General features: G+C 43.4%; 1 protein-coding gene across 19 annotated transcripts; it reads right to left on the bottom strand.

The window, feature by feature from the left end:
- Window positions 1-26,969: 26,969 nt before the first annotated feature.
- CCDC25 (coiled-coil domain containing 25) lies at window positions 26,970-71,812 on the bottom strand. 19 transcript variants are annotated; one of them, XM_070068260.1, is made up of 10 exons: window positions 71,532-71,668; window positions 65,210-65,257; window positions 64,736-64,809; window positions 60,044-60,083; window positions 52,446-52,497; window positions 46,513-46,588; window positions 40,585-40,688; window positions 40,178-40,380; window positions 33,142-33,187; window positions 26,970-28,447 (listed from the first exon to the last, which is right to left on the bottom strand). In XM_070068260.1, the coding sequence occupies exons 3-10, from the start codon at window positions 64,788-64,790 to the stop codon at window positions 28,418-28,420; spliced, it is 606 nt and encodes a 201-aa protein (XP_069924361.1). In that variant the 5' UTR covers window positions 64,791-64,809; window positions 65,210-65,257; window positions 71,532-71,668; the 3' UTR covers window positions 26,970-28,417. The 19 variants fall into 19 exon arrangements, 18 of the variants coding, with proteins under 18 accessions (XP_069924361.1, XP_008247475.4, XP_069924362.1 ...); XM_070068257.1 differs by having other exon boundaries at window positions 27,320-28,480; XM_008249253.4 differs by lacking the exon at window positions 64,736-64,809 and having other exon boundaries at window positions 71,532-71,736.
- Window positions 71,813-72,089: the final 277 nt, after the last annotated feature.

Raw genomic sequence — 72,089 nt, 5'->3', positions numbered from 1 at the left:
ATATAAATTTTGCCTCAATGTAGTTGCTTTGTAAAAATGATTTATTTCTTTGAGAGACAGAGAAAGCAAGCTCCCAGATGCTGCTTCACTGTCCAGATACCTGCTACTGGTCATGGCCTGGGAACTCTGTGCAGGCCTCCCACTCGGGTGGCAGGACCCCACCAACTCCCATCATCACTGCTGCTTCCCAGGGTGTGCAGTCAGGGGCCGGAGCTGAGTCTTGAACCTAGATCTTAGATACGGGACGCAAGCCTCCTAAGTGGTATCTTAACCACTAGAACCAAACGCCTATCTCTGACTTCATTTTTAAATTCACCATGACTCCCTGTTATCCACAGATGCCATCATGGTACAACATGTCTTAGTGCCTCTCTCAAAAGCTGCTCTCTGGCTTGCCTGAGCCGCCATATCTGCAACTCCTCCTACAGCATTGTACATGTGTCACGGGTTCCAGATCACAAGCCACCTGAAGTCACTGACCAGATTGACCAATCCTCTGAGTCTGCCCAGGGATGAGGAGTTTCCTGGACTTCTGGGACCCAGAACGGTTAGTCCTAGGCAAACTGGGAATGATTGGTCCCCTTTTCCGGGGCCTTGAGCCAGTTGTCTCTGAAACTTTGCTCAGGCAACCTACCAGACGGGTGGTGAATGTTCAGTAAGTATTCACTGAAAGTTTGATTAGACCTATTTGATGCCCCTGGGGCAGCCTGAGGCCCAAGAGGGGCAGCCAGGGCACCTGGGTGCTGCCCAGGGCTCCAGCCTCTTCGCACATGGCGGGGTGTTCTGGAAGGCAGATGAACAGCTTACTTCCAGCCCTATTTAAGTCTTGTAGGGTTGCTAAGACCTGCCAGAGCCCCATCTCCAGGAAGCCCCCGCCCTCACCCCCCCACACACACCTGGCCACACCTCCCAGCCCGCTGTCTGGGATTTATGCTGACCTTTGGGGGCAGTGTGTTGGGAAACTGCCTCTGTGTAAACAAAAAACAGCCTCGGGTCTTGCCAGGGCCTGGCTTGCTTCTCCTGCAGGTTTCTTGGAGAAAAATAACCGGCGGGAGGGGTGACCCTGCATCCCTCCACCTTGGGCCTCTGTCCTTGCAGGCCTGTCCCTCCGGGCCTCTTTTGTCAGAACTCCATTCCCAGTGGGGTGGGGGGTGGGGGGCTGAGGAGGAAGGCGGTGGCTTTAAACAATGCCACTGTGTCTGGCAGAGGGGAGTTGCAGGCTTGACCTGATTAGGCTCAGAGCGCCTGGGGAGAGGGAGGGAGCCTTGGGAAATTGTTTTCCATCCCCACCCAAAGCTCTTTCTCTGCCAAAGCCTCTTGTTGGGTAGGAAGGCCATCTCAAGTCATTTGCACAAGGCCTTGACGGCCTCTGTCCTGGACGCCTGGACAAGCACTTTGACCTGCCTGCCCCCTCCCGCCTGTCTCGGCTTCCCACCAACCACGCCCCCGGAGTGTTTTTCAGACTTGCAGCTCCCCCTTCTCAGGCCCTGCCAGGCCTGCAGCAGGCCCAGGAGTCCAGCTGGCACCCACATGAAAGCCCTTCCTGTCGGGAACCTACAACGAACTGAGAGCCTCAAGGCTGCCCACACCCACAGCCCTGGCCCAGGGTCCTTGAACACAGGGCCACGGAAACTTGGCCGTGAGGCTCCAAGGGAACAAACAGCCCAGAGGCACGCTGGGAGGGGAGCCTCCCAGTCCTGCCGCCCCACCGGGCACAGCAGGGGAGAAGGGAGCCTTTGACCAAGAGCCTCGGAGGTGACTCCCCAGCACCTGTGCCTGGCGGGGGGGGGGGGGGGTGTGCTGGGAGTGTGGGGAGAGTGCTGGGGCAGCACTGGGTTTGTTGGTGCAGGTGGAGGGAGAGCAGGGCCGGTGCAATTTCCAGGCACTGGCAGAAACAGTGAAAGCCGAGAAGGCAGGGGTGAGGCCCGAGGAGATGGGAGGGGGTGGCTGGGTGGGCCCAGAATCCATTAAGGTCTGATTCTCCGAGTGGTGGTGAAAGGCAGCAGGCTGGGGCTTCCTCGAGAGAAAAATCTGATCTCTCACAGGCGGTGGGTGTAGTTACCAGTGAGGCCCAGCTGGGCCTTTCCCCAGCATGCAGGTGTAGCCTGGAAACTGAGACCCAGGCGGGGAGGGGTGGGTTAGGGGGCGATTTGTTCAAGGATATACAGCTCATTCAAGGTGGGGTTTCAACCACGGGTCCAGGACTCTTGACGTCCAAGCAGATTTTGAATGATTTATTCTTCAACAGAAATTAGGGAGATTATACATCAAAATGTCAAGTAGTAATATGATTCATGGCTAACTTTCATGTTGTAGTTTTGTTTGTTTAGCTTACCTGTGCTGTGTCTTTTTTTTTTTTTTAATCCTAACAAAAAGTAAGGATTACCTATGCAAGAAGTATAATATAAAGAAAAACACTTTTCAGTAATTGATCTACTACACATAAGGTGTTTGGCAGAATGAGGGGCTGGGCTTTAGGAATGACTAAATAAAGCTTGGATATGATTGGTGTCAGGCGAGAGACTGAGCAGTGGGCAGCAGGCAGCAGCAGGAGAGGAATAAGGGAAAGGGAAGGATCTGGAGCCAGGGAGACTCGAAGCTAAGGGGCCAGGGAGTCAGAGGCAGGGAGAGGGGCAGAACAGGAAGCCCGCAGGTGCTCCTACAGGTGCTGGGCTCAGGCCCACCCCTCAGAGACACAGTCAGCACCAGTCAGCACCCCTTGCTTGCCTTCCCTCGGGTCACTGTTACAGACTGGGCTGGGCTGGCTGGAGCCAGGAAACTTCTTGAACTAGTTGTGGTTCCACCTAAGAGATAAAAGCACTGAGAAAGCCTGAGAATGGGGTTTGTTTCATAGTGTCTTGTTTCTGGGACACACACGCACATGCACACACATACACACACGCGCGCGTGTGCACACACACACACACACTAGGCAGCTCCTCTGGGCAGCGTCCTGGGTCCTGTTTGGAAACTGTAGCTCTTGCCGTCATACTCCTGAGGGAGGGTGAACTGGAGCTGGGCCGGGTGTCCACAGGCTGACCACACCATCCTGGGTGACATCATGTTTTCAGAGTGGATGTTTGCTTTCAACACTGCAAAATACGCTCAGCTGCCAGCCCTGCCTTCTCCCTGGAGGGCCACATCCTAAGAATGAGGCCAAAACGGAACTCACACCCGCTGCTCATGAAGGGAGCGGCCAGTGAAGACGCCAATTAGCGAGGCCGCCCCCACTCTCCCCTGCACCCCATAAACTCCTCAGAGCTTAGGTTTCTCCAGGTGCCAGGGACTGAGCAAATGATTCCCCAAGCCTGGGGAGGAGGGAAGGGATGGGGAGGGGACTTCCCATAGGTCCCTGACTCCCACTCACGCACAACCTCCTCCACTAGCAACAGCCACCATCAGAATCGCACATCCTTTATTATTAATGACCCTACCTTAACACCCCGTTGTCAGTTTACTCGGGTGATTCATATGCTATGGGTTTGTGTATTAGCATATCACACAGAGTAGTTTCACTGCCCTAAAAATCCCCTGTGCTCCACCTATGCTTCAACCCCCTAAGTCCCTGGCAACAGCTGATTTTTTTCCCTATCTCTACAATTTTACCTTTTCCAGAATATCATGTAGTTGAAACTACACAGCAGCCTTTTTTTCTGTCCTGAATCAGTCACTTTTTTAATTTAGTTTATATGCTGTCATACCTTGATCTTGCATATATATATAATATATCTAACATATATATTATATATCAACCCATATCTACAGGTAAATATGCAACTTAACCTACAAAATAACATCATATTTCATTTGGATTGAAGTTTTGTATAGCGCAATATAAAATAGTGCATGAAAAATTTGAAATAATTGAATACAACCCTTTTATAATGTCAGGAATCATATGCCTTTAAATAGCATACTTTTAAAATATTTTATTTACTTGAGAGGGAGAGACAGAAAGGTCTTCCATCCTCTGGTTCACTCCCCAGATTGCCACAATAGCAAGGGTTGGGCCAATCCAAAGCTAGGAGCTTCTTCCAGGTCCCCCACATGGGTACAGGGTCCCAAGCTCTTAGGCCATCTTCCATTGCTTTCCCAGGCCATAAACAGAGAGCTGGATCAGAAGAGGAGCAACTAGGACACAAACTGGTTCCCATATGCGTAGCTGGTGCCACAGGCAGAGGCTCAGCTTACTACACCACAGTGCCAGCCCTTAAATAGCATAATTAAAATGTAAATGGAAGTCACTATATGCAGTTTATCCATTAGTATTTTCTATGCACTTTACTGTGCTTCAGTCACTTGCAACCATTACCATCATCAGTTTTACGATTTTTTTTATGACCTATAATTTGTGGTTAAGGTGCTGCTTGGGACAAACACATCCTAGAGTACCTGAGTTTAAGTCCCAGCACCACTCTTGTTTTTTTTTTTTTTTTATTTATTTTTCCACCCAAAGAAACTTTGTATTTAAGGAATACAGACTTCATGCATTTCATAAATACCACTTTAGGAATATAGTGATTGGGGCGCCGGATTCTGTCCCGGTTGCCCCTCTTCCAGGCCAGCTCTCTGCTATGGCCCGGGAGTGCAGTGGAGGATGGCCCAAGTGCTTGGGCCCTGCACCCCATGGGAGACCAGGAGAAGCACCTGGCTCCTGGCTCCTGCCATCGGATCAGTGCGGTGCGCCGGCCATGCGCGCCGGCCGCGGCGGCCATTGGAGGGTGAACCAACGGCAAAGGAAGACCTTTCTCTCTGTCTCTCTCTCTCTCACTGTCCACTCCTGCCTGTCAAAAAAAAAAAAAAAAAAGGAATATAGTGATTTTTTTCCACCATACCCCCCCACTCACTCTCCCACCCCTCCTCTTCTTTCTCCCATTCTCAGTTCCATTCTCCACTAAGATCCATTTTGGATTAATTTTATACACAGAAGACCAACTCTATACTAAGTAAAGAGTTAAAAAATTTGCACGGTCAAAAAAAAAAAAAAAAAAAAACCAAACCAAAACAAAAACTGTTCCTCAACAGTCAAGAGCTATTCAATTTCTTTTTAAGAAACTTAATTAACATTTTTTAAAAAGATTTATCTATTTATTTGAAAGGCAGAGTTACAGAGAAGCAGAGGTAGAGAGGTAGAGAGAGAGAGAGAGAGGTCTTCCATCTGATAGTTCACTCCCCAGATGGCTGCAATGGCCAGAGTTAAGCTGATCTGAAGCCAGGAGCCAGAAGCTTCCTTTGGGTCTCCCACACGGGTGCAGGAGCCCAAGCACTTGAGCCATCTTTTACTGCTTTCCCAAGCCACAGTAGAGAGCTGGATCAGAAGTGGAGCAGCCAGGAGCCGGCGCCGTGGCTCAATAGGCTAATCCTCCACCTTGCGGCGCCGGCACACCGGGTTCTAGTCCCGGTTGGGGTGCCGGATTCTGTCCCGGTTGCCCCTCTTCCAGGCCAGCTCTCTGCTATGGCCAGGGAGTGCAGTGGAGGATGGCCCAGGTGCTTGGGCCCTGCACCCCATGGGAGACCAGGAAAAGCACCTGGCTCCTGGCTCCTGCCAGGATCAGCGCGGTGCGCCGGCTGCAGCGGCGGCCATTGGAGGGTGAACCAGCGGCAAAGGAAGACCTTTCTCTCTCTGTCTCTCTCTCTCACTGTCCACTCTGCCTGTCAAAAAAAAAAAAAAAAAAAAAAAAAAAAAAAAGTGGAGCAGCCAGGACTCGAATCTGTGCCCATATGGGATGCCAGCACTACAGGTGGTGGCTTTTCCTGCTATGCCACAGTGCCAGCTTCAAAACTTAATCAATGAAGCACCGAAGAATTACACATCTTTTGGGAGCACTTAGACATAATTATAATACAACTCTTTGAGGACAGGTCCTGCATGGGAAGTTAGTGCACAGTGACTCTAGTTGTTAATTTAACAATTAACACTCTCATGTATGTCGTCAGTGATCACCTGAGGCTCTTGACATGAGCTGCCAAAGCTGTGGAAGCCTTTTGAATCCACAACTCCTTTAGTATTTAGGCAAGGCCATAGCAAAGTAGACCTTCTCTCCTCCCTTCAGAGAAAATTACCTTCTTCTTTGATGGCCCATTCTTTCCACTGGGGTCTCTCTAACAGAGATCCTTCATGTAGGACATTATTTGCCTCAGTGTCTTGGCTTTCCATGCCGGAAATGCTCTCACTCTGATGTGGGATGTGGGCATCTCAACTGTCAGGCTAAATGACCACTCTGTCTCCATGTTTTTTCACGGCTTCATAGATATTTTCTTTTTAGTACTGAATACCATTCCACTGTGTGGATATACCACAGTTTATTTGTATACCAACTGAAGAACAGATTAAAACCAAGGAGTATGATTACTGGGTTGTATGGTAAGAAGATAGAAAATATATTTTTAATGACATTTTTAGCTTAAAAAATTGCAAACTCATGAGGAACTTGCAAATAAAGTACAAAGAACTCTTCCCAAACCATTTTAAGATAAATTGTTGATATAATGTCCCATGACACTCAAAGACTTCACTACCATCTAATACTTGCCCCTCTTTGAGTTTTGTCATGGCTTCAAGAATGCCCTTTGTACTAAAAGACCCACTTCAGAAGCACAAGTTGCTCTCAGCTGTCAAGTTTTCTTAGTGTTTCCCTATCTCTTCTTGAAGTTGATGCACTTGACAATTCTTAAGATTTTAGGGCAGCCACTTTATGGAATATCCCATAGTTAGTATTTGTGTGATGTTTTCTCAAGATTACAGGGAACGGGCCATGCATCTACGGCAGGAATCTCACTGAAGTGGTGCTGTGTCCTCATTGCATCTAATTAAGTAGCACATGATTGCAATTTGTTGGATTGCAAATGACATATTTATGTTGATCACTTCATTAAGGTGATGACTGCTAGGCCTCTCTATTGAAAGCAACTCTTTCCCTTTGTAACCAGTACACATTTTGTGATGAGACACTTGGTGTAAATACTTTAGGTGAAAGTTCCTATTCTCTGTTGAAATTCTGATCTATTCATTTATATATTCATACTAATAGGGACTCACAGTTTCCTGTTTTATCCAACAAGTTAGAATCCCCTGGGGTCACTGTTAATGGCCATGTGATTCCCCTTCAAACTAGGTTCTGCATCTCAATGACTTATCCACGTTATTCTTTGAGCACTTTATTACTTTCTGGTACCAAAAGATATTCCAGATTCCTCTTGAACTTTGTCTGCCCCAGCTATGGAATTGGCCATTTCTCCCAAGAACCCATTTCCTTTTGGTGGAGAATGGCATTCAGAGACTAGGACTGGCTCAGGAGATGGGCTTATGGCTTTATAAAGTGGCTGTGCCTCCAGCTCTCCCAGTGGATGGAGCTAGGGGTGATAACTGTACACACACACCTATCAGTCTACTTATAATTGTAGGAAGCTGGGAATTCAGTTCCAAGCCAACACCGGAGAGCCTATTCTGCCTTTGCCCTTTCTGTACTTGCACTATACTTCTGCAAGGTCAGAAAACTGGCTCTTAGCTTTAGCATGTTTTTTCATGCCAACCCCCGACCTCCTCCCACTATACATGCACTCCCGTAGTCATTGCCTCTTCCCATCTTACTTCCCACCCTACTGGTGCCCTGACAGGTCCTGCTGGATTGCCACCACTGCCACATCACGTGGACGCCTTCCTCAGCCCACTGTCAGCCTGCTGCTCCACGCATGCATTGCCTTAGCCTATTCAGGCTCTGACCCCTGTGCTGGGCAACCCACCCTGCCCCAGGGACACTCTATACCCTGCTAGTCTCTTGTCCCTTCTCAACAACCCCAGTAACCATGCCTATTTTGTGCAGCTTCACCCAATGTCTCTGCTAGAAGAAAAAGGAAAGAGGTGAGAGGGAGGCAGAGGAAGAACAGCTACATTATCTTTTTAACAAAGAGAAAACACTTCTTGAAAAAATTATTTTTCCAACTTGAACTTAGGAGGAGTACACAGTTTTGTTTGTCTTTGATTTTTCATTTTTATTTCTTTTTCTTAGGCCAAAAATCTGAGTTCCTAGCAAACAACATCAAGATATTAGTTTTCTTTTTTAGATTTATTTGTTTGGTTTTTTAAGATTTATTTATTTATTTGTGTTTTTTTAGATTTATTTATTTGAAAGTTAGAGTTACACAGAGAAGGAAAGGCAGAGAGAGAGAGAGAGAGAGAGAGAGAGAGAGAGAGAGGTCTTACATCACTGATTTACTCCCCAATTGGCCGCAACAGCTGGAGCTACACTGATCCAAAGCCAGGAGTTTCTTCCAGGTCTCCCACACAGGTGCAGGGGCCCAAGGACTTGGGCCATCTTTTACTGCTTTCCAGGCCATAGCAGAGAGCTGGATCGGTAGTGGAGTAGCTGGGACTTGAACCAGTGCCCATAGGGGATGCCAGCACTGCAGGCAGTGGCTTTACCCATTATGCCACAGCACCAGCCCCATTTTTTTTTTTTAAGATTTAGGTATTTATTTTGGAAGTCAGAGTTACAGAGAGAGAGAGGGAGAGACAGAGATATCTTCCATCTGCTGGCTCACTCCTCAGATGGCTACAACGGCCAGTGCTGGGCTAGGCTGAAACCAGGAGCCAGTAACTTCATCAACTTCATCTGGGTTTTCCCACATGGGTAACAGGGGCCCAGGTACTTTCACCATCTTCTGCTGCCCCTCCCAGGCCATCAACAGGGAGCTGGATTGGCAGTGGAGCAGCTGGGACATGAACTGGTGCCCACATGGGATGCCAGCATCGCAGGTGGTTTACCTGTTATGCTTCAATGCCAGCCCCCATATTTGCTGGTTTTTACTGCAAATTTAATAGTTTTAGGATAATAAAACCAATACTATTACAACCAAATGATCATTAAAAACAATTTAATATATTTGGAGTCCTTTTATCCTTAAGAAATACCCCATTAAAGAAGCACAGTCAAGTTAGCATGCTTTGAATTCATTTAAAATAATTACTCTTGGTGTGACTAAGCCACCAACTGCAAAGTGCAGTTACTTTTGTTATTTTATTTTGCTTTTGAAGGTCAGGGATGATTAGAGAGAGAAAAGAGAGAAGAGTGTGGTTAAAAAAAAAAACAACAGAAAAACCTGCAGGATCAGGCTTTTAATGTGGCCGCTAAGATGCCCATGTCTTATGGCAGTACCTGGGTTCAATTCCTGGCTCCAGCTTCCTGCCAGTGAAGACCCTGGGAGGCAGAGGTGATGGCTCAAGTAGTTGGATTCCTGCCACCCATGTGGGAGACCTGGATTGCATTCCAGGCTCCCAGCTTTGTCCCAGCCATTTCAGACATCTGGGGAGTGAACCAGTAGGGGAGAGCTCTTTCTGTGTGTCTCTCCCAAAAGAATTTAAGAAGATGAAACAAAAAGAGCACTCTGAAGGAGGCTAGCTCAGGGTGGGTGGTTAGCAAGTTCCTGAGGGATAGATGAGAGGTGTCCAGGGAGTTAGGAGAAGACCACAGGAAAGGAGTGAAAAGCTGCAATAATGAAATGGCTCCACTGGAGAGGGATCCAGCAGCTTCTCTCAATGTATATACTCACCCTTGGCCTCAGCAGCCCTGCTTCCAGGAATCCATTCCAAACACACACTAGCACAACTATGAGAAGATATGTGTGCAAGGCTGTCCACTGCAGCACTGTTTGTCACAGTAAAAGATCAGAGGAGATACAAATGTCCATCAAGATGCAGAGAGAGTCATGCGGACACAGGGCCGTGCAGGAGCAGGATAAACCAAAGTCTGAGAAAGCAGAAATGATGAGTAAATAAAATGTATGAGGGAGAAATAGTTTGAGGAGAGAGGACAAGAAAAAAATTAGACTGTAACCTCTGTGAGTTGCCAGGAGTCTCTGTCATTTTTAGTCACTAAGGTATCAAATACCTCAAGTGGAGCTTGGCACATAGTGGGTGCTCATTTATTAATAAATAAATAATTTATCTAGGGAGGGGAGAAAGAACAGAGCTGAGTGAAAAACACAGTGACAGAAAAACAGAGACAAGGCACAAAAAGGGGACAAAGAGAAAGATCCGGTTTTCCCTTCCCAGTCCTCCATTCTCTTAGGGGCTTAATTAAAAGTCTCCTGGGATCTAAATTTAACTCCAATTGAGACAAAATCTTTTTGTAAATTCTAGTCCTTATACCCTCTCTTTGAATGATCATAATCAGAATACACAATCAAATTGTGAGAGGTTTTTTTTTTTTTTTTGCCAATGGGTGAGAAATGATACCTCTGTGTAGATTAAAATTACATGTCTTTATTATGAGTAAGGCTGATCATTTTTTAAAGATTTATTTACTTATTTGAAAAGCAGAGTTACACAGAGAGAGGAGAGGCAGAGAGAGACAGAGAGGAGGTCTTCCATCCACTGGGTCACTCCCCAGTTGGCTGTAACAGCCAGAGCTGCGCCGATCCGAAGCCAAGAGCTAGGAGTTTCTTCCAAGTCTCTCATGTGGGTGCAGGAGCCCAAGGACTTGGGCCATCTTCTACTGCTTCTCCAGGCCTAGCAGAGAGCTGAATTAGAAGTAGAACAGCCAGGACTTGAAGTGGTGCCCATATGGGATACTGGCACTGCAGGTGGCTGCCCTACCCACTATGCCACAGCGCCAGCCCCTGATTGTTTTAATATGTTAAATGATGCAAAAGTTCGGCCGGCGCCGTGGCTCAATAGGCTAATCCTCCACCTTGCGGCGCCGGCACACCGGGTTCTAGTCCCGGTTGGGGCGCCGGATTCTGTCCCGGTTGCCCCTCTTCCAGGCCAGCTCTCTGCTATGGCCAGGGAGTGCAGTGGAGGATGGCCCAGGTGCTTGGGCCCTGCACCCCATGGGAGACCAGGAAAAGCACCTGGCTCCTGGCTCCTGCCATCGGATCAGCACGGTGCGCCGGCTGCAGCGGCGGCCATTGGAGGGTGAACCAACGGCAAAGGAAGACCTTTCTCTCTCTGTCTCTCTCTCTCACTGTCCACTCTGCCTGTCAAAAATAAAAAAAATAAAAAAAAAAAATGATGCAAAAGTTCATAGTAGCCAGACACAGTAAAGTGAACAAATAAGACAGCTTCCCCAAAAATTCCATCCCAGGGTTCTGTTCCACCTTCGTGTACCTCCAAGATTAGCACAAACCTCTGGAAACAAGAGGGTACCTTATGACATGCTTAACACCACCATCTGGCCAGGAGCCTCAACTTTGTTGCCTCCTGCCTCGCCCAGTCCCTGTACTGACTTGTCATTCAAGTTGGTGACAAATATTCCCTTCTTTTCAGCTTCGCTAGATCAATTGTTAACAAAATCCTACCTGGCCTCTCTGCCTCCAGAGTGGCCCTGCTCTGGTCCACTCTCCACAGTGAGGAGGGCTTTCTAACAATGATGCAACACTTAGAAGCCATCCAAGGAAAGACTGACAAGCTCAGCCAAATAAAAATTTAAAATTTCAGCATTGATAATACACCACATGCAAAGTCTAACAACACATAGCAACTGGGGAAAATTTGCAATTTTATATTGCAGACAAGAAACTAACCTTCCCAGTGTGGAGTTTCTACAAATCAGAAAGTCAAGAAGGACTTGACTTGAATGGAACTGGCATTTTAGGCAGAGGCAGCAGGAGAAGCCCAGTGGTTGGCAACATCCATGAGACTGAACAGATAAATGAGGAAATGGAGAGCAATTGAGACAGTTTCCCTGCTGACAGAGAAGATGGTTGTGACTACGGGAAGAGAGGAAACCAGAAGGAATCCTGTAGTACTGAGTGGAATTACAAATATTAGTGCTCACTCATGGTTTAACAGATGGATGGATGGGTGGATACAGATACAGATCTAGGTAAGACACACAGATATATAACCAGAAAAAATAAATACATGGAGATGGAAGGGGTACAAGTGTGTATCTCCACTGAGAGTAGCAACACTCCAATAGCAATTAGCATACCTGGCCCTGAAATTTTGGTAATTAAATTTTTATGTATTTAGGCCAGCGCCGCGGCTCACTAGGCTGATCCTCCGCCTAGCGGCGCCGGCACACCGGGTTCTAGTCCTGGTCGGGGCGCCGGATTCTGTCCCGGTTGCCCCTCTTCCAGGCCAGCCCTCTGCTGTGGCCAGGGAGTGCAGTGGAGGATGGCCCAGGTGCTTGGGCCCTGCACCCCATGGGAGACCAGGAAAAGCACCTGGCTCCTGGCTCCTGCCATCGGATCAGCGCGGTGCGCCGGCCGCAGCGCGCCGGCCGCAGCGCGCCGGCCGCGGCGGCCATTGGAGGGTGAACCAACGGCAAAGGAAGACCTTTCTCTCTGTCTCTCTCTCTCACTGTCCACTCTGCCTGTCCAAAAAAAAAAAATAATAATAATAATAATAATAATTTTTATGTATTTTATCTGTGTGGTGGGGGGAGGGGGAAAAGAGAGAGGGAGACAGAGAGAGAGAGAGAGAGAGAGAGACATCTCCCATCTTCTGAGTCACCACTCAAATGCCTAGGAGCTGGGAACTGATTCCAGGCTTCAGAGACCCAAGTACTTAGCCACCACTGCTGCCTCCCAGGGTCTGCATTAGCAGGAAGGAAGAGTAGAGAGTGGAGCCAGGACTCAAACCTAAGTATTTCAACAGGGGATGCAGGCATCCTAAGTGGGATCTTAACCTCTGTGCCAAATGCCCTCCTCCAGCTTGGTAATTAAATACAACTCTGTACTCAAAAGAACCAGGAGTCCATGGAGAAATGACTGATTCCAGAGCTAGGGAAAGGAAGTACAAAATGAGCCTGGAACTTTTTTTCTTTCTGTACCATAAATTAAGAAAACACTAAAGAATAATGGAAATATGTCAAAAGGATATAGAAGCTAATTTGAAGGGGCTCTTGCTAGCCAAATCTGGAACAATTTGAGCACCAGAAAAATTATACTGATATATACTGATAAGAGTTTAATCCTTTGGATAAAGTAGGAAATCCACTCTAATATAAGTAAACAAATACATGGGAAGAAAAGAAATTTCTTCCTTATTATAAAATGTCAACTAATAAGTATAGAGGAAAGATGAAATTGGGGGAAAAACATGCTTTATAGTCTCGATAGTAACAATTAATTCAGGCAAAAAAATCAATGGATGCTAACTAGTAGGTGAAAGTGGGAGAAGAGATAGAACAATGTATTACCAAGTCAAATGCCTTTGCAGTAGAAAGTGGGAAATATGTACATTTACAGCGGAGGAACCTGGCAGACAAGAGATTAATTAAAACTAACAGCACCAAGAATGGAACAAATTCACATCATGTGCAGCTTCCTAGGGTGCAATAAGACAGCATCATTTTTGTAATATTCCTGCCAAAGAAATGCATAATCTGGGTCTATTTGCAAGGAAATAGCACACAAATCCAAATGGCAAGAATATCCAAAGATAGCCTATAATTCTAAACAAAAGGCAAGGGCCTGAAATTCAAAGAACTGCCAAGGACCTCTTCCAGGTGGCAGCAGATGGAAGAGACGTGACAGCTGGGGAGACTTGGAACCCTGGGCTGGATTGGGTCCTTTGTTAGAATGTCATAAATGAAAAGAAGGTCTCCGGTGGAAGCTGTTTGTAAAGTTGAAATTGCTCCAACCCAACATTACATAGCTGGATGGAGAAGGGGCTTTAGATGCAGCTATAGATATAAATGTAGGTGCAGGTATCAATAACACTAGAGTGATATCCAAAAACCCTCAGCCTCATAACAATGGTTGTCCACAGCAGCAGGGTGTGGGAGAAGCAGTGGATGGAGTCAGGCCTGGGAACCAAATTTTGCGATGTCCTTTAAATACATTTTTTACTTTGAACTATGTGATTGTAATAACCACTCAAATGAAAAAATAAGTTTAAGAAGTAGAAATCACAGCCCTGAGCATTCATTGCTGTCTAAGCCTCATCCCAGAATTCAGTTATTTATTTATTTGACAGATGAGTCAGACAGTGAGAGAGAGAGAGACAGAGAGAAAGGTCTTCCTTCCGTTGGTTCACCTTCCAAATGGCCACCACGGCCGGTGCACTGCACCTATCCAAAGCCAGGAGCCAGGTGCCTCCTCCTGGTCTCCCACGTGAGTGCAGGGGCCCAAGCACTTGGGCCATCCTCCACTGCCCTCCTGGGCCACAGCAGAGAGCTGGACTGGAAGAGGAACAACCGGGACTAGAACCCAGCACCCATATAGGATGCCGGCGCCACAAGCAGAGGATTAACCAAGTGAGCCATGGTGCTGTCCCCCCCCCCCTTTTAAATTTATCTGACAGATGGGTTAGACAGTGAGAGAGTGAGACAGAAAGTTCAGAATTCAGTTCTATTCTGACGTCACCTCCAGTCGCATCCCCTCCGTCCTACCTCCTCAGACACTGAGGAGCTGTCCGAATCACATATAGAGGTGCTTCCTAGGCATGTGAGGTTGTTCTAAGCAGTGACAAATGCTTAGCTAATTTCACGTACCACCAATCCATGGCCTCTGTTCCCTGCCAGACTCCGCCCAGAATGCTCCTCCATAATCTGGTAAGTTCTGAGCAAATTTCAATATCTAGACCAAATGCTGCCTTCTCTGCCATCAGTGAGTTGTCCCTTCTCAGCGCTCTCAGGGCGCTTGGTCATCTGGTCACTGCTCGGCGTTGGCATATCTGGGAAAAGTTATCTACCTAATCAGGTGCTTAGGCAGGGCCTGACAGTGTCAGGTTCCTCATGAACATTTGCTAATTAACTTCCATGGAGAAACATGTTCCCCCAAATCTTAGCCCAGCACCGAAGACCCTTCCTGGACAGAATGGATTTCAAACGAATTTGAGAGTCCTGAGACTCTTAAAAACTTCGTGGAACATCAAGGCTCAGAAAAGTTAGGACCCCCCTTTACCCCCCAGTTTGGCTCAGTTTCTTTCAAAACAGACTATACCAATGGCATGACTCTAGGTCCCTTGGGAAATGGGGAAGTATTTCTTGGGGGAAGTGTCCAGAACAGGAATGATTCATTCAAGCCACAGAAGATGCAGTACCAGATATGTACTCATAGCGTTTCACCACCGAAGACCCAGCAGGAATGAATGCCCCACATCTTTCCATAGGGTGAATCAGAGTTTGAAAAGGCCCAGATGACTGTAGAGAAGCAAAAATTGTATTCCTTTGCCTCCTCTCCCTTTCCTGATGCAAGGTATATCTACTGTAATAACTAACTTCTGAAACATAGAGAATAGTTCCTATATCCTTCCTTTGAAAATGAAAGAACAATTACTTTCTTCCCTTCTGAATTACCTAGGCTCAGAGACACCTACCAGTGTTTTCTCGGTTTGTTTTATAAAGACATTTATTTATCTGACAGGCAGAGTGACAGAGACAGGGAGAGAAAGAGAGGGAGGTCTTCCATCTCCTGGTTCACTTCCCAAATGGCCACAACAGCTGGGCTAGGCCAGATCAAAACCAGGAACCCAGAACTCCATTCAGATCTCCCATGTGTGTGGTTGTGGCCCAAGCACTTAGCCCACCATCTGCTGATTTCCCGGGCTAATTAACAAAAAGCTGGATGAGATAGCAGAGTAGCAGAGGTTCAAACCAGTGCTCATATGGGATTCTGGTGTCACAGGCAGTGTCTTAACCCACTGTGCCATGACACCAGGCCTGACCTAACAATCTTAAGAGATACAGGGTCATTATGTTTGGACAATTGCATTTAGAAGGTACAGCCATTTCACTTTTTATGGCTTCAATTATTCAAGGTCAACCACAGTCTGAAGACAGTGGAAAATTCTGGAAATAGATAATTCATAAGTTTTAAATAACTTTTATTACACATATTGTTGTGATCATCCTATTTTATTATTAGTTGTTAATATCTTATTATGCCTAATTTATAAATTAAGCTTTATCATAGGAATGTATTATAGGAAAAAACCACCTCATATTGTAAATAGGGTTCAAAAGTCTTGCCAGGAACCCTCAGGACTCCAGAGTTGGTCCTTATCTCAGGGATAATCCAGTGTTGTTTGGCTTTGAGTAACTCAATTAGTCTACAAATGGTTATGATTTCTCAGCATTCAATGTGTATTGCCACCTTACAGGTTTAAAATGGAATGAAATGTTGAAGTCTAAACATTCAGATGACATACTAGCATTACAAACCAGACGTCACGGAACATGTCTCAGACTGGGCCTCTCTGGATGTGGAAGCCAGTTCATGTTTGCAAAGGTCTCTTCTACCTGCCCTGCAGAGGCTCACAGGAATCGTGTGGAAGAGAGCAATTCTCCCAGTAATGAGTGGGGAGATGCTCCTATGGACGTGAAGACGAACGAAGACCCAGGCAGCCCCTGCCTACAGAGAGCACATGGTTTATGCTCACAGCTACCCTACATCTAGCTCACAGCTACTTCTACATCTACTTCTACATCTATAAAGAGAGATCATATTCATCCCTAGAGGGGCTGCGAGGCTTCAAGATCACCCCAGCTCTTTCAGCCCTATTCTATACATCCATACCCTGTTTCACCCTCAATACCTCCCCGCTCCTATTGTTATCCGTTCTCCTCTCATCAGACCTCCAGTCATATCATTTGTCCCCTTTCCTGCTGCCCACTCCTCCTTTTTACATCTGATTTGTTTTCCCTGGGGCCTGGAACTCCTCAGTCCCTGTGATGCTGCCCACACAAATGGCCTAAACTAATTTCAGTTTAGCCCTTAGATGGTCCATCTGTGGCCCTGGACTGTCCTGTCTTCTTTGGCCCTGTTCCATGGTTCAGAACTGGCTAGTGGAGAAAGTTTTCATTCTGTGTCTAACCGGCTAGAAAAGCCTTCCAGCCACTTCCATTGGGCAATCTTCTGATTCATTTCTCGTAACAGCCTGGCTTTTCATTACACCAGTGACTACCTCAACTTTTCCCCTTCAACCTCCAATTATTAACCCTACTCCTACTGCTAACTTCTCACAAACTATTTCTTCTACTACTTTCTGGAAGCTAATAATTAAGAGCTTTGTCCCAATCCCTTCTGTGTATGAAAAATGCCTTCTCTGTCTCAGTGGATGAGCTACCTCTTGTCCTCCCCAAGTCCTAGCTTCCTGGCCCATACGAAGGACAGTCACAGAAACTATGGGTACTGGTAATGGAGATGTCTCAGGTATTATCTGTGAACTTTGAGAAATCATAGGAAGCAAGTCGAGAGGTCAGAAAGAATAATTCTCTAAGCATTTCCTTTTCTTGAGAAGGTTGCTGGACTGGTAGATCAGGAAGACGCCATAAATACATTTTATCTGCAAGCAAGGACTTTCAAGCAAGGTATTTTTTGATAAACTCCTTGTGGGCAAGGAGAAAGATAAAGTCCAGATTAAAGTGAAGTCAGGAAGATTAGTAACTGGTTGAGTATGCCCAGAAAGCTGAATGAGGACTTAATCTCAGTCAGTTGTGTTTGCTGAAGGCATTTCGCCAAGACTGATCCCATTTCACATTTTTCCAAATGTTTTAGATGACAGTATAGAAGGAATATTTACAGATGTTGATAACACTGTAAAACAGGTTATGTTAGAAGGAAGCATTAGAACCAAAATGACCTCAATAGGCAGATTCTCACAGCATGTCTTTAGTAGGGAAAATTAATCAAAAATGTGATACTGAGTAGAAGAAATAACTATAGGAAAAGCATTATGGTAAGATTCCATGGATATGAAGTTCAAATTACACCAAACAGTGTATTGCCTAGGGAAATTCGCATAGGGGATAACAAATGAAGAGCAAGGGAATTATTCCCACAAAAGTGAGGAGAGTTGGAGAGAAGGAAAGGCTGTGACTAGAGGGGAATAAAGAAGGCCCGGGGGAGGGCGGCCGCTCTGTTTCTTAACCTATGTGATAGAACACAGGTATTATATTATTACTCTTGAAAATGAACATAGTTTTTCTTATACTCTTTAGTGTATTTGTTACATTACATAGTAAAACAACCTTTAAAGGGAGAAATTTAAAGTCTTATACCATAGTCCGAAGCCCAGAACTTTCTAATCAACATATGTGGAAAAGACAGAGGACTTTGTTGACAGTGTGACTCTAGGAGGCAGGTGATCTAGGCTACATTTGGGGAAGAATCCTCTCTGTCCTCTTCTCATGTGGGCAGCTGGGCTCCGGCTTCAAGACGGCACAGCTCAGGAGCTGCTGTTTCCTTGGGAATTAAGCAATCAAGGGAGGGTCGGGGGTCCTCATTCTGTGTTGTGTGAAGAGCCCACTTTTTTGCTGAGTCATGTTTAATTACAGCGAATGGGATGGCTGGGAGCAGTCACAGTTGGCAGCTGACTGCTCTCTTCAAACCTTTCAAGCTATTGCATGGAAGAAGAATCCAATTTGCACTGTGTGTTTCAGAAAGCAGAACAAAGTCACTGTGAGGCTGACTTTGGCCCAATCCAGTAACTTTCTAATAAGTGAATGACTCAGGGAACTATGGAACATGGGCTTGGAGGGGCTGGTGCTGTGGTGCAGTGGGTTAACGCCCTGGCCTGAAGCACCAGCATTCCATATGGGCACTGGTTCCAGTCTCGGCTGCTCCACTTCCAATCCAGCTCTCTGCTGTGGCCTGGGAAAGCAGAAGATGGCCCCCAAGTCCTTGGGCCCCTGCACCTGCGTGGGAGACCCAGGGGAAGCTCCTGGCTCCTGGCCTCAGATTGGCACACCTCTGGCTGTTGTGTTCACTGGGGAGTGAACCATCGGATGGAAGACCTCTCTCTCTCTCTCTGCCTGTCTTCTCTCTGTGTAACTCTTTCAAATAAATAAGTAAATCTTTAAAAGGGGAGGGGGCTTGGAAGGGACCTGGATAGAATTTTATGAAACCTGTGCATTATGCATGTGAAAGAGAGAAAGAAGCCGATTCCAAAATAGGTTTGTAAACAATATGCATTGTGTTTTGACAACGATTTTCTTTTAAAATCAATACTTGGTATCAGTCTATTCAGGCACCTTCCACACCACATTTCTAAGATTTAAATGGCGAAGAGCTTTGAGATCTTCCAGAAGCCTGAGTCAAGATGTGCTGAAGATACTTAAGTCCAACCTCCCATCCATATGCAAGAGCACAATATGGACTCCCAAGGACTGGGGCATCTCAATGAGACCTATGCTTATTCTCTTCTGCCACCTGCTGGCCTTTTCCTTAATTTCTTGTTTCTCCAGGGTGGTGGTATCCACTCAGGATATTTCCAGGAGGCCTTTGTTTTTGAGTTCCTTGCACTTGACTCTTACTAAATAAGGAAAAATAATAAATTCACAATGATGAGGACTGGAAAATACATTAGAGCTTCTAACCCAGAGCCCTCAAACACTGACAGCTCATGGGGAATGTACTGTCCACAGACGGGATCTATTGGACCCATGCAATGTCAGTTTTGAGTCAGATAGAAAAATTTGGCAATTTTACCAAAAACATAGATTTTTAATGAAATATGGTATTGGATATCCATGAAGTCTCAACACAGAGAGCAAAAAGTGGTAAATATATCCACATTCTAGTTGTAGGATACCCCAGTGCAGATCTTGCCAAAGGATAGTAAAACCAATCACCCCAGTGCTTATACAAGGAACAACTCAAAAGGGCTACACTGAATCTACAAGCTTAGAGAGTGCTCCAACTCTCCCATTCCTACCCCTCCACGCCAAATGAGAAAGCTCCAAGAACTTGAGAGTGAGCCTGTGGTGCTGGGTACAAGCCAGGAGAGATAGGTATCTCACCCCCTTACTGGGGTTTGCTGGGCCCTAAGGCCTATTTTTAGCTAACCTTACCATTGAGAGAGATCTTGCTTCTTGGCAAAGAAATTCTAAAGGCATGAGACTGGCCAGAGCTGTCCATAATGGCAGGATGAGACAGTGGTAGCAGCTGATCAGACTCGACTTGCTAATTTGGAAAGCAGTTTTCCTTTGATTAAGGGGCAACAAAGGGAGAAAGCTGGGTTCCAGGCTAGAGGTGAAATGTGGAGACCTCGTTGAAGAGGGCTGCCTGCCAAGGCTAGTGGACTTAAGTCTCCAGAAGAGGCCCTGATTGAGAAAGGCTGCAAGGACTCAACTACAAACTGCATTCCCAGATCACAGAACTACAGCACCAACTTACAAATGGGCTCCATGAAGAGCCAGCATGGGAGGCAGCTGCTGCACTGGGGCCACTGTAGCCAGATTACAATAGGGTCTGTCAAGAGACTTTCCCCCTCTCTCTCTAGCCCCATTCCTCTGCCCCTGTCATGGAGGGCCCAGCAGCTGACACTTCTTAAACCTACTTTCTCTAGCATCTTCCTGGCTGCCGGGAATAGGCAGAGTAAAGTAGACTTGAACTAGGAAGAGGGATGAATTATGAGACTGAGTTTTTATTTAAACAGCATGAGGTTCCCATATCTCCACAGCAATCATTGTTTTAAATGGAATTGCTCTTGGGTGGGAAAGAGACTAAGAAGATTCAACAGAGGGTGGGGGAGAGAATTCAGAATATTGTCGAAGAAAGTGACTGGAAGAAAAGTCACCTCCTTTTGCCGGTCCTATCAACCCCTTCACTGCACTTGTTACTCACTGGCTTCACGTATAAAGCTTGACTCCCCCATGGCAATAAGGAGCTGGGCTGAGCAGCTGCCCCATTTACAGAAGAAATGTGTTCTCCAACTCCTCAGTTCTCCAGTTCATCGGTCGCGGACACCGCATGTGTGAGCTGCCTCATCTCGCCTTCCTCAAGTCTGTGACCAGCCTGGCCCTGCAGGCCCCTCTCATCCTAGGCCTCCTTTTGCAACAGGCTAACAGAGGCCTAGAGAAGAAAAGCAGGAGAGCCGTGTTCAAGTCTACAACCCCGGAAGGTCAAGTCAAGGGGTAGAAATGCTGTTTGGCTTCTCCTCCTTCATACGCACTTTCAACACGCTGCAGGTTTTCTCCTGTGCTTTCTGATGGGGTGCGAGGAGGCAGCCTGGCCTCGTCTGGTTGTGGATGCAATCAAGAGGTGGTTTGGGCACAGACATCTGGAGTTGCCTGAGGCCTGTTCTTCCTCTCTACCAAAGCCCACACTGAAGTGAAACTAAACAGTTTTCTCCCATGCTTCTTCAGATCGTTCTCCACTGAGATGACTTTAACTGAAACATAGGAGCTTATTAAGAGATAATCCGGCTGGCGCCGCGGCTCAATAGGCTAATCCTCCGCCTGCGGCGCCGGCACACCAGGTTCTAGTCCCGGTCGGGTTCCAGTCCAGCTCTCTGCTGTGGCTCGGGAGTGCAGTGGAGGATGGCCCAAGTGCTTGGGCCCTGCACCCGCATGGGAGACCAGAAGCACCTGGCTCCTGGCTTCAGATCAGCGCGGTGTGCTGGCCACAGCGGCCATTGGGGGGTGAACCAACGGAAAAAGGAAGACCTTTCTCTCCATCTCTCTCTCTCTGTCCACTCTGTCAAAAAAAAAAAAAAAAAAAAAAAAAAAAAGATAATCTATGTTGTAACTCAACGTCCCTGCAGAGGTTGGCTCCTGAGCAGACACCAAAGGATTTCTAATCCCTTTGCCCATTTCCATTTCTGTACTTATATCTGCCCTAAAGTCCCAGCTGCCAGGTGTGATGCCTGGGAAATCTCTGGGTGTTTTTCTTGGATTAAATGCTCCAGAGACAAAGGCAGAGAGAAGCCTCTCTCCTCTCCCTCTTTAGCTGAGCTATTGATTCTTCCAGGGTGGGAAGAATACAGAATCTCCTAGCTGAAGTGAGTCCACTTTGTCGCTCCCCGTCTTTGTGGAGGAACGACACAGGACCCTGCGCTGTTCTTTTGTCTGCTCGGCCCTTCCCGGGTTTGCTGCTGGTTCTTCCCGGGTTGGCTACCGACCCTTCCACCTCCGTGGAAGGGCGGTTCCCCCTGCCACATTCCCCACTTCCGCGGGGGAGCGGCACACCGCCGGCCGGCTCTCTTGGGGGCTGCACAGGTGTTCCTTCAGATGTTCCCCTTAGATATTCCTGGTGCATGCCGTCTCTCTCCTCCTTTATAGTCCTCCTCCGCCAACCCCAACTCGGCTGCCCACACACCAAGTACGCTGCTCTCCTCCAATCAGGAGCAGGTCCTACAGTTTATTGGTTGAACTGGAGGCAGCTGTGTAGAAGCTGTTTCTCCCTTCCCAGCGCCATATTGTGGGAGAGCAGATGCATAGAATAAGTCTTAATTCCAGTAACTTAGTCTAGTCCGAGTTGCTCCCCACACACTTCAAGAATTTCTGCCTTTTATAGAAACACCGGCAACACTGGTGGCCCTCCGGAAAGGAAGCTGGGGAACAGTTTCACCCATACCTTTGCTTGTATTTGAATTCAGATCCACGTGTACTTAACAAAATGTGTTAATACTTCTTTCTGACCCTGAAGCCCAGAGGATCCTGGGGGGTCTTTCCTCCAAGGTCCCAAAGGAGGAAGCAGCATCCTTAAGTGAGAGGTTTGTTTCCTTTACTCTCCATAGATTAGCTTTAGCCTCAGCTCTTGTTTTAACAGATGAGGAGAAAAGCCCAGGTAACTGGTGTATTGTTTTGTTAGCTAAAGTTCTAGTGTGTTACAAAGCCCTGACCATAACTGGTTTTAAACCAGGCAGCACAACACTCCTCCATGGCAGACAGGTGACAAGCTGGGAGCAGCTCACCTTTCGCTGGGAGACCAGAACATGGACTTCCGTCTCCCTTCTCATTGAAACACTTTCTAATCAAAGTCACCAATACGGCCTTTGTTTGTAACAAGATGTAAGCTTTATCTATTTCAGACCCTCCCATCCCTTTCCAAAGGCTCTCTTAAAAGTACGTCTGATTTTGAAATGAGTTATGTAAGCCTCATGGAGGCCAAGGACGTTAATCACAAAATAAAAATTTCAATCACGAAGGGATGTCAGCACATGAAGGCAAGGGCTTTGTTGCTGAACACAGTCCTGGCAAGTCTGGGCTGGTTAAAGGGTACTGCACAGTGACTCCAGTGATATTTTCTCTGTATCTTTTTCCATTTGTAACCTGTTGATGCTCCACTGTGTCTTTGCCAAGGGTCCAGAAGTTTCAAGATCAATAGCTCAGCCTGTAATACCTGAAAGACCGGCTCTCTTCTGAAATCATAAGCAAATGTTAGCCTTCTCAACACAAAGCAAACTGCTGAGGCAGAAACCAAAACAGGTGTCTGGGCAGCTCAGACCTCCTCCAGGCAGGCCGTGAAATATCAGGCCATTAGTTCCCTATTTTTACAGCAGCGGTGGTTACAAGGGGCTGGTTGATGTGGGAACAAAGCACAATACTGACTTTGGAGAATTCCATCTGTTTTCTCAGACTTAAATATTGACACCCACTTACCAGGTTTGGGAACCAGCAAAAGCTACAGGGATTTCTAGAGTAATAGAATTCCCCTGTTTGCCATTCCATGGCTACACTCAAAAGTGGAAAATGTTGAGTCAATGCCCATTAGCACATGCAATGCAGGGACCACTAAGATGGGCGGTTCAGTCCCTCCAATAATTGATATAACCAGGAAATCAGAAAGCCAAAGCCAAGCAATCAATGTGAGACATAAAAACAGAGGTATGTAGAAACTGCCAAAACACAGTTAACAGATGGAGAGAGACAGGATATCTGTTTTCGGTTTACTAATATAGGCATGGATCTCTCAATTTTTCTGGAGTAATTCTGGTTTCAAACTACATTTCCCATATAGATTCATTCGCTAAAACATTTAAACCCCACAATTCTAGTAGCTAAGGCATTTAAAACCTAAGGATGCAGGTGTTGCCCTAACTAGAGAACCATATCCCAACTGTCTGCTCTTAGACATTTAAGGGTTCAAGAATGTCTTACATGGGAGAAAAACTTACATTTGTGCAATTCTCTCAATCCCAGTACGTCCCTGCAAACGTTCTGAATAACATTAGGGGAAGCTCTGTGAGAAAAGGAGTAAAATTCAACTACGAGTCCAGAACCCCACAGTGATCAGCGAAATCATTTCAGGAAGTCTTCAAATTTGCAGCCTCACACCTGCCACTATGGTTTAGATATAGTCTGTCCCCCAAAAGGTTCATGTTCTAAGAGCTTGGTCCCAGTGTGGAGGTGGAGAAGTGGTGGAGCCCAGCGGATACTGATTAGATCATGAGGCTCCAGGGGAGTTATGGATCCTAAGGGGTTGAGTGAATTCTCCAGAGAGCAGGTTGTTACAGAGCGAGGCCACACCGTGAGCATGCCCTCTTTGGCACATTGCCATTTCTCCTTCAAGTCTCTGCCATGTTGTGTCACAGGCAAGGAGGTTCTCACCAGATTTCTGGCCCCCTGCCGTTTGGATCGTCCAGTCAGCTGGACTGCTACCCAAACGAATCTCTTTACTTATAAGGTATCTTGTCTTAGTATTTTATTGTTGCTACACAAAACAGGTGGGTGGTGGAGTACGTTAAACTTTCATTTGGGACACCTACATGATATTGGAATGTCTAGTTCAAGTCCCAATGACTCTGCTTCAGATCCAACTTCCTGTTAATGTGCAGTACCCTGGGAGGTAGCAAAGACATTTCAGGTACTTGGGCTCCTGCCAGCCACACGGGATACCCAGATGGAGTTCTTGACTCCCAGCTGCAGTGCGGCCCAGCTAGATATAGCCATTTGGGAAATGAACCAGCAGATGGAAGATCTCTCTCTGCCTTTCAAACAGACAGAGACACTAGTACACTGGCCAACATTCCAGGCAGGCTCCTAAGGATTCGGGAAGGGTAGGGGGCAAGTTGTGAACTCCAAATGCTAGTGCTCACATTTCACGGACTTTTAGTTCTAGGTTTGAGTCCTCTTCCTGGAATTCTTGGCCCACCTTCCTTTTACTCTGCTTTGCTCCTCTCCTCCTAGGAGCAAAAATGCCTGAAGCATCATCAGAGTCAAGAAACTCCTTCTCTGTACCTGCCTAAAATAAGTATGCATATCCAACTCAGTGAGACTGAGCCTTAAAGAAAAGTAAAAAATGAAAATTCCACAAACACTTGGATATACCCAAGCTGTAAATTTTCGTTGTATTTTACTTATCATTCATCCAGGACACACTGCGTCTGCCGTTGGCAGCTTCTCATTTTGAAATGTGAAGGCACACACGGTTCGCTTGCCCACACTCTCCATGTGCGCCTGGCACCAAGTGGAGCGCGAGTGGGAACTTGCTCAGGAAGCAGCAGTGCTATCCACACTGCTGAGCTGCCACATGCTCACTGGAATTAGGCGGGTTAAGACTCATGTTCAGCTTGAAATTTAAAGTTTCTGATTTTAGATTTTCATTATAACCTGATCTTACAGTCTACTTTAAAATCAAAAGGTCTGGGGTTGGCGCTGTGACATAGCAGGTTCAGCTGCCACCTACAACCAATATGGCTGCCAGTTCGAGTCCCGCTGCTCTACTTTTGATCCAGCTCCTTGTTAACATACCTAGGAAAGCAGCAGTACAGACGGCCCAAGTGCTTGGGCCCCTGCATCCACATGGGAGACATGGAAGAAGCTCCTGGCTTCAGACTTGCCCGGCTCCGGCTGTTGCAGCCATTTGGGGAATGAACCAGTGGATGGAAGATCTCTCTCTTCCTCTCTAACTCTGCCTTTCAAATGAATAAATCTTAAAAAAAAAAAATCAAAAAGTCACCCACTCACTCTAATATAACCATTTTGAATAAGGGAATTTATTATTCACATGCTGTACTTAAAAACAAAAAGAAAAAACAGGCTTCAATACCATGGCTCAGGAAAAAAGTGAAAAATTATTCCATTTCTCCATTTTGCCATCCTGTTATTTTCTCTATCAACAGTTCCAACTCAGAAAAAAAAAAAGTGGTTCCTCTGTCAGACACATGCAACACTGGCAGGAAGAGCTCTGGTCTTAAGATGGAGGTTCAAGCAGACTCTCCCTCTCTTATCTTGCTGCGTGTGTGTGGCTCCCATCATCTGTCCTGAATGACAGGAATTGCTGGCACTGAACAGTGAAAAGGCTCACTGAAATCTAAGCTTCAAGAAAAAGTTAAAGACAGTGCAACAAAACATAAAAGATACTGGAGAAGTTAAAGCCTATCACTTAATTCTGCTAAAGTCAAAACCTTCCATATTTTCCCATCTGTTTCAGCACAAGCACTGACAAACTTCCCTTGACCAACGATTTCACAAACAAAGGTGGATAAGAAAGGTGAAGTCTAGAGTCACAATATAATATAAGAGTGTGAAGAAAATTAAATGATAATGCAACTCTTACCTACATGGACTCAAGATAGTGCTGAAACTGGAGACAGCTGAGCAAGGCAATTCAGATTCATAAAGCTCAGGACACACACTTGCTCAAAAGCACCATCTGATCATGAAAGTAGCAACATTCAGGAATTTTCCTATAGAACATTTAAGCAACATGCTAACAGCAGAAATAACTCCAATGTCAACGGTTCTGTTTGTCTGCAATGAACCTATGTGTTCTCAAAAGGTCCTGTGTTTCCCTGGGACTATAGCAGCTGGGGAAAAATAAAACACCCGCAAAGGCAGGTGGGAAATCAGCACAGAATAGCTGAAGCCACTAGAAAGTCAGGAATTCAACTCAAAGAATCCAGAAGACAGTTATTTTCAACCATCTGAAGTTGAGTTATAAAATGTTTTAATATTTGGACCACAGGATGTCTGACACAACACAAAAAATACATGTGTTCCTCAAAAGCTCCTCTACATGTGTTGCAGTGTGGGACAGAGATGTTTTGCAGAAGCAGATGGCTGAGGTGACCCAGCTGGTGCTGCAGGCGCCATCTCCTGCTCTGAGGCGCCTGCCGCAAAGCATGAACACAGTGTGTCTAAACCGCCAGGCAGCGGGGACGATACAGGTGCAGCGGACTCACTGACACATGCTCAACCGAGCATTCCTCAGTGGAGGAGGAAGCCAATACCGCCTAGAGTACCTGCTTATGATAAACGAAGCTTTTCCAGCAATATTACCCTCCAAACCAGCTTGGGAATGGGGATTTCCCTATTTATAACAACAAAATTGGGAGAATTTATATATCAATGTACTTCCAGATAAAAATATGATACTTTATTATAATTTTTAAATTTCAGAACTGCAGGATGAATACCATTAAAGACAGACAGGCAGACAGACACACACACACAAACACTAAATTGTAGTCATTTTCCTTGCCCTCTCAATATTTGGCCAATGGGTTATGCCTTAAGGAATTTTCCAGTTCAATCCATACGCTGACTTGGAATAAATGCAAACACTAGTCTTTCGGTTTTATCCACAGTTCCAAAGTTGCTATTACAGGTAGAGATCATTTTTGCTTGCTAAAATTATAGTTAGGAATAAAAACATTGCATGCAGAGTTCTGGTCGTAGTTTTTTATGTCTCCTAACTGGCAGGCTTTGTTCTTTTTTTCATTGTTTGTTTTTTTTCTTCTACAGTTTGCCCTACACATGGCAAACAATAATAAAAATAAGAATAAATCTTCTATTCAAAAGCACACTGAATACAGGGTGGCTCAAATGAGTAGTAATTATATTAAATTATTGGATCTACAACTGAGAATCTGAACTCCAAGGTCACAACTCAAAATAAATACTATTTCAAGGTAAAGAAACAAATTATTTGGCCAGCTAATGAAATGCTTAGTTCTACCTAAAATCATAATTACAATGTGGACTTTTGCTTCATGCTGTCTCCCAAGACAAAAAAATTGGGTAATTGTCACCTCCCAGATGATTCTAGAATACTCCTCCCTAATTCTCCCTTAGCACTGAGACAACTTCCAGAGCTTAAGGTGTCATATATGTGGCTTTGGTTAGAGCTCAGGAAACAACTGCCACAAAGCTCAGCCCTCACATCCCATTTCTTTAAATATAATGGTATCAGATGGAGGTCCTTACTCATAGAAAGCAAGCAGGGACACAGGAGCTGGGAAAAGCTGAGTTAAGGATCGTTACATTAACAGACTTAGATGACACAATGAGACACAAATTTTGAAGCCAGAAACCTGAATATATCAACATCACCTTCAAAATCCATGTGCCTTTTTCTAATCTGGAACAAGGACACATTAATATGTATTGCCCATCAACACATTCTTCTTAACAGAAGTGAAGATATTTTAAGAATATGAAAAGCATCTCACGACATCTGTTTTCAGGGACACACCATAGCAACAGAAATACTTTCTGGTTTGTTCTAAAGTCTGTCTGAAGAGCAAAGGCTGTCAGCTCTCCTGAAGGATCAAGACATGTTCTGGCAAAAATATTTTCACTTTGCTAAAAGTTATATGCTGTCTTCAAGTTCAGCTATATCTCTCTGACCAATTTTTGTCAGCAAAGAAAAAAAAGGAATAATTTTTTTAACTCAAAAATTATTATCTATGTAGAATGAAGGTAGAATTTTGGTTGTTTTTTTTATAATTCAGAACACAGATGAAATCAAAAGGTCTGCAATTGTCTCTACATTCACATCTTTCACAGATCCTTTTCTTCTCTCACATGAATTCATCTGAATCATTGCCATCCTGTAGGAAACAAAAAAGTGAAACATAAAAGGCCTAAAAATGAGTATTTTAAATTCAAATTATAATCTTAAGAAGGCTCCTTCTTATTCCTAATCTCTGCGTTAACTAAAAGTAAAATACTAAATCCATTCATCACTCTTTCTCAATTTTAAATTGTTAGTTCCCTAAACTAGCAGCTAGCTATATTCTTTAAGGTGTCATTGCATGGTCTGATGACATGGCAACAAGTGACCAATGACTTCCAGATTATGAAGTAAAGACCAACTGATCTAACAGTTAGGGTATAACAGGTATGGCCATCAGAAACCATGATTGATTCTTCAATAAATGTACCAAACAAACATCACCTCAAACTGTCCCAACAATGCTGCCAGTGCACAAAATATTTCTGACCGAAATTCTAGTACTTTGAGTCTCAGGGTTGTCACAGATCTGTGACTTCTCAAATTTTTTTTTTAAATAGAAAAAGTCATTAGGAAACCAAATATAGGCTAGTTGCTAAGTTACATGGCTTACCACGTTGTGATTAAAAGGAAATATTTATGTGATGGTATGTAGGATAAAGGGACCAATTTTATTGTGTGGCTTATAAACAAGGCCTGCTGACCACACAGGGAGACAGAGAGCTGCAAAGCGCTCCTGGCCGGCGCTGGCTAACACGGGCGGTCTGGTACATCTGCTCGACAGTGCCAACCCGGACACTGCTTTTGTCTGCTGTCTCTGTCCTGTCGCTTGATACCAGCACACCAGTGTGGTCAGAAAAAAGGATACAACTTGGGCGTACACATGCTGTTTTTCTCACTGTCCTTATTAGATGGAAGGGAAATGTGACACGCGGGGAGAAACAATGGTTTCTGTGAAGTTTGGTTTTATGGAAAAGTTTTCTTCGGTGGCTTTCTGTGGTCATCTTCCATTACCACAGTGAAACAAGGCCACAGTAAAATGTCTTTGATAATTTTACACAGAGCAGAAAAATGTTTGTAAAGGGTCTGAGACTGTCCTAGAGTCCAAAACGCAAATAATACCAGTAGTGATATCTCAGAGTCACTATATAATTTCAAATATCAGCTTTAGATCCCAAACACTGAGAATGAACACCTCATTAAGACAGTCTGAGTTGGTGACAATGAAAATGCATTATTCACTATGAGTTAGATTTGCAGAGTTAGAGTTGTCTGAGGGTCTGTGTTTGGGGATTATAGGAACTTTTAAATATATCTGAAGTCCTAGGCTTTATTTGGACAATTTTTCTATTTTATATTCCCTTTGAAAGTCAGTATGTTTTTTAGTATAATAGGTTTGACTCCCACTTGTAAATAAAAGAACAAAAGGAATGTTAAAAGGAATTGCTAATGGTTTCTGGTAACAAATTTACAAAGATTACAAACAAATTATAGAATGAAGGGAATAAGTCTAAGTAGAAAATTAAAAATTCAAAATTAAACCAACTTTAGAATGAAAGACTAACATTCTTCCTGATGAACTTGTATAAGCTAAATTAAAAATCAAATCCTGTATTGTATAAACATTAACCTTTGACTGCAAATCAACCAATCATGTTGCTAAATTGGGTCATTTATGGCCTGCACCTCTTAACAGAAGATGATTACAAGAAAAATTAAAGCCCATTCTTTTGAAGTATGGGGGAAAACTGTAAGGGCTCTTCCAGTGAAAGGGAAGAATTAAAGTACCCAGTACAAAACCTCCTTGGAAACCTGAACCTGTTTATACTTAGGTAGCAATCAAGAGAGGAGGGCAGAAGGGTTATTCTTTGTTCTATAAATTTCATTTCCTACTCCTAGAATTCAACATTTGTCACTAGCCAGATGGGGTGTGTGTGTGTATTTATTTCGCAACTCCAGAGCATGCAAACCTTTTCTTTTTTTTTTTTTTTTCAATTAATTAATTAATTTGAAAGTCAAGAGTTACACAGAGAGAGGAGAGGCAGAGAGAAAGAGAGGTCTTCATCCACTGGTTCACTCTTCAATTGGCCGCAATGGCTGGAGCTGTGCCGATCTGAAGCCAGGAGCCAGGAGTTTCTTCCGGGTCCTCCATGGGGGTGCAGGGCCCAAGGACTTCGGTCATCTTCTATTGCTTTCCCAGGCCATAGCAGAGTTGGCCCCACTTTTCTTTAAGATGTACTTAATCATTTATTCAAAAGGCAGGGTGATAAGAAGAGAGGAAGAGGGGCCAGCACTGTAGCCTAGTGTGTAAAGCTACTGCCTGCAGTGCCAGCTTCCCATATGGGTGCTGGTTTGAGTCCTGGCTGCTCCACTTAGGATCCAGCTCCCCGCTAATGTTCCTAGGAAAGCTGCAGAAGGCGGCCCAAAACCTTGGGCCCCTGCACTCATAGGGAAGACTCAGAAGAAGTTCCAGACTCCTGGCTTGGGATCAGCCCAGCTCCACTGTTGTGGCCATTTGGGGAGTGAACCAGTGGATGGAAGACTTCGTGCCCTCTCTGCCTCTGCCTCTCTGTAACTCTACCTTTCAAATAAATAAATAAATCTTAAAAAAAAAAAAAAAAAAAAAAGAAGAGGAGAGGAAGAGATACAGAGAGATCTTCCATCCACTGGTTCACTCCTCAAATAGCCACAACAGCCAGGGCTGTTCCAAAGCCATCTGGGTCTCTCATGTGGATGGCAGGGGCCCAAGCACTTGGGCCACCACATGCTGCTTTTCCAGGTGCATTAGCAGGGAGCTGGATCAGAAGCGGAGTGGCTAGAACTCAAGTTGGCACTCCAATATGACATTGCAAGTGGCGGCTTAACCTGCTGCACCGCAATGCTGGCCCTTATCTAAACTTTTAAAATTCCAATGATGAGAATGAAATATCTAAAGTCATAACATTATATGGGTGCCAGACTGTTGGTGGAAAGAATCTAAAATACAGAAAACTTCAATAAACAACAGGAACTATAAGCAAGACATTAGATCTGGCATACATTGAAGTCTTCTGTTCAATTGTTCTAAGAGTTTCAGGAAATCTAAAAAGAGGAGTGGGCATTTGGCACAGTAGTTAAGATGCCATTTGGGATGACAGTATCCAGGATCAGAGTACTTAAGTTCAACTCCTGGGTCTGCTTCCAATTCTAGCTTCTTATTGGTATGCACCCTGGTAAGCAGCAGATCATGGTTTAAGTACTTAAGTCCCTGCCACCCACTTGGAGAGCCAGATAGAGATCCAGGCTCTTGGCTTTGGCTTGGCCCACCTCCAGCTCTTGTGGGCATTCAGGAAGTGAACCAGTGAAGGGAAGATCTCTCTCTCTCTTTTGTTTATGTCTTTTTGCCTTCCAAAATAAGTTAAGAAAATTTTTTTAAAATTTAAAAATAGCTTCTAAAAGAGGTTAGATACATTTCCTATTTTGTACCTGATATTTTGTGGGAAAACATCAACTAAGGATTATATGGATAAGGAAGAATAATGACTACTTATGCAGTGACTAAATTAAGGAAGACTTTTAGAATAGCCCTAGGAAGAGTAAGTCTCCATTTTACTGATGATAAAACCCCCTCAGAGAAGTTAAATAACTTTATCCAACTTGTAAAAGATAATTTAAGTCTCTGAACTCCAAATTTAAGGCTTTATTTAATTACATGATTCTATTGTGAAATTTTCCAAGAGTAAATTATAAAGACACATCACTGATTCATAAAAGTGCCTCAAATTTAGTTTTTCACAGAGATGGCAATAAGGAAGTTGTTCTTACAAATTTTTAAAAGGATATATGGATATAAACAATGTCTAAAATCCCGTTAATCCCAATTCATGCACTCAATCTGGGGTCTGGCTAGATGGTCTTTAAGGTATCTTAAATCCTGTTATTTCTAAGTATCTAAAGCAGAACTGCTTAACATAACTTTCTGTGATGATGGGAAAGTTCTATATCTGCACTGATACAGTAGTTACTAGCCAGAGGTGGCTAATATGACTAAGAACTCAATTTTTAATTTAATTCTAATTACTTTACATAGCTACTTGCAACTAGTTGCTAGTATATTGGACAATATCCATCCAAAGCATGTCTTTTAAACAATATTATAAAAATGCAATATCTTAAATATATGCACCCAATTCCAATTATCTGAAAAGGCTGCTCAGTAACAGCTAAATTGTGCTTTCTCTGGACACTTCAAACCCAACTGTGGGAAAGCTAATCCTCAAGGACAGTCAGCGTGTGATACAATTCCAATAAAATAATTCGAAGAGACTGTTAAGAAGCTCCTGTCAGTGGCATGTGATAGCCACTAGGTCCTCAGAAACATGAAAAGAATCAGTTTTGTCACTTAGGCTAATGTGTAAGATCTTAGGCTACTGAAGGTAAAAATTGTGTTCTTAATTAGCAGATTCTACAGTCACGCTGATATAAAACATTAATTAAAAGGCACTTTTGCATTCCTAGAATGAGAAAAGAGGGAAGAAAGGGAAGTTCTGTAAATATACTACTAGACCTGTACTATACAGCAGATAAGGCCCGACAATACCTTTCCATGAGGTCATCTACTGGAAAACAAACACGCGGAAAAGTCCCCAGGTAAGGAGGGGAAATGCCAAGCAGAATCCAGCTCAAGTGGACTTGCTATCATACCAGGGTGAGCTATTTGCATTAACAATCAATAATAACTAATGACTGTTAATAAAAGCTCTTAGTGAATTATTTCAAGGCACAACATTAGAGCAAGTTACTTGAACATACCTGATTTGAAGACATATTCTCAACTTTCATTAGTGATGAATAGCTCCTAGAAGATAAAAAAAAATTCTTATCCTGTGCATTTACCATATATCTAGGACTGCTGAGGGGCTATGGAAGAAACACAGTAGCTATTAGATACCAGCTTTGCCCTCAAGGAAACCACAACTTCAATACAAACAATAAGTAAATAAGATGTGAACACTATTTTATTATTTAAAAAGTATTCTCATACATATTTCATGTCACTTCCACAATAGCTTTGTGAATTAGGTAGCATCATTCCCATTTCTCAGAAAGGACCCTATCTGCAGCCAAGATCAGATATGATTCATAGGTGAAGTAATACAGCCGACATTGCAAATGCTACAGGAATTCAATGGAGGAAATATATCAGTGTGGGCAGAAACTGACAGGGCACCATTCACAGATGAGGTGGGACCCAAACTAAGCCTAACAACTGGGCAGGATAAGTGAGGGGGTATTTAGATCTAGAAAGCAGGATGAGCAAAAGCAAAGAGATGGTATTTATAATGATATGCTGACGCTCAAACTAACTCAAGTGAAACCTGGAAGAAAAATAGTGGCAGATCAAGTTGCACAGATGTGTGGATCCAATTACGCTGTCTGCTTGTGTGACAGAACACAATGTGGGCATCAAGAAGCCCAAATAGATGACTGAGCAGAGCAAAGACATAATGAGAATTAACAGGATAGTTATGAAATATCTGTGCTAAAGACTTGGTGGAGGATGGATGGGAAGACAATAGAAAATGACAAATATTACAAAATACAGCACCCAAAGAACTTACTAGGAGGAAAAAAATCACTTTATCAGCAATAGTTACAGTGAAAAGTTCTAGTAAAAAAATACAGAGACAAAAGAAATAAAGTACTAGTGTCCTTTAAAAAGCAATTTGTAGGGGCTGGCACGTGGCATCACAGGTTAAGCCGCTGACTTCAGTGATGTCAGCAACCCATATGGCCCTGGTTCAAGACCCAGCTGCTCCACTTCTGATTCAGCTCCCTGCTAATGCACCTGGAAAAAGCAGTGAAAGATGGCCCAAGTACTTGGGCCCTGTATCCAAGTGGGAAACCTGGAAGAAGCTCCTGGCTCCTGCTTTTGTGTAGCCCAGCCTGGGCCATTCCAGCCATCTGAAGAGTGAACCAGCGGGAGGAAGATCAATCTCTCTCTAACTCTGCCTTTCAAATAATAATAATAAAAAGTAATCTGTAGCAAACAGAGGGCAAAGAAAGAAGTGAGGGGAAGGTAAGGTAAGATCAATTACCAATACAAGTATTTACCACTTACTGAATATTCTTGATTTGCTAGGAATGGTATTAAGCATTTCATAAATTACTGCTAATCCCCATAACCACCAGGGCAAGGAGTATTTCACTCCCATTATACTTATAAGGAAGCAAAATTAGGAAAATTAAAAGAGTTAACCAAGTTATTAGAGATAACTACAGATAACAAAGGAGAAGGCTTTGATTCCAAAGTCTGAGGCCTAAACCCACATGCTTACAATTAATCTGAGGGCATGCATCCACAGCGTTAACAGTTTTATCAGCACCTACATCAAGGTTTCTAGCTTGAGTTATTCGAAGAAAATGATGCTACAAATGACAGCAGTGAGAAAATATTTGTGCTTGATTCAAACATGCTGCATTACTAAAGTCAATATGACCTTTAATAACTGAAAACTGGGGGGCCAGCACTTTGGTGTAGTGGGTAAAGCTGCCACCTGCAGCAGTGGTATCCCATACGGGTGCCGGTTCGAGTCCTCACTGCTCTTCTTCAGATCCAACTCTCCGCTATGGCCTGGAAAAGCAGAAGATGACTCAAGTCCTTGGGCCCCTGTACCCATGTTGGGGACCTGGAAAAAGCTCCTGGCTTTGGATTGGTCCAGCTCTGGCCACTGTGGCCATTTCAGAATGGCCATTTGAGTAGTGAACCAGCAGATAGAAGACCGCTCTTGTCTCTCCCTCTCTTTGTAACTCTGCCTTTCAAATAAAATAAATAATTCTTTAAAAAAAAAACAAAACTGAAAACAGGAGGCTTGTCACAGTTAGAAATAAATAGCTGGGAGACATCGAAAGAGAGATATTAGTAAGTGTTATCTGTAATAAAGAAATGAAACCCAAGATCAACAAGTACATGAGGAGAAAGAGAAAGACATGTTAATTAAAAAAAAAGTGGTTAGCGCACAGAATCTCAATTCTGCTGCATCTCAGAATCACTTGTAGGAGTATATCTATATGCTTAGTTGTAGGAATCTACAACCAAGGTTGATGAACCAGAGTCAGAATTCCCACCTATGTGAAAGTGACACAAAACTGACCTTTCTTTTGGCTACACATTTCCTCCAAGTTCCATCTCATTAATCTGACTCCCTCCCTGGCACCCTTTTGGATATCTCAAAGGTACATTCAGGTTCTTAACATTGATATTTTAACTCATGGTCTACCCCCCTTTCAAACATTGAATACCTCAAGGAATGGCATTACTGTCCACTCCAGTTCAAACCAGAAACCTCTTTTAGTCCCTCTCCTCAACCTAATCTATGATAAAATCCTATCACTGTATATACAAAATTACCTCTCACAGGTAGAGTTCTCTCTGTCTCCACATCAAACTGAGCTACCATCATCTGTGATAGAGACAACAGCTAATAGCTTACAATAAGGTTGGCGAAGTGGCCTTCCCCAAACACAAACCTCCCTGTACTAGTTGAAACCCCTAGTTGGAACCATTTGATGACTTCACAGTGCTCTTAGGATGAAGATAAACATGGACAACAAGGCCTTGCACAGCCCTATGTAGTCAATGTGCCCCCTTACTCCTGCTGCTCCAGACATTTATGGCTTTTTTTTTTTTTTTTAAGATTTTATTTATTTATTTAAGAGGTACAGTCAGAGAGACAGAGAGGTCGGTCTTCCATCTGCTGGTTCACTCCCAAATGGCCCCAATAGCCACAGCTGGGCCAATCTAAAGTCAGAAGGCAGGAGCTTCTTCTGGGTCTCCCATGCTGGTGCAGAGACCCAAGTGCACTTGGACCATCTTCTACTGCTTTCCCAGGCCAGAGCAGAGAGCTGTATCAAAAGAGGAGCAGCCAGGACCTGAAGCGAAGCCCATATGGGATGCTGGCACCACAGGAGGAAGCTCAGCCCACTACTCCAGCTGGCCCGATATTCACGGCTGTAGTCCTGCATTTTGCTTTGCTGCCTCTCATACAAGGTCTTTGCATGCATAGCTTACTCTGCTTAGAGTACTCCTCCCAGCACTTTTAAATCATCTAACAGGTTTGATCTCAGCTTCAAGAATCACCATATCAGGAAAAATACTATTTACTCATTCATTCATTATACACTACCTATGACTCACTGTACGTGCAAAGCACTGGATCACATTCAAGGAGGAAGCAATGCTACATAGGTGCTTCTCTGAAGGAACTTACAGTTAACACAAAGAGGCAGGGCACACAGAGCACTATTGATGGAGAAGGACAATAGCAGTAGGTGTGGGATAAACAAAAAGAGAGACAACCATAGAGTCATTTCTCAATGGGACTACACCATCTTTTTCATCAATGGCCTCATCATTAGCTCTTCACATGTTGCACTACACTCATTCCGTAAGTCTATTTTTCAATATTCCAGGAATCCTATAAAGGCTCCTTATGACTTACAACATGAAATTCTAGACTAAATGAAACTTTTCAAGTCACTGTACAATGTACTTAATTTTTCTTTCTTATTTATTTATTTACTTTTTTGTCTATGTATGACCTTGGCTCTGGCCATGACAAGTTGTTCATTCCTGTCTCAAAAGTGGCATAATATAGAAGTGTGGACTTCAGAATTACAGACAAGTTTGAATTCCCTGTTTTGCCACTTATCAGCTGTAACCCTTTATACATTAATCTTCTTGCTAATCTTTCCTTTACTATTGCTTATTTCTTCTGATTGTGACATCTACACAGTGGCTTAATTTTGATGTTACTAGATGTTTTGGTTTGATACCACAAAAAGCCAAGTAAGAGAATACAAGATTAAAATAAAGTAGTAGGCATAGAATTTGATCTTTTGGGTAGAAAATCTGGACACAAAACTAATACTAGTACTACAAAAGTATAAAAACAGATTACCAAACAGGTTAGAAGCCTAGAGTCTGAAATTTTCCAACAGCTACAGAACACAGTGTGCAGCTGCAGCTCTGGATACACCAAGCGAATTCTTGACACAACAGCACCTCTCATTCCTTGCACTGTAGCCCTGCATCATAGTCTCCCATTGTCTGCAGCCTCTGATAAATTTATTTGTGTGGCATAGGTTTACCAGAAATAAATTACTGTTTCTGGTTTTCTAAAACCCCTAAGCTTATCAGAGAATACAAGTGACCAGTAACAGTTCAGAAAGTGGGACTGATTAAATCAACTTTCAAAGCAAGCATTTACTTAGTAAGATTCAGAGATTTGCCCCTCTCAGTTTGAATGAGTATTTTAGATGTTGACAACTATAGAAGAAAGCCAGTGGATACGAAAACTTGAGTTGCTGGGTTCTTTGGTTTTAAACAATTGCATGTTTTCAAACGTGTAAAATCATATAAAATATCCTAACTTTTTGTAGCATACAACTTAATTTGAAGCAAAAATGTATTTTAAAGTAAATTATGACATCTATAAATCATTTGATTTATGCTGAATAGAACACAGGGAAGAAAGTATAGTAACGTAGGTTTGAGAATCAGAGACCAACTACATAACCTTGAGCAAGTTACTTAACTACTTCCCAGACTCAGTTTCCTCTTCTAAAAAAGTATCTACTCAATCAGCTATTGTTGGGATTAAGTGAAAAATAGTAAAACATTTACAGTAGAGTTTGGCAGATAAATGTTTAAAAATGTTTGCTATTCACCCTTACTAAATAATGTAAGTAAAGTAAGTGGTTTTATGTACCTAACACATAGCATCATGTTTCTAAACAAAACTGGGTTAGCTCTATAAAGGGTACATACAGGCGTGCTTTTAATTTTTCCTTACTCCAAACTAAAAACAAAAAAAGAATTAACTCCCTAAATCCTGCATCACTCACAATTCCACAAATCTCACTGCACCGATTTCTGTTTCACTCACAACAGAAAGCTGACTTAAAAAACAAATCCATATTAAATAGTTAAATCTAAATAAATCTATCTCATGATGTTAGAACACTATAACTTCGGATAATACTTTCAAAGCTTTGGATTTGAGTATACTTTAAATGAAGCTATTCATCCTATTTTAGCAGAATTCCCAAGAGGAACACATATATGTAGGTAACAAATAATAGTAGGTGATCATAATATTCTCATTCTGACCCAATATTCCTTCTAAGAATACAAGGTATTCTAAGGCAACTGGGTAAGGACATGGCAAGACAGCTGGTTTCTGATTCTGTACTATTCCCAAAGATAGTAGATGTTATCAATACCTTTTTTATTTTGATATATGCTTGTCCTTTTGGTAAACTTATCAAATGATATCTATGGGAAATAATGGGAAAATGCGGGAATTCGATACCTAGAACTCACAGGAGTAATTTCCTTTACTTAAGAAAAAGTAGAGGCCTCTTTGGGTATAGTACTATACATATATGGATTCAATATGGTAGGCAAAATGACACTGCCACCATTCCCCACCCCAGAGTGTCCATAACCTAATCTCTAGAACCTGAAAATGTTAGCTTGGATAGTGACTTCGCAGATGTGATTATATTAAGGGCCTTTCGGATGGAGAGATTACTGTGGGTTATCTGGATGGGCCCTAATCACTGTTCCTTAAGAAGCAGAGAAGGCAGTGGTCAGAGGTAGGGTGCACAGTTTTGCTGGCCTTGAAGATGGAAGAAGAGGCTAAGTCAAGGAATGTGGAAAGCCTTTAAAAGTTGGAAAAAGAAACAGATTCTTCAGCAGAACCTCCAGAAAGGAATATAGCCCTGCACACATCTTGAGGTTAGCCCAGTGAGAATGCTATTGGACTTTCATCCTACGAGACTATAAGGTAATAAATCTATGTTGTCTTAAGCTACTATATGTGTGGCAGTTTGTTAGGGTAGCAATAGAAAACTACTATAGTTGGCATTTGCATGGCCTTATTCAACTAGAATTTCAGAGGTCAATATATTAACTATTTATTTATTTATTTATTTTGACAGGCAGAGTGGATAGTGAGAGAGACAGAGAGAAAGGTCTTCCTTTTGCCATTGGTTCACCCTCCAATGGCCGCCACGGCTGGCGCGCTGCGGCCAGCGCACCGCGCTGATCCGAAGCCAGGAGCTAGGTGCTTCTCCTGGTCTCCCATGGGGTGCAGGGCCTAAGCACTTGGGCCATCCTCCACTGCCTTCCCGGGCCACAGCAGAGAGCTGGCCTGGAAGAGGGGCAACCGGGAAAGAATCCGGCGCCCTGACCGGGACTAGAACCCAGTGTGCCGGTGCTGCTAGGTGGAGGATTAGCCTATTGAGCCACGGCGCCGGCTATATTTATTATTTTAAAATACAGTGTTTTGGAGCAGGCCTCACTATATTAATTACATGAAACTTTTAAAATGTAGAAAAAGGGTTTAAAACTATTTTGACAGTTACCAGTGTTGGCCTTTAGAGCCAAGAACTTTATTCAAATAGCACAACTAGCTAATACTAAACACTTACATTATAACATCTTTTCTTCTTCTGAAGAACTGTATTAAAACAAAACAAACCTAAAGATTATTTATGATGGTTTTACCCAAGAATAAATTATTAATTTTATCTCTCACTCCCATAAGCTGCTTCTATAAAGGGTCAATTTACTTCAAAAAGTTCCTGGGAAATGGAATTCGAAGTTTATTTTGGTGTAAAAAGTTTGAAATTATGCACTGTTTTCCCATAAACTTCATGAACTTACTGAAGATCCCTTTTGTCCCTCCTTCAAGCAATGCATCATTCTTAAGGGTTATTCCAGTATTAAATCTGCAAGGAACAAATCTTTGAGGTCAATATCAATATCACAGTTCCAACATACCTAAGTTCATCCATTTCTCTCTTCTTCTTCATTTCTTCTTTTTCTTTCCTTTTCATTTCCTGAATTTGGGCCTTTTTCTCATTCCTCTCTTCACGGTCTCTGCCCTCTTTCTCTGCTGCCAGGTCTGGGAACCGTTCCATTTTGGTCTTTTCTAATCGATTCAGGATCTCATTCACTTTCTTCTCCACTGTCACAATTTTCACCTTTGAGGGAGATAGGGGAAAAAATACTGGGTCTTTATTTATGTATTTTCTTTTCTCCCAGAAGAGAAGCGAGGCTGTCCAGGGGTTTAGTGGCCCAATTTATCTCCCTCTAGAAACCATCCATCATGCTCAGCCCTCAACAATAGTTGGATATTCCACTCAGTGTCAGGACTGTGCCTCCTGCAGCGGTAAAAAAACACTTACATCCTTTTGCCTGTGAAAGCCTATCTGCCCCACATCCATGTCAGCTGTTTTCTTCAGGTTAGACCACGGCGTATATACCACATTAACGTTGTTCATCTTGCAGCCTGCCAAGAGAGACTGTCTTCAACATGCAGGCAGGAGGAGACGGAGCAACCATTCCCTTACCCACTGACAAATTACAGTAATCCAACACAGGAAATGGCTTAGAACGAACAAGCCAGCCAGGGCTTCAAACCACACAGTGCTTTTCAAAAACCACCCAGGAAAGGCAAAATGGTAAAGCTAACATCAAACAAAATGCAAACAAAAGAATTACAATGGAGAGCAGGGATCCAGGGATTAGCTTCAGAGATTTCCGAGAGCCCCTCAAATTGAAGGCAAAATTTATCAAGTGCATTTTTCTCCAGAGAAAAGGACCAAACAGGTTTCCTCAGATTTTCAAAAGAGTTTCTGACTCACTATAGGCTAAGCGGCATTATAAAGCCTGGCCTGGGATTCCAGAGACCTGGATCCTATCCTGACACTCCTAGAAACCAGCTAGCCTCTCTGGGAAAGTCTCACCAGCTCTCTGAATCTTGTCTGAACTATTAGGAAACTGGATTCGTTTAGTTGGGTTTTGTTGTTTCTTTTAGCAGTGGAACACTTAAGGAAAGGGCACAAAACAGCAGTGCTCTGGATGCAAGAGGTGCCTGGCATCCTGTTCTTTCCTCCCCTATCACCCCCCAGCCTCACCTCCAACTCCCTCCTCTGTTAAGCTGCTCTGAGAATCACAGTTGAGTCACTCTAAAATTTTAATGTTCTCTATCATCCTTCCAAATTAAACGGCTACAGATTGCAGTGTTCAGTAAATCTCCACATACACTGGAGAACGCTGGTGAACAGCACCCTACCCACCTGATTGAAGTTAACATTACCCAGAATGTGGCAAAATGACATCATGTGCACCTGAGCAGAATGTGAAAAACTTCACTTATGAAATGTTCCGGCCAAAAATGCAAAATGTGATTCTAATCAAGAGGAAGCGTCAGATAAACCCAATCTTTGGGGTACTCTACAAGTGATCTCTACTCTTTAAAAGCATCAAATGGGCGCCAGTTCTAGTCCTGGCTGCTCCTCTTCTGATCCAGCTCACTGCTGTGGCCTGGGAAAGCAGTGGAGGATGGCCCAAGTCCTTGGGCCCCTGCACCCATGGGGGAGACCGGGAAGAAGCATCTGGCTCCTGGCTTCGGATCGGCGCAGCTCTGGCGGAGGGAAGACCTTTCTCTCTGTCTCTCTCTCACTGTCTGTAACTCTACCAGTCAAATGAATAAATAAAAATCTTAAAAAAAAAAAAAAAGCATCAATGTTTTGAAAGAAAAAAAGGATCTCTAGATTAAACGAGATCAAAGAGATTTGACAACTAAATATAAGGCATGATCCTGGATCACCAAAAAAAGAAATGCTATTAAGGAATAATTGTAGGACTACTGGCAAAACTTAAATGTGTGTGTGTATATCAGATAACAGTATTCTATCCATGCTAAATTGCCTGAATTTGATCATAATGCAATTAAGACTTCAGGTAATATCCTTGTTCTTAGGAGATACATACTAAAGGGTCTATAGTTTTCTTTCAGATGATCTGGCTGAAAGGGTTAATAATGGCCAGTGCCGCGGCTCAATAGGCTAATCCTCCACCTAGCAGCTCTGGCACACGGGGTTCTAGTCCCGGTTGGGGCGCCGGATTCTTTCCCGGTTGCCCCTCTTCCAGGCCAGCTCTCTGCTGTGGCCCGGGAAGGCAGTGGAGGATGGCCCAAGTGCTTGGGCCCTGCACCCCGTGGGAGACCAGGAGAAGCACCTGGCTCCTGGCTTCGGATCAGCACGGTGCGCCGGCCACAGCGCGCCAGCCGTGGCAGCCATTGGAGGGTGAACCAACGGCAAAAGGAAGATCTTTCTCTCTGTGTCTCTCTCACTATCCACTCTGCCTGTCAAAAAAAAAAAAAAAAAAAAAAAAAAAAAGGTTAATAATGACTATGCTATCAATAAAGAGAAAACAAATAAATATGGGAAAATTTTAAAATTGGTAACCCTAAGCAAATGGTGTATGACAGGCGTGTTTTTTTTCTTTTGTGTGGTAAGAACATTTTTTTTCAAAATGAGAAGTCTGAATACAATCTCCATGTGCAACTGCACTACAGGGGACATGAAAATGGATCTCAAAGAAGGGAGCTAAGTACTTGGAGTACCCCCAGGGTAAAAAAGAACATGTCAAATGCTATGAGAAAGGTACAGGTAAAGTACTGAGGAAGTACAGGGAAGGGAAGGGCCACTCAGACTGGGAGAAAAGAAATGCTTCATGGAAGATTAATGGAGCTCAGAGGTAAGAGAAGAATTCTGACTTCAAATCCAGCCTCTACTATACTTCAGGGACCCGAGACCCGAGATGAGCTCCTTCATTTTTTTTTCAGCTCAATTTTCTCATCTATAACATGAAAAGAACAGCACCTATGAAATAATCTATAAAGTTTTCAGCACAAGATCTGGGCATGTAGTCAACATGCCATCAATGCTAGTGATTACTATCATTACTACAACTATGATGTGGACCTTGAAACTTTGCTTGGGTCTGCCCACGTGAAGACTGAGGACAGAAGTGAGGGCAGAAGGAACGACATAAGCAAAGGTACAGCAAATATTTACTTCGGCTGGAGTGTGAAGTATGTGAAGGGGAGACACCTGTATGAGATCTGAGGTGCTTAAATGCCAGCTTAAGAAGTTTGGACTGAATTCTATAGGCCCAGGGAGGGGAGGGGTGGTGGTTTGGTCACAGAAACTTTCTAATCTATCAGAGGGTTTAATCTAGGAAGATTTATAGGTTAAATATAGGACAGACGGACCTATGATTCTGGATCTATGAATCACAACAAACTGACTCTGTGATGACAAACAAGTTGAACACCAACTCCCTTGGTTCTGAGCACTGAGGGTGGCAAGCCAGGGAGGGACATTTGTTAACTACAGTATCACAACCAGAACACACTTGGCAAATCTCAGAGAAAAGAACATTTTCTGCTATTGACCCATGAAAGTGGGATCCTGGGGCTTATTAGCTCTTTGGTTTGGTGAGCTACCACTGTGGAATGCCGATGGGAGGACAGAGAGGAATTTAGTACCCTGACTCTTCACTCCTTTTTGTTTTCTCTAGAACTTGTAAACCAGAAAGAGACCTAAAAGAAAACTGAACCAAGAATAAGTTCAAAGTTTTTTTTTATCAAAGGGACATCTGCTAGCCCTGGGCATGGGAGGGGACAGGGGACAGAAGAATAGAGGATAATGACTGTTTCAATTTTTATTTTTATTACAATAACTGAAGATTTTGGAAATTGTCTACTCATAAAAATGGAATGTCCTATGTTGTAATGTAAATGTAATGTCATTACAATTAGTTGACCAATGGAGTTGAAAATCAGGGGTTCTATAAGGCAAGACCTCTATCTTCTTTGGCCAGGTATGTTTCATTGTCAAGGCTGCCTGAATTAAGCATCAAGAAACTGAAACTCAGTCTGAGTGATGAGAATGGGGTTATGACACTCAGCTCTTGTCCTATAGTCACCAACCCCTGGTATCGCAATCAGCTGTTGATCTGCCTCAGGTTTACCATATACTCAACCCACATTTTTTTCCAACCTTCTAGATCATCCTTCAGTTTCAGATCAAACCAAAATTACCTCTGCCCTATCTAGGTCTATGCCCCACAGCTGAAATCTAATCCACTAGCTCAATCACAGCAGAACACCACTTCCTGCCTTTCCTTTATAACTGTCATTCCCACCTCAATAATTATTCTTCTCTACCTTTACTAATTGTGAGATCACATTTTGTATGGCAGAGGGGCTGGTGATGTGTTGAAGGGGGTAAAGCCACTTCCTGCAATGCTGGCATCCCATACGGGCGCAGGCTTGTACCCCAGCTGTTCCACTTCCAATCTAGCTCTCTTCTTTTTTTTTTTTTTGACAGGCAGAGTGGACAGTGAGAGAGAGAGACAGAGAGAAAGGTCTTCCTTTGCCGTTGGTTCACCCTCCAATGGCCGCCATGGCCGGCGCGCTGCGGCCGGCGCACCGCGCTGATCCGATGGCAGGAGCCAGGAGCCAGGTGCTTTTCCTGGTCTCCCATGGGGTGCAGGGCCCAAGCACCTGGGCCATCCTCCACTGCACTCCCTGGCCACAGCAGAGGGCTGGCCTGGAAGAGGGGCAACCGGACAGAATCCGGCGCCCCGACCGGGACTAGAACCCGGTGTGCCGGCGCCGCTAGGCGGAGGATTAGCCTAGTGAGCCGCGGCGCCGGCGCCAATCTAGCTCTCTTCTAATGACCTGGGAAAAGCAGGAAAGATGGCCCAAGTGCTTGGGCCCCTGCCACCCTTGTGGGAGACCTGGAAGAAGCTCCTTGCTCCTGCTGTTGCAGCCACCTGGGGAGAAACCAGTGGATGGAAGACCTTTCTCTCTCTCTCAATCTAAGTCTGACTTTCAAATAAATAAATCTTAAAAAACAAAAAACACAGCTGTATAATAAAAATAAACAAGTAGCAAGTGTATCATTTCAGGTCTTACCTAAAACACTTAAAAAATTATTCTCAACCCACAATGCACATTACAATTACCAGAGGAGTTTTTAAAAAATGCTGATACTCAGAGACCACCCCAGGTCAATTAAATAAAATTTTCTTGGGGGTGGAGGTTGGGAGTTGACTCGGTATCATCACAACTTAAAGGGAGAAAAAAGAATGTACAGGGAAGAGGAAAGAAAAAGTAGGAAAGTGTGGCTGGGGCTGTGGCGTAGCAGGTAAAGCTGCCGCCTGCAGTGCCGGGCATCCCATATGGGTGCCAGTTCAAGTCCCATCTGCTCCACTTCTGACCCAGCTCTCTGCTATGGCCTGGGAAAGTAGTAGAAGATGGCCCAAGTCCTTGGAACCTTGTACCAACATGGAGGACCCGGAAGAAGCTCCTGGCTCCTGGCTGCAGATTGGCCCAGCTCTGATCATTGCAGCCATTTGGGGAGTGAACTACAGGATGAAAGACCTCTTTCCCTCTCACTGCCTCTGCCTCTCTATAACTATGCCTTTCAGATAAATAAATAAATTTAAAAAAAGAAAGAAAGAAAAAATAGGAAAGTGTGATTTAAGATTCTAGTTCTAGAATATAATGACAAATGATAGAAATAAAGATATCAAATAATGATAAAAATAATTCTATGAGACACATCTCTCTTGCTTAACTACCAATATTACCAAATTTCCAAGTCTTTTACAAATAACCTTAAGAATATGCAGATCTAGACATTTCTATTCAAGGTAAGGAAAAAGAGTAAAAAAAAAAAAAAGGCTGAAACTCAGATAGGACCATGAAAATTAGAGGGATGGGGAGATTAGCTTTTAGTCTGACAGGTAGCAAAACTATCTTCCACCTTAACAAAACAGGGGAAAGGCATATTCCATGCTACAGGATTGATGAAAGCCAAAGTCAATAGCAGACTATCTAAAAAGTAATTCACTTCTGAGGCTGGTGCTGTCACATAGCAGATATAGCCACTGCCTGCAGTGCTGGCATCCCATATGGATGCAGGCTCAAGTCCCGGCTTCTCCACTTCAGATCCAGCTCTCTGCTATGGCCTGGGAAAGCAGCAGAAGATGGCTCGAGTCCTTGGACCCCAGCACCTGCAAGGGGAGAACCCAGAGGAAACTCCAGGTTCCTGGCTTCAGATGGGCCCAGTTCTGGCTGTTGCAGCCATTTGAGGAGTGAACCAGTGGATGTAAGACCTTTCTCTCTGCCTCTCTGTAACTCTCTGCCTTTCAAATAAATAAATAAATGTTTTAAAAAAAATAAATAAAATAAAAAGTAACCCAATTCAGATACAGTCAGTATTATTTCTGAAAACATCGCTAAGAAAACTGACCTTGAATGCTATTGGCCTTCACAAGGTGGGCACAATCCATCAGCACTTCCTTTGGAATGTCTTCTATCTTCTCTCCCTGAAACACAAAAATCAACCAAATGATCCATCAGTTTGTTACTGATTGACACTGGAACACTCAAGGTGCATTTGCTGCTTTACTCACTAGGCATGATTTTATCACAATCAAGAGCTCTTTAACTGTACTACTGAATACTGAAAAATGAAGTAAATATACCATGTCCATTACAGAAGGCAGTAATATAATATGGAAAATACTGGTACTTAAATAAGTGAAAAAAAAGGATATGGAAGAAAACTGATGAAACGGTAATTAGTAATTTTTGTTCTTTCTTTTCATTCTTACTTTAAGAAGCTCTGTGGGAAAAGGGTGCCTACTTTTGACAACCAGAGGTCTTCTGGGGTGAAGGCCTTCTATTACCTTCCTCTCAAAGAGAGAACCTGTAGTTTGGAGTCTCAAACATCTGCTCACCACCCTCAGCATTCATCAGGAAAAAATGTCTTGTTAGATCTCAACAGGTCACCACAAAGAAGAAATAACGCAGATTCTTTTTCTCTATAGAAATCTATATTAAAATCAAAGATGAATAAAGAGCGATTCTCAAAGGAAAAAAAGATTTGAGGCAGCAGCAAGTGGAAATCAATCCAATACTGACTCCTACTATGCATGGAATTACAGAAACGTCTCTGAGAATTAAGTGTCATCTAACTAAATGTTTTAGATAAAATTATTCCATAATGTTTCTTTATGTTTCTAAAACTTTTCATTTCAAAAGTAAATCTCGTGGCTGGTGCTGTGGCACAGTGGGTTAACGCCCTGGCCTGAAGCACCAGCGGATTCAAGACCTGGCTGCTCCACTTCTGATCCACCTCTCTGCTACGGCCTAGGAAAGCAGTACAAGATGGCCCAAGATGCACCCACGTGGGAGACCAGGAGGAAGCTCCTAGCTCCTGGCTTTGGATCGGCATATCTCCGGCCACTGCGGCCAATTGGAGAATGAACCATCAGATGGAAGACCTCTCTCTCTCTCTCTGCCTCTCCTCACTCTGTGTAACTCTGACTTTATAAATAAATCTTTAAAAAAGTAAATCTCTTAAAAACATAACATTTGTCCAAAAAATAAGCAATCTGAGTGTCACTGTTTTTAAAGGCATATCTCATCTAAGAGGATATTTCTCCACTCATTTAAATACAGGATTCTGATTTTTATATCTTAATAACATTGCAATCATCAGCCATTACCACTTAAGCTATAACATAGTGATGGTAACAAAATATAGAGAAGCTAACTGACCCTATGCCAAATACAATCAAAATTAATGATTAAAAAAAAATCCCCAGCAAGTTACCACTTTTTGAGCACTCACCATATAGCAGGTATTAAGTGAATAGCCATATGAAATGACTGGTATTATCCTCCCTTTACCAATGAAGAAACTGAAGCTAAGTAGTTAAGTAAGTAGGCTAAGGTCTCCAACATCTCCTAGTGACAGAGCTGAGAGATGCGCCCAAGTTTAAAGCCATGCTCTTGTGGAACTGGGGTTTCTTAATACCAACCTATGTCCCATTATCTCTACTTATTCACACTATCTGTGGCTGTCACTATTCCTAAAGCAATGTCTTTTTGTTTTATTACTTATAATACAATGTGGGAGACTTGCTCCCTACCTACAAAGTCATCCAGCTTAGCACTATGCAGAAAATCAGAATACACAAGCTCCAAGGGGGGTTCTAAGGGATTCTCACTACAGAAAGGCCAGAATTTGGACTGTGGACTTTGTGCCATCTATGTTACTGGGGCAAGAAATCTTTAGATAAGTATGGTTATTTTCTTTGGGTTTCAAAAATCAAGTCTAGGAAGGAAATGCAGCATATCTATGATCTTCAAAGTTGGGTTGAATTCAACAAAAACTGCAATGTACCACTTAGCATGTGCTGGTATTATTTTAAGCACTTTAAGATATGCTAGCTTGCTTAATTCTTATAAATGACTCAGTAAGGCAGGTATTTATACCCTTTTACGGATGAGGAAACGGGCACAGTTAAGTACCCTGCTCAGTCACACAACTAGTAATCAGCAGAGCCAGGACTCACCTACAGTGGTCTTGGTCCTAAGCCACATGGTCTTGCTCCATCTCCAATACTTACTTGGTACCTAACTAAGAACAAGAGGCTATACCACTGACTGCAAATCAACCATTTAAACATTTCTCAAGGAGCATACAGTTTCAAATTGAGTATATTATGTGCCTCCAAAAGAAACTGAAATAGAACTTCTTCTATTCAAACAAGTAATAACTGGTGGTAAGGTGAAGTTGGGAACACCACCATTGTTTCCATTTTCTGACATAACAGAACCCAAAGGAAAAAAATCCGTACCAAACAAACTTGGTAACACCATATTCATGGTAACAACATCTTCAATTTTTATCTAATTTTAATAGTTCCAAATAGCAAAAAGTTGCCTAGGACAATTAAGAATTTTGTTCTAGCATGAAGTTCATAATCTTCCTCTTCTCCTTCACAATATAGTCCTCAAAAACAGAAATAGTTTAAGTAAATATGGGATACAATGTTTGATCTTAATAGTAAATTAAATGAATATTACAGTCATAATGAAGCACCATCATATTTAATAAAATGGTCAAAAGATTTTTTTGTTAAGTTATAAAACTCAAAAAGGTTTTGGAAAACCTATAGATAGCAGGTAGCATTTTAAACTAGCACAATACTTTCAGAAGGTAATCTGGCAAAAAAAAAAAAAAAAGAGTTATCAAAATATGTGTATCTTTTAAATAATTCCGTGCCTAAGAATTACTGTAGGAAAAAATTCAAAAGAGATGAGGAAAATGAGTCAAGAAAAGACCTTTCTTGTTGGGATTCATAATGCTGAAAAACTTTAAACAATTTATACTGTGACAAAGGAGCATCTATATTAACTTTGGCATATTATCAACTCAAAGCAGCCAGTCAAAATAATAAATATGAAACTAGTACCGTAACATGAAAAAGTTCATAAACTGTCACTTTAAAAAGCAATACATTCAACCAAGAAATGCCAGGATGGAAAACAGAGTGAGACAAAAGAATTTAACTGCATTTACAAATGCAGGGCACTACGTCACTGAAACAGATAGCTTAACACATGGTTTTGCAAAACAATGTCTTTACTGGAAATTTTAAGGCAAGAAAACATACAAAATTGAACTGTACAAAAATACTATACTATCGTTGATAAAGTTGTTTCTCATGGGGTGAAAGGTTAATAATTTTGAAACTACCTATATATACACTAGAATACAAATAGGTAAGTTAAATGGAAGGTGAATGGTGGGAAACAGACTTCTTGCTGTTGCGAAGGAAGTTACAGGTAAGCCAGGGGAAAGCTTGGAATGAGGCCTGTGGTAATGGATCAGAGTCAGAGATATCAATATCATCTCATGTTTAGCTTAATACAGACACAAGTAAAGAGATCTAAAAAATGATAGGGAATAAGTGCATATACATGGGATGGTATATATACAAATATTTCCTTGCTCTGTCAGCTGAGAAGGCTTAAAAGCAATCACATCCAGAGTCTAGATCTTGATTTTTGAACTATTATTCCCCAAGAAAAATAGCCAACAACCCCTGGAGAAATGATTAACTCCAGAGCTGGGACAGGAAAAATATAAAATGTGTCCGGAGTACTCTGTAGTACCAGAAAGTAAGGCTCAAAAAACAAAAGGATGAGAGCATGTCAGAGGAACACAGCAGCTAAGCTGCTCTAAGAGCTGAAAGAGCCCCAGCCAAAGCTGGACAGTATGAGCAACAAAGTAATACAGTGCCCCACTACAACCCAAAGTATGAAATAAGCACAGGAATCCACACTGGTGTCAATAAACAATCAACAGAAAGGATAAATGGGGAAGATGAAACAAATCTTCCTTCCAGAATAATTACAAATAATCTACATAGATACTACCTGCTCCAGAAGTAGAGCTTAATTCTGTCCCCCGCCATTGAGTAGAGAATGGACTAGGTAACTTTCTTCTAGATAACAGAACATGGAAAGGCAGAGAAAAGCAACTTTCTGGTAGAGAAACCTAGTCAACACTATCCTGGGGAAGTGATCAAAGTTCATTCACATCATTAGTGATAAGTCATGTTAATACAGGTAGCCTGATACGACATGAAGACACGAGGAGATGGGCATTTCAGCTCTGGAATTCTTCTCCCTAAATCAATAATCTCAGTCTAGTCATGAGAAAAACATCAGTTAAACCCAAACTGAGTGACATTCCACAACATCCCTGATTAAATTTTTAAGGTCATGAAAAATAGCAAAAGGGTGAAAAACTGTCACAGAGCAGAGACTAGGCAGACAAGACAACTATATGCAAGACAAATAAATTCAGTACCCTAGATGGGATCCTGAAACAGAAAAAAGACATTAATGGAAAAGCTGATGAAATTCAAATAAAGTCCCGAATTTAGCTGACATTAAGGTGCCAGGTTTATTTCTTAGTTTTGACAAATCTTCCAGGGTAATGTAAGATGTTAACAATAGGGAAAGTAGCCGGCGCCGTGGCTCAATAGGCTAATCCTCCACCTTGTGGCGCCGGCACACCGGGTTCTAGTCCCGGTCGGGGCGCCGGATTCTGTCCCGGTTGCCCCTCTTCCAGGCCAGCTCTCTGCTATGGCCAGGGAGTGCAGTGGAGGATGGCCCAGGTGCTTGGGCCCTGCACCCCATGGGAGACCAGGAAAAAGCACCTGGCTCCTGGCTCCTGCCATCGGATCAGCGCGGTGCGCCGGCTGCAGCGGCGGCCATTGGAGGGTGAACCAACGGCAAAAGGAAGACCTTTCTCTCTCTGTCTCTCTCTCACTGTCCACTCTGCCTGTCAAAAAAAAAAAAAAAAAAAACACAATAGGGAAAGTAGCCAGAGGCTTTACAGGAACTGTCCTACTATCTTTTTAACTTTATTGTAAATTTAAAATTACTTGAAAGCAGGAAGTTTATTTAAATATAAATACATATATAGAGAGAGACGTAACAAATATACCCTCTGGTTCAACTATAAAATATAACTTATAAATAAAGGCAGATTAGAAAAGTAATGTTATTCTATTACTAGGGGACATTAAATATTTTTTTATTAATAAACTATCATGCTGGCTGGCGCCGCGGCTTACTTGGCTAATCCTCCGCCTGTGGCGTTGGCAGCCCAGGTTCTAGTCCCAGTCGGGGTGCTGGATTCTGTCCCGGTTGCCCCTCTTCCAGTCCAGCTCTCTGCTGTGGCCCAGGAAGGAAGTGGAGGATGGCCTGAGTGCTTGGGCCCTGCACCTGCATGGGAGGCTAGGAGGAAGCACCTGGCTCCTGGCTTCGGATTGGTGCAGTGCACTGGCTGCAGTGCGCTGGCTGTAGCAGCCATTTGGGGGGTGAACCAACGGAAGACCTTTCTCTCTGTCTCTCTCTCTAACTCTGCCTGTCAAAAAAAAAATAATAATAATAAACTATCATGCTGTTTTAGATTTCCCAAAGAAAATTCCTGATTTCTGGGGAGATCTGCCCACAGTGAACCAAAAGAATCACAAGAGGCTGAGAAAAAGTAACTACAACACGATCCTCTCCATTTCAGGAGAAAGACAATCTGGTACTGTCAAGTGAATCAAAAGGGAAAGAAAGTAAAGGTCATGGATGACATTCTGAAACTGGCAGAACAAGATGTTGCTTCTAGGCAGGAAAATATGTCCCCTTCTAAGTCTCAGAAGTCACCCAGAATTTTCCATGTGATTTTCTGGGTCAGAAAGAAGACACCCCTTTATCTGCTAACTTAACACTTTTACACACATTTATTACTTAAAACTATTTAATTGCAGAACATGATATGATGCTCATCAAAGAAAAAGTCATGAATCCATGTTTTTTCAGTACCTTATGTAATCGAAGGTATACATGAGCCGAAGAGAGTTTGTCCACATGAAACCTACAAAGAATGAAAACCACTTTTAGCACGAGGTACAAGAAAACCATCTCCTAAGGACACCTGCATTTAAAGCATTCCAATCCAACAAGTATTCACCCAGTGCCTACCACACACTAAGCACCGTGGGCAGTTTAAAACAGTCACTCTCGCCAGAAAGCTCAATATCAACCTGAAGGGGAAAGATAAACACTGAAAGTTGTGCAGCTGTGTGTGATTTAATAAGAGATAATAAACATTGGTTGCCCTGAGAAGGGTGACTTCTCAAGTGATGAAAGAGCTTCACAGAGGAACTGGCATTCTCTGACTGAAGCATATTCTCAGAGGAAAAACAGGGAAAAGAACCTCAGGTGAGAAGAGAAGGCAATCAGAGAAGTTAATGAGGCTCCTTTTGTAAGCCTGAAGACTTGCAGGACCACAGTTTGAAGAAAAAGATGAGGGCTTTATTTGAGACAGCTTGAGTTTGAAGCGATGGCCAAACAATTCAGAGAGGATGTCAAGTACAGAGCTGGAAGAGTTAAGTGAGGCCTAAGGACATTAAGCAGGGCACCTCACTAAATGGGTCAAACACTGCTTCCAGTCCCATATTCTGACAATGACACCCACCTACTCCTGGGTGAGCCAATGCTTTATAGCATTGTCCTAAAAACACTCAGAATGTCTTTCTCACCTCACTATCTGAAATTTGCCTTCCATTCAGACTCTTATCATCCACCAATTTAATGAAATCTCTCAAAACTTACTCCCTTTCCCACTTATGTAACATTTTTGGGGTTTTGGATTTTTCATGTTTACAGATCACCAAATGAAGTTGGTTTTCTTTCCAATACACAGGAAGCCCCTAGAATCCCAGCATCAAACAAGGAACAAGCTAACACATGACTGTCACTTTGTGATTTGTAATTTTAGTCACATTGCTACCCAGGTATTTTTCTAGACTGAAGTTCAGTAAAACCCTAGGGAGGCACCATTACATCTCATAATATATTTCTTTACATAATATCTTAGCATTAATATTTTTATTTAAGAAGTGACAACAGTCATACATTCACATGTAGTACAAAATGCAAAGAGTAATGGTAAGAGCCCTCTTGGTAAAACACCTTACTATTTTCTCTGGCTACAGAAAGATACTAGGCATTTTTTGGCAAACAGACAATGATGATGATGCTAAGTTCTATTCTTAGTCATTACTAATTGCCAGAAATGGATAAAACCTTATTTACATTTCTCTAAATGGTTCATATACTCATTTGCATTCCCATGTGACAAATTCACACTAATTATCACCTATACCTGAGGATTTTTTACCTAGAAAAATCTGCGTTTGCAAATCCAGAAATTATGTATTTCATTGTACTACTTGAGAATCAAAGGGAAAATACCCCACTAGTAACCTCAGTGAGAAGTAACTCCTCCAACTTTTACTTGTGTTAAGCCAGTTCTCTATGTTCAACTGTTCCCTATACACCCATAGCAGTTAGACACTATGATTTTTCTTACAGGTCTCTGATGTATAATTTCATCAAAAGAAATACCCAAATAATTTAACACATATCTAATGAATCCATAATAAGTAGTGAAAGTACCAAAAACACACAGAAGAGTACAATTACTAATATATAACAACCTCAGGTTTGTGTGTAGTACGTATACCTCTACAGTGAATGAGGGAAGAGAAATATGGGGCTCTGATTAAGATGTTAAAAAAAAATCCAGCCCTATAAACACATTAAAAAGCTCTTCGCATATCTCTCAAAATGCTTACTCAGAGTTCAAATTATGCCCACTAGTTCTCTCTTATCTTTGTTATCTTCTCCTGTCTGCTTATTCTGATACACTTCACTGAATGCAGAGACTAGAAATTTGACTAAAAGAGCACCCATTACTTGAGCAGGTGGAGATGCAGGGCCCCGGAGGTGGGCTGTCCAACTTCTGAGAGTGAGGTCTGAGGAACTACTACTCATTAGAGAGTTCGGAAGGAGGAAACACACACTATTTCTATTTCCTACATTTAAAAACGCATTTAGTGTCATCCTCGTTTAACCTTATGAAAATTATTTGATTAAAAGAGCCTCAGGAGATTTTTCTGGGATAAACTCAGATGTTGACATTCACAAATGTAAAGTAACAAAAGCTGTATCAACAATGAGTCAGGTTACAAATCTGCCCTGGAATGCAGAGTAACTCAGAATCATTCTTAGCATGCCCTGGAAGATTTCCAGGATTGACAGTATATGAACTGAACCATATTTTGAAGTATGGGCCTATTCCAGTTCACATAAGATCTCAAATAGTTGCTAAATGTAAAAAGTCAATCATTTTCAACTATATTCATTAATCTCACAACTATTAAGGAGTTTCTAGGTATCTATAGACACCAATTTGGTAAGGATCAACCTTAGTGAAATGAAAAACCAAAGCCAGTTTATTGGGTAATGGCGGTAAAATGGTGTGGGGAGCAGCCCGGACTGGACTGAGTTACTGGAATTAAGACTTATTCTATGCATCTGCTCTCCCACAATATGGCGCTGGGAAAGAAGTAAACAGCTTCCGCACAGCTGCCTCCAGTTCAACCAATAAACTGTAGGACTTGCTACTGATTGGAGGAGAGCAGCGTACTCGGCGTGTGGGCAGCCGAGTTGGGATTGGCGGAGGAGGACTATAAAGGAGGAGAGAGACGGCATGCACCGGGAACATCTAAGGGGAACATCTAGCTGAAGGAACACCCGTGCAGCCCCCGAGAGACCCGGCTGGCGGTGTGCCGCTCCCCTGCGGAAGTGGGGAATGTGGCCAGGGGGAACTGCCCTTCCACGGAGGTGGAAGGGATAGTAGCCAACCCGGGAAGAACCAGCAGCAAACCCGGGGAGGGCCGAGCAGACGAAAGAACAGCGCAGGGTCTTGTGTCGTTCCCCCACGAAGACGGGGAGCGACATAATGGTGCCGTGACTCGGATAGGAAACCTAGGACGGATAGGAAACTTAGGAGGGAAGAAACGGGAAGAACTGGGAAAATACCGGAGAGAGAGACTAGCAAACAGCCTAGGGAAAAGCCGGACGAAAAGGGTGCCGGAAGAAGCTATTGAAAGCCTAGGCATAGACTCGGATACAGACTAAGTGGGGAGGCTGGGAGAAATCTCTAAGGTCGAAGGCGAAAGTGAAAGCTAGAACAAACAGACTCGGATGCAGACTGTGGGGAGAGGCCAGGAGAAATGAGGGAGGAATATTGTTGGAAGAAAACTTAGGGAAACATACCGGGTAGAGAAAAATGTTAGGGAAATTGAAGCCGCGGGGGGCAGGCCAAGGCGGATACGAAAGCCACTTTGGGATTCTCAAGTTAGCCCGGGAATAGGGGGCGAAAAGTTGAAACCAGAAGCTGAAACGTAAGCCAGATTGGGATCCGTCTGATTAGCCCGGGGAGCAAAGGACGGGAAGCCAAACCGTGGGGCGGAGACGTAAGCTGGGTTGAATTCGCCAGGCTAGCCCGGGGAACTTAGATTGAATGCTAGTGGCGGACACGTAAGCTACGCTGTGTGACTCGTGGAGGCTGCCACGCGCAGACAGAGCGTGAGGGGCTCAAGTACATAGGGAACGCGGGGCTGGCGCGAGGCCGTGGTTCAGACGCGAAAGGGTTAAGTGCGAGACCGCGGAGTGTGCGCGCAAAGCAGAGCAGCGCAGATGAGAGAGACGCGGGCTGAAGCAGCTCAGCCGGAAAGCCGCCGAGAAGCAGCCTCGGGGCGGAGCTGCCGGCAGGGCGAGGTGCCGGAAAGCCGCAGGGATAAGAGAAACAGAAGTTTAGAAGTAAAGTGAGAGAAATAGGAATGCTGGAAGATAGAAGTAAAATGGGAGAAATAGGAATGCCCGGAGATAGAGAAATAGAAAGGCCTCCCTACAACACTGCAATGTGAGAGCTTGGATTCGGTCTGCCTGATTAAGTGAGGCGATGAGCACGATGAGCACCTGCGGCGGCTAGCAGCTTATGCGCTGCAGGTCACCGAAGATAGGCACGAACCAACACTAATAAGTCTCCCCCACAATACGGCAATGAGAAAGCTTGGATTCGGTCTGCCTGATTAAGGCGGTAAGCGCCAGCAGGCGGCTCGACCAAAGTATGAGCCGCAGGTCACCGAACACAGGCACGCATCAGCGCCTAAAAACCTCCTCACAACATGGCGAAGAGAGGACCCGGATTCGGTTTGCCTGATTGATAGGACTTGTAAGAGCCTGTGGCAACTCTAGCAAGTAGAGCAGAGTGTGTGCCGCGGGACACCGAAGACAGGCGCGTATCAACGCCAAAAAATAAAAAGAAAGGGGGATCTGTGGGGAGCAGCCCGGACTGGACTGAGTTACTGGAATTAAGACTTATTCTATGCATCTGCTCTCCCACAATATGGCGCTGGGAAAGAAGTAAACAGCTTCCGCACAGCTGCCTCCAGTTCAACCAATAAACTGTAGGACTTGCTACTGATTGGAGGAGAGCAGCGTACTCGGCGTGTGGGCAGCCGAGTTGGGATTGGCGGAGGAGGACTATAAAGGAGGAGAGAGACGGCATGCACCGGGAACATCTAAGGGGAACATCTAGCTGAAGGAACACCCGTGCAGCCCCCGAGAGACCCGGCTGGCGGTGTGCCGCTCCCCTGCGGAAGTGGGGAATGTGGCCAGGGGGAACTGCCCTTCCACGGAGGTGGAAGGGATAGTAGCCAACCCGGGAAGAACCAGCAGCAAACCCGGGGAGGGCCGAGCAGACGAAAGAACAGCGCAGGGTCTTGTGTCGTTCCCCCACGAAGACGGGGAGCGACAAATGGAAATTCCTCTTTCACTTAATTAAAAAAAAAAGATAAGGGGCTGCAGCAAAGGTGGGCACTCAGCGCAGCAGTTAAGATACTGCTTGAGATGCCTATAACCCAGATCTGAGTGCCTGGGTTTGAGTGCTGGCTCCACTCCAGATTCCAGCTTCCTGCCAGTGCTCACTCTGGGAGGCAGCAGGTGATGTAGCTCCTTGCCACCCACATGAGACACCCAAATTAATTCCAGGTCCTGGCTTCAGGCTGGCCCAGCCCTGACTGTTGCAAGCATTTGGGGAGTGAACTGGCAGAGGGAAGATCTGCCTCTGCCTTTCCAATAAATAAAATAAATATATAAAAGTTTTTTAAAAAGGGCTGTGGTAAATTGACTTTTATGATGCATCTGAATATGCACCAGGTATTCATGCTCCAAACCTGATAGGTTTAAAGTTTATAGCCGATTACTACCTAACAGGTGCGGCCATTCTCATCTCCCTTGAGAAAGTCTGGACATCTCTGAGCCTTAAGGACAACTGAATATAACTTAGCTAGGGTGACAGGAGCTCAGAATGGACAGATCAGAAGAAACATCCAGTGAGAATCATTTCTAGGCAGGTAGAGCTAGTTGATTAGGAAGTCAACAAATACTTACTGAATACCTACCATGTGCCAGGACCTATGCTAAGTATCGGACACACAGTAGATATAAAACAGAAGGAGCATTATCCTCATGAAGTTCATGGTCTAATGCCCTAGGAAGGTAGGCAGCACCGCATTTAAAGTTCTTGGCAGTGGAAACTGCCCACTTGGGAAGGGGCACTGAGCAGCCTAACTTGCTGACATAACTGTGTTCAGAAGACACGCTGGCTGCTATGCTGAGATTGGGGCCAGAGTTAAACAGTCTTGAAAATTCCTGTTTTGGGACCTCTTGGTTCCTGGATGTGACTTTTTGAGGGCAGAAAGACAGGGCAGCATCTCCTCTAGGGTCATGAACTAGCTCCTTTGTAACATGGTAGGCCAGAGCACAGGAGGAGGCCCTTGAGGGAGCCCCTGAAGATAGGCTGGGGGTGCTGAGCATACCCACATCTGAGGGTAGCTTGAGTCACTCTGCACAACAGTTCCCCTACTCCATGCATCGACTGAAAAATGGCAGCCTCTACTCTATCACTACTGAGCATTAAATGAAGGGTCTGGGCCCACATGTGGAGAAAAGGAGTCCAGGGTCCATAGAGAGCAGCAGCAACAGCTTGGGAGAAAGGAGTGACCTGAAGCCCAAAGAATGGTAGTCTGGGGAAAAACAGAAGCAGCAATTTAGAACTAAGGTTGGGGTCAGTGACAACCAGACCATATCCATTCAGTTTTCTTTAACCTTAGTTTGATCATTTGAGAAATGGTCACATCATCAACAGTTATTTCACAGAGCAGTTGTGAAATTACATGCACTGTCATCCTGGACAGCATTTGGTAGGGGGTATGAGTAGTTGGGGAGATGATAACCCACTCAACAGATAAAACTCGGCTACAAGAGAGACATCCCCAGCGTCAGAGTGATGGAAGATGAAGATGGAAAAGGAAAGCAAACTGAGTGTGAGAATGTTAACCAGATAGAAACAAAGTTCCAGGAGCCTACGCCCTCATCCAAGGACATGCAGCTGGCTGGCAGAACAAGCCCATACTGCATTCTGAGACAGCAAGAGAAAAGACATCAGCTAGAGGGAAGGAGTCTTTTTGTTTTTTGGACTGGGTTTGGTGAACAGCAAAATAAAGGATCTCAGAGGGAGGCTGGGAAATGATATATAACTATTTAGAGTTTTCATAAATTATTTTAGAAAGAAGGGATGAGAACTGGGTCAACGCAGGGCAAAACTCAACAAAAAGTTTAGAAGACAAAGAGAAAGCAGTTTGTTTCCTTTACAGATGGATCTGGTCAGCTGCACCGTTTCATCCATTCTCATGGATGCTTGCATTTACTTTCTGCGTGTTTCTTGTGAAGTCCTCAGCTACCCATGCATGGGGAGGGAGTCTGAACATGTAAGCTTGGTGGTCTCAGAAACGTATATGAGGAGACAGAGGAGTGAAAAGAAAGCCTATGTTCTGGAGGCATGTGCTCTCAGGCTTGAGATCAAACCCCAAACATCATTCCCCATTTTTGCGGTAATTAAAAATGAAGGAACTGGCAGTTGGCTATTTAACATTAAACAGTCATAAACAGGGGCCATAGCATAGCGGGTAAAGCCACCGCCTGCAGTGCTGGCATTCCATATGGGTGCCGGTTGGAGTCCTGGCAGCTCTACTTCCAATCCAGCTCTCTGCTATGGCCTAGGAAAGCAGTGGAAGATGGCGCAAGTCCTTGGGCCCCCGCACCCGTGTAGGAGACCTGAAGGAAGCTTCTTTTGGATCAGCGCAGCTCCAGCCATTGTGGCCATTTGGGGAGTGAACCAGCGGATGGAAGACCTCTCTCTCTCTCTCTCTCTCTTTTTCTCTCTCTGCCTCTCCTTCTCTCTGTGTGACTCTTTCAAATAAATAAATATTTTTTAAAAAGTCATAAACAAAAATGCAAAGCACCAATTCTAGTTTTAATTCTGGGAGTCAGGTGGTTGGCCAAGTCTAAGAAGTGCTCCTAAGTGAAGCCATATGGCTCCTAAGAAGTGAGCCATAGACAAAAGGAAGACCTTTCTCTCTGTCTCTCTCTCATACTATCCACTCTGCCTGTCCAAAAAAAAAAAAAAGTGAGCCATAGAAAGTAGAACCAAAACTGTGACTTACCAAATATCTTCAGGCCAGCCATACTTTATCAGATCTTCATCTACAATGAGAAACAAAAGATAAAAGAAAAGGTAAGAAAAATGATCAAATGAAGTTGTGCCAGGGTTTATAATAAGTTGAGAAGGGAAGAAATATCAATTCTTTCCATAATTTTTTTCTCCCTTTTCTCCCTTATCAGAGAAAGAATAATTCAGAGAGGATTTGAGGCTTGAAAACACATAAAAAAATCCATTCACTGTAATCATATTTAAATGTTAAAGTGATTTTGCTTTTAAACTTTTAAAAAATGGATTGCATTTTACATCTTTTTAGAAATTTTTACTATTTATTTTTATGTATTTGAAAGGCAGAGAGAAACACAGAGATCTTCCATCCACTGGTTCACTCCCCCAAATATCGACAACAGCCAGGGAGGGCTGGGCCCAACTGAAGCCAGCAGCTGGGACTCAACTGAGTTTCTCACATGGGTGGCAGGGACCCAAGCTTTTGAGACATCATCTGCTGCTTCCCAGGGTGTGCATTAGCAGGAAGTTGATCAGAAGCAGAGGTGGGATTCAAACCCAGATGCCCCAGTATGGGATTTGCGTGTCCCGAACAGCAGCTAACCTGCTGTGCCAGAATACCACCACTGTACGTGCATTCTTAAGGTTAATAAAACACAACACTATGGGAAGGTGACATCAATATATTCTTTGGGTAGCAACATTACTATTAATGACTATTTAATAAAGAAGTTTTTGTGTTAAATGTCTATGTAAAATTATAAAGTGAAAATGATTCTTGTGTAATAATTTAAAATGTATCCAAGAGTGGCAATTGTCCAGCCTAGTAATTAAGATGCCTACATCCCACCTGAGAGTACCTGTGTTTGATATCTGTCTCTGGCCCCTAACACTAGCTTCCTGCTAACACAGGCACTGGGAAGCAATGGTGATGGCTCAAGTGACTGGGTACTTGTCACCCACATGAGAGACCTGGATTGATTTCCCAGGTTGGTCTTGACCTGGCCCAGCCTGGCCATTGTTGGCATTTGGGCAGTGAACCAGTAGATGGGAGGTCTCTGTTTATCTGCCAACAAAAACAAAACAAATCCAAGAAAGTATTGAATGTACATAATTTGAACAGGGCTTTACAAATTTTGGAGGAAGGCACTCTTAACAACTGTAAACATTATGATTTTTCTGAAAGGCTTTCTAATCGCTTATATGAGAAGGTAGGCAAATAACCAACAGGTAATCAGGAAAATTAAAGGGACACATAAAAACCTCCTTTCCGCAGTCAGGCAATGCTTGGCTGCTTGCTGACACCTGCTGGCTAGTAAAGAGAACAGACCTGAAAGCCTTTCAGTGAAAGTAAATTGTTCCACTTAAAATTCATTTATGTTATATCTAGTCCTTAATCTGAAGTTGCCAAAGCTATTAGAAATAAGTGATGTACTAGGAGAGCTAGAAACCACGGTGCTATGAAACTGTAGAGCCCTTTCTTATAAAAACAAGGAAAAGTTGACAGCTCCAAATGATCTCATGAGTTCCTAAGGAAAAAATGTTACACACACACTTTAATGCCAGCAAAATGATACCTGAGAGCTCTAAATATCATCTGACATATATTCTACATCTAGATCTATATCTGTAGATATAAATTCCTATAATCAATGTTTAAAGGAATCTTTCTGTCTCACCTCCTGTCAATCTGCCTTTCAAATATATAGAGAGAGATCCCTGGTCCCAAGACTGCGCAGTGCAAAACCTGCACAATCATACATAGTGGCTCTGCTGTAGGGATTTATCAGTAACCTATGTTATACACCCTTGATGTGGCAGAATGAAAAACAGACTTGGTCAGAAGATTTGCATTGATACCTACTTGTAGACAACCTTGACTCTTATCATTGGCCCCTAATGTTCAATGTAACATAGGGAGACAGCATCCCCTCCTTAGCTACATCAGGAGGATGCTACAAGAACAAAAAAATTCCTTCTACATTTATACTAGGGAAATAAAAAATTCAAGTATCAACATAACATATCGCTTCACTATTAGGTTATACCCACAGTCAAAGTCATACACTCATAACAAAGAAAAGCTATTTCAAAATGTTATTTAAGCTAATCTTTGGTTTACTCTCTTGGCCAGGATTTGACAGTGTTGCTTATATTGATTCTGCTCTATGGTAACCATTTTTGGTCTAATTTATTTCATTAATGTCAAAATGTCTCTGATGAAGAATGGTACCCATGCTTCTTTTAATAGCAGACAAATGGGGTGGTGTTTGACCTAGTGGTTAAGATGTTGTTAAGAGGGGTTAGTGCTGTGGTGTAGCAGGTGAAGCTGCTTCCTGCAGCTTCAGCATTCCCATATGGGCACTAGTTTGAGTTCCGGCTATTCCACTTCCGACTCAGCACCCTGCTGATGTGCCTGGGAAGGCAGGAGGCAGAGGATCTGGGCTTTTGCACCCATGTGGGAGACGCAGATGAAGTTCCGGGACAGCTCTGGCTATTGCAGCCATTTGGGGAGTGAACTAGCAGTTGGAAGCTCTCTCTGCCTCTCTGTAACTCTGCCTTTCAAATAATTTTTTCTTTTTTAAAATGCCATTAGACACGCACATCCCATACAGAGTACCAGAGTTTGATACACCCTTCCAGCTCCTGAACTCATTGGCTTCCTGCTAATGTAGGCCCTGGGCCGCAGCACTGATGGCTTAAGTAATTAGATTCTCTCCACCCATGTGGGAGACCTGGAATGCATTCCTAGCTCCTGGCTTCAGCCTTGGCCTTGGTTCAGTGCAGCCTTAGCAATCATAGGCATTTGGGGATTAAACCGGCAGATAGGAGCTCTGTCTGTCTCTCACATAAAATTAAATAAATAAATAAACCCATACAAATGATTAATTTGAACTGTTGTCAATTTCAAACTGCAACTATAACAGGAACTGCTGTTTTTAGAAAGAAAAAAAAAAAAAAAAGAAGTACCTGGAGATTACAAGATAATTAAAGTGAATGAGTCAGCTCTTCAGGGAGAGTCAACCAGCCCCACAGTAGTGTCCTTATAGGGGTGTGAGTGGGGGTTGTGGAGAAGGAACTCAGGAGCTTAAGAAATTCTAGAGGTGATAATTACCATTGGGCATCCCTATATGCCAGACACACTACTTAACTTTCACAACCCTGCAAAGTGAATCTGTCCCATGATCCTCTTCTTACAGCTAAAAAATCAGAGGTACAAAGAGATTAAGTATAGATAGTTTAATAGAGTTGCAATTGTAACCCAGGTTGGCCCAATTCCAAAGCTATCTTTTCCAAAACATCACAGTACCCCCAGAGAAGAGCAGCTGTGTTTTTCAAACACAAAGAATAACACTCATTTTCTCTAAGCACCCTAGTTGGCAGATCTTTCCTTCCTTATCTCCAGGTTCCACCTCTGAGGATCAATGCTGTAAACTTGTTGCTCTCTTGATCACCACAGCAGCTTCCCTTTGGTCTCCCTCCCAACTCATGCAGCCAAAAAGGCTATTCCCTAAATCAGTGTGGTTCTTTTAAACTTTAGTTCAAATTCAAGAGCTAAATGAATTTATCAGGATGAGACTAGCTTTGTAAAAAATTGAAATAAGCTGGAGCCACGGCTCAATAGACTAATCCTCTGCCTGCGGCGCCCGCACACCGGGTTCTAGTCCCGGTCAGGGTGCAGGATTCTGTCCTGGTTGCCCCTCTTCCAGGCCAGCTCTCTGCTGTGGCCAGGGAGTGCAGTGGAGGATGGCCCAAGTGCTTGGGCCCTGCACCCCATGGGAGACCAGGAGAAGCACCTGGCTCCTGCCTTCGGATCAGCGCAGTGCGCCGGCCGCAGCATGCTGGCCGCGGCGGCCACTGGAGGGTGAACCAACGGCAAAGGAAGACCTTTCTCTCTCACTGTCCACTCTGCCTGTTAAAAAAAAAATTGAAATAAAACAGAAAATAGAAGGCATAACAAATAGCTTTGGTGCTTTCTGTAAATTTTTGTTTTATATAAATATGTATATCAAGATATAATGTATTTCATACCAAGAAGCTTGGTCAACATTTCAGGACTCCAAATGAGTATCTTCAACCTCAAGAAAACCAATAAATGTTTCTACTCATTTAAAAAAAGTTAAAAAAAAAAGTACCGAAAATGATCTCTTCAAAATCCAAATGGCTAAGATCACTTGATTTACATTAGCATGATTCCTAGAACTCTAAATCAAATGATACAATAAAACTTTGTAAAGCCAGCGCCGCGGCTCACTAGGCTAATCCTCTGCCTTGCGGCGCCGGCACACCAGGTTCTAGTCCCGGTCGCCCCCCTTCCAGGCCAGCTCTCTGCTGTGGCCAGGGAGTGCAGTGGAGGATGGCCCAAGTACTTGGGCCCTTCACCCCATGGGAGACCAGGAGAAGCACCTGGCTCCTGCCATCGGATCAGCGTGGTACGCCGGCCGCGGCGGCCATCGGAGGGTGAACCAACGGCAAAGGAAGACCTTTCTCTCTCTGTCTTTCTCTCTCACTGTCCACTCTGCCTGTCAAAAAAAAAAATTAAAAAATTAAAAAAAAAAAACTTTGTAAAGCAAAAGCAACAGTTGGCCTAATGAACTCAAATATTATTTGATACAAGTAACTTTTAGGAAAAACTAATCCTTTAGAGTTTCTTATAATGGGAAATTTGTTTTCTCAGAAGCTAACTTACCAAAGCAGTGACCTGGAAACTCGTATCCTGTGAAATCTAAAAATGCTGATCTCATAGAAGCAGATTACCAGAGGCTAGGGAAAATGAGGGGGTAGAGGTGGATGGGGAAAAGTTGGTCAGTGGGTCTGAGTTACTGTTAGATAGAAGGAAGTTCTATTTCTCTGTGGCACAGCAAGTTAACTATAGGCAAAAATCATATACCGTATACTTCAAAAGAGCTAGAAAAGGGGATTTTGAATTTTGTTACCACAAAGACATGATGTATGTTTGAGGTGATGGATATGCTAATTACAACTACCCTGATACAATAATTACACAATGCATACAAGCAAAGAAATATCACACTATGCCCCATATCTGCTATTATTATGTGTCATTAAAACTCATCCATCAGATTGTATGGGTGGGAGGGTGGAGGGGGAGGCAACACTTACCTGCTGCAAATTTCAAACTCAAATGCTTTTGAAAACTTACTTTCATATTTATCCTTTCCCATGTAAACAGTGTAAGCAGATGAATTAACTAAGACAAAACAAAAACAAAAAAGCAATTAGATAACCTCATCAACAAAACTGTTTCATGGGAAAAACAACAAATGCTTAGATTAAGGTTGGCAAATCATGGCTGGTGGGTCAGATCTACCTACTACCTGTTTTGAGGAAGTTAAGAATGGCTTTTACATTTTTAAAGGGTTAATGAAAAGCAAAATGAAGAGAAATGAGCTACAGAGACTGTATGTGGCTCACAAAAACTAAAATATTTACTATCTGGTCCAAATAGAAGCTTATGAATTCTTCTACGTGCCTACTTTTCTTTCCCAGGGATACAACTGAGTGGCAACTTCTAGTTCAATCCTGTAACTTTGCCCTTCTCAAGGGTTAGAACAAAAACAAAAAACTCTACACATGGATAATTTTTTTTATTTGACAGCTAGAGTTATAGACAGTGAGAGAGAGAGACCGAAAGGTTTTCCTTCCGTTGGTTCACCCCCAAATGGCTGCTATGGCTGGCGCTGTGCCCGGCGATCCGAAGCCAGAAGCCAGGTGCCTCCTCCTGGTCTCCCATGCGGATGCAGGAGCCCAACCACTTGGGCCATCCTCCACTGCCCTCCCGAGCCACAGCAGAGAGCGGGACTGGAAGAGGAGCAACCAGGGCTAGAACCTGGCGCCCATATGAGATGCTGGTGCCGCAGGTGGAGGAGTAACCAAGTGAGCCACGGCGCTGGCCCCTACACATGGATAATTTCAAACACGTTCCTATGCTTAATCAAATCTTATTTTGGATAACTGTATTAAGCTAATATCAGTTACATTCCAGTTGTGCTGCAAATTTTAAGGGTTCTCTATTGGGGCCAGCACTGTGGCACAGTGGGTTAAGCCGCCAACTGCAGTGCCGGCATCTCATACAGGTACCAGTTTGAGTCTGGGCTACTTAACTTCTGATCTAGCTCCCTGTTAATGGACCTGGGAAAGCAGCAAAGGGTAGTCCAAGTGCCTGGACCCCTGCACCCATGTGGGAGACCTGGAAGAACCTCCTGGTTCCTGATTTCAGTATGGCTCAGCCCCAGCTGTTGCAGTCATCTGGGGAGTGAACCAGAAGATAGAAGATCTCTCTGTTCCTCCTTCTCTCTCTGTACTTCTAACTTTCAAATAAGTAAACACATACATCTTAAAATAAAAGGGGGAGCTCTCTATCCTATGCTATATCAGTGACTCTAAACCTTGACTGCATATTAGAATCCCTGGCAATGCCACATCTCCACCTTGTCCAGCTAAATTCAAATCTTTGAGTGCGGTGGAGTGGTGAACATTTTTTTTTAAATTTTAAATCTTCCAAGTGATTCTAAAGTCAAGTCATGGTTAGAAACCACCATCTTAAACCAAAGGTAATATTCACAGTATGGCTTATCTTAGAAATGGCATTTCCTTTATTGAGATATAATGTTTTAACATGGACATCCTTGGTCTGGATTTAAACAAGCTAATAATCACAGTGGAGTGCTGAGTTTCCAAGCTAGTATACCACAGCTTATTTAACCATAAATGGATTTCAATTCCTAAACTAATGGTCAGTGGGGCTGTGGCCTACAAAGCCTGACAGGCAAACCTGTGGGCTGTCACCTAGTGCATAACACACACATACACACACACACACACACAAAGCAGAGCTCATAAAGCCAGGGACTATAAATCATATAAGTCCTTATATTAGGGATTGCCTTACTTTCAATAATGACATGATTCTTAAATTATTAATTCTAATTGCCTTTCTTGGGGCGGGGAAACTCGCAGTTCCTTCAATTAGCAGTTATGATGACAACAGTCCAGGATTACTTGGAAGAGTTCAAAGAAATTACTTGGGGGGCCAGCACTGTGGTACAGTGGGTTAAAGCCCTGGCCTGAAGCTCTGGCATCCCATGTGGGCACCGGTTCAAGTCCCGGCTGCTCCTCTTTCAATCCAGCTCTCTGCTATGGCCTGGGATAACAGTAGAAGATGGCCCAAGTTCTTGGGCCCCTGCACCCATGTGGGAGACCCCAAAGAAAGCTCCTGGCTCCTGGCTTCAGATCAGCATAGCTCCAGCTGTTGTGGCCATCTGGGGAGTGAATCAGTGGATGGAAGACCTTTCTCCCTGTCTCTACCTCTCTCTCTAACTCTTTCAAACAAATAAAATAAAGCCTAAAAAAAAAAAAAAAAAAAAAAAAGGAGTTAATGTTTACATTAACTAGTTGACAGAAATACTTGAATACTTGTCCACAGTGAATATTATACATGCTTGGTAAGACCTTGGTAACAAATGCCAGAGGGTAGGAATCAAACTAAAACAATCTTAGATTTCTCTCTGCATGGGCTGGCAATATTTTATCTGCATACCTTTTGATCCTATAATTTCACCACTAGGAATATATTCTACTAAAACACTCTACCACACAATGATCTTTTTATAACCTGAGCACTCATTAAAAGAGACTGGCTCAGTATATTACAGGACAACCATAAACAAAATATCATGTAAGTTACCTATTAAAAAGAAATGATAGATGAAGAAATTAAACAGCAGAATAATATTTCTGTGTATCTATACAAGTACACAGTAAGATTCAACTTAAACAAAAAGTGATTATACAATGATTATTTAACGGCATATACTTATTTATATGTGTTTATACATAAGTATATAGTCTTTTTTTTAAAAGGTTTATTTACTTATTTGAAAGTCAGAGTTACAGAGAGAGAGAGAGACAGATTTATCTTCCATCTGCTGGTTCACTCCCCAATTGACCACAATGGCCAGGCTCAAGCCAGGAGCCAGGAAGCTTCTTCCAGGTCTCCCACATGGTTAGCAGGGGCCCATATACTTGGGCCATCTTCCACTGCCCTTCACAGCCCATCAAAAGGGAGCTGGATCAGAAGTGAAGCAACCAGGACATGAACCGGTATCCATATGGGATGTCAGCATTGCAAGTGGCAGCTTTATCTGCTATGTCACAATGCCGGCCCCTGGTATATATTCTTAATATACATATATATTTCTTCAAGGAAGGAAGAACATATGTCTGTTAACAACAGTTACTTTAGGTAGCTTAACAAAACACAGACAAGTTTTGTAACTGAACAAAAATAATTTTTAAAATAACTGAAACAAAGTTCTCTCTGTAAGCCAAGAGAATGACAGAAGAAATGTTTTGATTGTTGACCTATTAAATGAGGTGATTACGAACATGACTGTAACAAACTCACACTGAGAGGCATTCTATAAAATAATTCTTCAACTAACAATGTCATTATAGACAAAGATTGAGGAATTGATACCGATTAGAGGAGCCCCAAGGGTAATGACAACTAAATGCAACAATGATTTGTAATTTTCTTTTGTTATAAATACATTAGGACACCCATGAAAACTGAATAAAGCCTGTTAACAGTAATGCTGCAATGTTAATTTCTATTGTTTTAACGATTTTATTTATTTATTTGAGATGCATAGTTACAAACAGACAGGGATAGACAGAGAGAAAAGTCGTCCATCTGCTGGTTCACACCCCAAATGGCCTCAATGGCTGGAGCTGGGCAGATCCGAAGCCAGGAGCCAGGATCTTCTTCTGGGTCTCCCACTGGGGTACAAGGGCCCAAGGACTTGGGCCATCTTCTACTACCTTCTCGGGCCATAGCAGAGAGCTGGATTGGAAGAGGAGCAGCCGGGACTAGAACCAGAGCCCATATGGGATGCCAGTGCCACAGGTGGAGGCTTTAGCCCATTAGGCCACAGAGCCAGCCTCCCTAATTTTAATAATGAAGAATGTCTTCTGATAAGAGAATACTCTGAATAAACTGAAGCAGTTAGGGATAAACTGCAACTTTACTGGTTTAGGAAAAAAAATGTGTGCATGTAAATAGCAAGACAGAAAAAGAGAAAGAAATAAGAATAATGCAGTAAAATGTTAGAATTTGACGTACTGGCAAGATACTGGAAATTTTTACTACTCTTACAACTTTCCTGAGAAACTGAAATTATGTCAAAATAGAAAATGAAAACTAAAAAGGAACATGATAGCTAAGCAAAAGGTCTGAATAAAGCTCTTTTCCATGTTAAAGAAGTGTAGGAAAAGTAATAGGAATTCCAATACATTTGTTATTTTCATCCAAACAATCAAGCTGCTCAAGTATAGGAGCTCAGCATTTTGAACATATCCACCCTAGTGCAGCAACCATCCCAAATTTACTCACTCGTGCTGGGATGATTTCACAATTCACATTATAACCTACCTGGAGATGCACCATATGAACAGGTACTAAAAATATGAGTTAACTTAATGACCCACATGTGGTCTTGAATTTTATACTGAAAATATACTAACATTTCATTATTCCATTATGATAGAGCATCAAAGAATGACAATAAAAAGATTTTAGTCACACATACCAATTTTAGGCAAAAAATGTCTATAACAATTTCCTTACGATTTCTAAAAAGGTTTTTATGCAATAAACTATTAGCTGGTTGAAAAACTTGGTTATCCATATACTCATTCCTCAAGATTCTGTCTGCTTCAGGTTTTTTGTTTTTGTACTTTCAATAGGTGAACTCTTAATTTTACGGAAAATGTTGTAATTTTTTTGTTAACTATTTTGAAAGAATTGTTGCATACATACAATTGTATTAGACTTAGAGGCCAAATATTTTTCTAATATAATCTAATATTATAATTTTTATAATATAATCTTCTATTATAGTAGCAGTTCTGCTACTATAATAGAAGCCAATGAGAGAAAAGGACCTACAAATCTGAAGCATTCTGTTCTATCAAGGGTACCTGTCTATGTACGATCAGTGCTTGAAAAACTCAGAACAGCTTTAAGGGGAATAAAGCAGCTAGCACAACATACATTTAGTATCCCTACACCCTGCCTGTCTTGTGTATTCCACTGTCGGGTTTGCGTAGGTATCTACCTATACTATTGGGGACTTTCATGAATGGAGAAGCTACAAACAGATGCTTGACTTACCACATGATGAAGGAACAGAAAAAGGATAAAATAGCTGCGGCCTTATAAGTTTTCCAGACTAGTTCGTTTTGCTTCTAGTAATTTTAATATGGGCCGAAAAAAAAAAAGAAATTTACAGAAGCAGAGAAATAACTTATGGCACACTGTGGAAGTCTAAACTACTGAGAAAGTAGAGGCGAAAATGTGATGGAGTAGGAGGCTCAGGAATCTGCAAGTTACAACTTCACTGGGCCTCAATTTTCTCATCTCTTCCAAAGAAAAGTACAACCCCATCAAACCCACACAAACACGGAGCAAGTTCCCATACATCTCACCTTTAACAAGCAAGCACAGAAGCAGTAAAACAGAGTGCTATGAGTAAGTCAAAAAATAACACCCATTTATTTAGTAAGCATTTTGTGAGAATGCTGTAGGTCAGGCACTATGCTAACGAAACACCATAAAGAGATCTGTTCCTGCCCTCACTCCGGCTCAGACAGAGCACACTTAAAACCACGTGATGAGCAGGACCGCAAAGGTGTACCTGGGGCTGGGGAGGTGGGGGGGGGGGGGAGGAATCCCTTAACATCTATAACTAAGTAAGCTGGGTATGGAAGCTAGGTCAGGAGAGGCATCTTGGAAAAGACAGGAGTTCTCTTAACGGAGTTAACTGGAGATCGATTCTACACAAGAACATCATACGCAGAGAAGTGAAATCGAGCCATAGCATTTCTTGGGAGCTAAAAGCATGTCTTTGCTTGCCAAAAACCATTACATGTCACTTTATAAGATCTGGGGATCCATTTGGCCCGGTGAGTGGCTGCATCTTCGTTGCACGCTCTTTTTTATTGCATCCCTTTGCACCCCAGGCTCTGCCACCCTTTTCTAGAGGGGCCGGCGGGCTTCACCCAAGACAGAGTTGTTGGCAGGCGTGGGTAATTACCACCGTGCCAGCCCAGGGTGGGTTGCGGGAGTCCTATTTGGGATAGGAATGTGTGAAGGAGTTCACAAACTCGGTTCAGTTCCTAGAAGCGACGGGAAGTCTTTCTGACTGAGACGAGACCCACTGCGGGCTGCAGAAACAGCTGGGACACAGCCCCTCCGCGCCTCCCAAGTCCTGGAGAGGGGACGGCGGCCAAGCCCGGATGGCCGTGAGGGTCGCTCGCGCGGGAAACCCCCTGGGCTCCACAGGGAACACCCGCCGCTGAGCAAGCGTTTTGGGACGAGGTCGAGGCGCAAAGATGGCCTGGGGGTCCTGGCTTGGGGGTCCCGCTGACGAACAGGGACCCGCAAGGGCGCGGCAGCCACTCACCGCTGCTGCTGGTGAAATAGAACACCATGATCCCGGCGGTGGTGGGGAGACTCCGGCGCCGAGCAGCAGCACTCAAATCGCGACCCTCAGGAGACCTGACGCGCGGCGGCCGCCTGTTCCCCGGAACGCTTCCGCGCGCTTCCGGCGGACGGCGGGTCGCGTCATGGCGCCGTTCCGGGGGCGCCATCTTTAATCCTGGCAGGCCGAAGGGCGGAGTTCAATGACTTGGGGTTTGAGGGAAAGAGGCTGGGGCAAGGACCCCTGGTGGTTGGAAAGCGTTTCGGAACACTCCCGTCATTTTTGAAACAGGGAAAGAAACATGCCATCGTCAGACCCTACTTTCAGAGCCCCTGCTCAGTGGGCGTTCATATCTTGAGGATTCTTTTATTGGCTTTTATCTGCCTCCTCTTCTAGGCCCCTCCCCCGCCACCACCTGTCTCCTTAAGAGCAGAAACTGTCTCACAGTTGGAGGTTCACTGCTGACTTGCCTGTCTCTTAGCGGGAGGCTGTTAAATTTTTAATGAACTCAGATTCTTCCACTATTTGACAAAATGTTTC

Source organism: Oryctolagus cuniculus, chromosome 2 (assembly GCF_964237555.1).
Source record: "Oryctolagus cuniculus chromosome 2, mOryCun1.1, whole genome shotgun sequence".
Classification (NCBI taxonomy): Eukaryota; Metazoa; Chordata; class Mammalia; order Lagomorpha; family Leporidae; genus Oryctolagus; species Oryctolagus cuniculus.
The sequence above is the reverse complement of the archived record's forward strand: the minus strand, read 5'-3'. Positions and strand labels throughout refer to the sequence as shown.

What these genes read in the sequence shown, in the direction of transcription:
- CCDC25 (XM_070068254.1), bottom strand. Translation starts at nt 71,718, where the DNA reads ATGGCGCCCCCGGAACGGCGCCATGACGCGACCCGCCGTCCGCCGGAA. An exon ending in CTATTTCACCAGCAGCAGCG is followed by an intron (nt 65,258 to 71,531) that starts GTGAGTGGCTGC and finishes GTTTTGTCTTAG; the next exon opens with TTAATTCATCTGCTTACACT. An exon ending in GCTTTCACAGGCAAAAGGAT is followed by an intron (nt 40,381 to 40,584) that starts GTAAGTGTTTTT and finishes TCTCCCTCAAAG; the next exon opens with GTGAAAATTGTGACAGTGGA.